The 72,089-nt window shown below is 53.5% G+C and overlaps 1 protein-coding gene across 1 annotated transcript; it reads right to left on the bottom strand.

Annotated features, from left to right (window-relative positions):
* Window positions 1-18,980: 18,980 nt before the first annotated feature.
* Window positions 18,981-68,482, bottom strand: flad1 (flavin adenine dinucleotide synthetase 1). The gene is made up of 9 exons (XM_070868668.1): window positions 68,463-68,482; window positions 65,087-65,315; window positions 63,214-63,973; window positions 57,956-58,103; window positions 55,849-55,947; window positions 42,737-42,926; window positions 38,064-38,137; window positions 36,857-36,988; window positions 18,981-19,112 (listed from the first exon to the last, which is right to left on the bottom strand). Exons 2-9 carry the CDS (start codon window positions 65,249-65,251, stop codon window positions 19,073-19,075), a joined length of 1,608 nt encoding a protein of 535 aa, XP_070724769.1. The 5' UTR covers window positions 65,252-65,315; window positions 68,463-68,482; the 3' UTR covers window positions 18,981-19,072.
* Window positions 68,483-72,089: the final 3,607 nt, after the last annotated feature.

The raw sequence follows: 72,089 nt of genomic DNA, 5'->3' as shown, positions 1-72,089 counted from the left end.
CGGACCAGAAGATGGTGGGGACAGTACCCGGGACACCGATGTACAGCGGGTCAATATGATCAATGGCCGCTGCTCCTACAACAGGACGCCTCCTATAATGATGAGGGTCCTACTCAATGGGATACCTGTCAACATGGAGCTGGATACGGGAGCGAGTCAATCTCTCATGGGCGCTCAACGATTTGAACAACTGTGACCGCATAAAAGAGACAGACCAAAACTCACAAGGGTCGACACCAAACTAAGGACCTATACCAAAGAAATCGTACCAGTCCTCGGCAGCGCCATGCTCTCTGTCACACACAAAGGGACAGTGAACCGACTTCCCCTGTGGATTGTCCCCGGAGACCCCCCAGCACTGCTGGGGAGAAGCTGGCTGGCAAAACTAAATTGGAAATGGGATGATGTCCATGCCATGTCATTAGAGGAATGGACCTCCTGCTCAACAGTTATAAAGCGATTTGAACATCTCTTTCAGCCAGGTGTGGGCACTTTCAAAGGGGCCAAAGTCAAAATCTACATCACACAGGATGCTAGACCGGTCCATCACAAGGCCAGAGCTGTACCCTATGTGATGAGGGAAAAGATTGAACACGAACTAGACAGGCTGCTGCGGGAAGGCATTATATCACCTGTGGAATTTAGCGACTGGGCAAGTCCCATCGTCCCAGTCATGAAGCCTGATGGATCCGTACGAATCTGTGGGGACTACAAATCTACCATAAACAGAGTCTCCCTACAGGACCAGTACCCGCTGCCCAGAGCGGAGGACTTATTTGCCACATTGGCTGGAGATAAACTTTTCTCAAAACTAGACCTCACATCTGCGTATATGACGCAAGAATTGACCGAGGAATCCAAGCTACTCACCACCATCAACACACATCGAGGCCTTTTCATGTACAATCGATGCCCATTCGGCATCAGGTCGGCAGCTGCCATATTCCAGCGCAACATGGAGAGTCTGCTCAAGTCCATCCCGGGGACGGTTGTATTTCAAGACGACATACTTATCACGGGCAGGGACACCGACTCCCATCTCCGTAATTTGGAGGAAGTACTAAAGCGGTTGGATCGGGTAGGCCTACGAGTCAAGAAAGGGTAGAGATCGAGCTAGACCGGCTGCAACGAGAAGGCATCATTTCACCAATCGAATTCAACGAGTGGGCCAGTCCGATTGTCCCAGTCCTCAAGGGAGACGGCACCGTCAGAATCTGTGGTGATTACAAAGTAACTATCAATCATTTCTCCCTGCAGGATCAATACCCACTACCAAAGGCAGATGACCTTTTTGCAATGCTGGCGGGAGGAAAGATGTTCACGAAACTGGACTTGACCTCGGCCTACCTGACGCAGGAGCTGGAGGAATCATCGAAGGCCCTCACCTGCATCAACACGCACAAAGGTCTCTTCATTTACAACAGATGCCCATTTGGGATCCGATCAGCCACGGCGATATTCCAGACAAACATGGAAAGCTTACTGAAGTCGGTCCCACGCACGGTGGTCTTCCAGGGCGACATCTTGGTTACAGGTCGGGACACAGTGGAGCATCTGCAGAACCTGGAGGAGGTTCTTAGTCGACTCAACTGCGTGGGGTTCAGGTTAAAACGCTCGAAGTGCGTTTTCCTGGCGCCTAAAGTGGAGTTCCCGGGGAGAAGAATCGCGGCGGACGGCATCAGGCCCACCGATTCGAAGACGGAGGCAATCGAGAACGCACCGAGGCCACAGAATGTGACGGAGCTGCAGTCGTTTCTCGGACTCCTGAACTACTTTGGTAACTTCTTACCGGGTCTCAGCACACTGTTAGAACCACTGCACGCCTTACTGCGTAAAGGAGACGAATGGGTTTGGGGCAAAAGCCAAGAAAAGGCCTTTGTAAAAGCGAGAAAATTGTTATGCTCAAACAAATTGCTTGTGTTGTATGATCCATGTAAGCGTTTGGTACTAGCATGTGATGCGTCGTCGTATGGGGTCGGGTGTGTATTGCAACAAGCTAATTGTTTCGGGAAACTGCAACCGGTTACTTGTGCACCCAGGAGTCTGTCTCAGGCTGAGAGAGCCTACAGCATGATTGAAAAAGAAGCATTAGCGTGTGTCTATGGGGTAAAGAAAATGCATCAATATCTGTTTGGGCTCAAATTTGAATTGGAAACTGACCATAAGCCACTAATATCCCTGTTTTCCGAGAGTAAGGGGATAAATACTAATGCATCGGCCCGCTCACGTTGTCCGCATACAACTACTCCATCCGCCACAGGCCAGGCACAGAAAACTGTGCCGATGCTCTCAGTAGGCTGCCATTGCCCACCACGGGGGTGGAAATGGCACAGCCCACAGATTTAGTCATGGTAATGGAAGCATTCGAGAGTGAGCAATCCACCCGTCACTGCCCGACAGATTAGAACCTGGACAAGCCAGGACCCCTTACTGTCCCGAGTAAAAAATTGTGTGCTTCACGGGAGCTGGTCCAGTGTCCCATTGGAAATACAGGAAGAGATAAAGCCGTTCCAGCGGTGCAAAGATGAAATGTCTATACAGGCAGACTGCCTTCTGTAGGGTAATCGGGTAGTGGTCCCTAAGAAGGGCAGGGACACTTTCATCAATGACCTCCACAGTCCCCACCCAGGCATTGTAATGATGAAAGCGATAGCCAGATCCCACGTGTGGTGGCCCGGTATTGTTGCGGACTTAGAGTCCTGCGTTCACAGATGTAATACATGCTCGCAGTTAAGCAATGTACCCAGGGAGGCGCCGCTAAGTTTATGGTCTTGGCCCTCCAAACCGTGGTCTAGGGTACATGTTGATGATGCAGGCCCGTTTTTGGGTAAAATGTTCCTTGTGGTTGTAGATGCATACTCCAAATGGATTGAATGTGAGATAAAGTCAGCAAGCATGTCCGCTGCCACCACTGAAAGCCTGCGGGCCATGTTTGCCACGCACGGCCTGCCTGATGTCCTTGTGAGCGACAACGGGCCATGTTTTGCCAGTGCTGAGCTCAAAGAGTTCAAGACCCGTAATGGGATCAAACATGTTACATCTGCCCCGCTCAAACCAGCGTCCAATGGTCAGGCAGAGAGAGCAGTGCAAACCATCAAGCAGAGCTTGAAGAGGGTAACTGAAGGCTCACTGCAGACTCGCCTATCCTGAGTCCTGCTTAGCTACCGCACGAGACCCCACTCACTCACTGGGATCCCACCCGCTGAACTGCTCATGAAAAGGGCACTTAAGACAAGGCTCTCGTTAGTTCACCCTGATCTACATGAACAGGTAGAGAGCAGGCGGCTTCAACAAAGTGCATACCATGATAGCGCAAATGTGTCACGCGAGATTGAAATCAACGATGGACAAGGTCCCAAGTGGCTTCCTGGCACTGTCGTGGCCAAACAGGGGAGTAGGGTGTTTTGAGTCAAACTTTCAAATGGACTCATTCACCGGAAACACTTGGACCAAATCAAACTCAGATTCACGGACTATCCTGAGCAACCCACCTTGGACCCGACCCTCTTTGACCCCCAACACACACACCTGTGGCAACCGGCACCACGGTTGGCCACGAAGCAGAACCCATCACCCGCAGCAGCCCAGCGGGGCCCAACACACCAGGCAGCCCAGCAAGGCCCAACACACCAGGCAGCCCAGCAAGGCCAGCTGCACAGCAGACCAGCAGGGCCCAACAGACGATTCACCAAAACCAGCACTTGCACCGAGACGATCAACCAGGGCAAGAAGGGCCCCAGGTCGACTCACCTTGTAAATAGTTACACTGTTGACTTTGCGGGGTAGCGTTATATATGTAAACTTGTACAGCCACCAGAGGGCTCATCCCCTGGAGTCCCAAGGGATCCCACAATCCCTTGGGAGCACAGGAACTTAAGGAGACCTCACAGGCTGGAGAGGCACTCTGGAGACCTGCAATAAAAGACTAAGGTCATACTTTATTTTGAGTTCACGGTATCCAGTCAGACTCTTTATTCATACAGAACAGTAATACCAGTGTATTAAAGGCTGGATAGTACTGTAATACTGCGTTTGGGCCCATGGTATCAAAACAGCCAGGTTCAACCAAGAGCTCATTAATAATTCATCTTTCCCCTGGTGCACGAGGAGGTTTCTATTTATATAGCGCCTTTCATGACCACCGGACGTCTCAAAGCGCTTTGCAGCCAATGAAGTACTTTTGGAGTGCGGTCACTGTTGTATTGTGGGAAACGTGGCAGCCAATTTGCGCACAGCAAGCTCCCACACACAGCAATGTGATAATGACCCAGATCATCTGTTTTAGTGATGTTGGTTGAGGGATAAATATTGGCCCCAGGACACCGGGGAGAACTCCCCCAGCTCTTCTTCCAATAGTGGCCCCACGATCTTTTACATCCACCTGAGGGGGCAGACGGGGCCTCGGTTTAACGTCTCATCCGAAAAACGGCACCTCCGACAGTGCGGCGCTCCCTCAGTCCTGCCCCTCCGACAGCGCAGTGTGGCGCTCCCTCAGTCCTGCCCCTCTGACAGTGCGGTGCTCCCTCAGTACCGCCCCTCCGACAGTGCGGCGCTCCCTCAGTACCGCCCCTCTGACAGTGCGACACTCCCTCAGTACTGCCCCTCTGACAGTGCGGCTCTCCCTCAGTACCGCCCATCCGACAGTGCGGCGCTCCCTCAGTACCGCCCCTCCGACAGTGCGGCGCTCCCTCAGTACAGCCCCTCCGACATGTGGTGCTCCCTCAGTACCGCCCCTCCGACAGTGCGGCGCTCCCTCAGTACTGCCCCTCCGACAGTGCGGTGCTCCCTCAGTACTGCCCCTCCGACAGTGCGGCACTCCCTCAGTACTGCCCCTCCGACAGTGCGGTGCTCCCTCAGTACTGTCCCTCCGACAGTACGGCACTCCCTCAGTACTGCCCCTCCGAAAGTACGGCACTCCCTCAGTACTGCCCCTCCGACAGTGCAGTACTCCCTCAGTACTGCCCCTCCGACATGCGGTGCTCCCTCAGTACTGCCCCTCCGACAGTGCGGCACTCCCTCAGTACTGCCCCTCCGACAGTGCGGCGCTCCCTCAGTACTGCCCCTCCGACAGTGCGGCGCTCCCTCAGTACTGCCCCTCCGACAGTGCGGCATTCCCTCAGTACTGCCCCTCCGACAGTGCGGTGCTCCCTCAGTACCGCCCCTCTGACAGTGCGGCACTCCCTCAGCACTGCACTGGGAGCGTCAGCCGAGATTTTTTTTGTGCTCAAGCCCCTGGAGTGGGACTTGAACCCACAACCTTCTGACTCAGAGGCGAGGGTGCTGCCCACTGAGCCACAGCTGACAAAGGGTGGTAGAACTTTGGAACTCTCTTCCGCAAACGATAATTCATGCTGGATCACTTGCTAATTCTAAATCGGAGATTGATAGATTTCCGATAACCAAAGGTATTAAGGCATATGGGGCTAAGGCAGGTATATGGAGTTCGTTATTTAAGCAAGGATATACCTGCATTGGAGGCAGATCAGAGAAGGTTCACTCGGTTAATTCCTGAGATGAGGGGGTTGTCTTATGAAGAAAGATTGAGCAGGTCAGGCCTCTTATTTTTGGCGTTTAGACGAATGAGAGGCGATCTTATTGAAACGTACAAGATTCTGAGGGGGCTGGACAGGGTGGATGCAGCGAGGATGTTTCCCCTCGTGGGGGAATCTAGAACTTGGGGGCACATAGTTTCAGAATAAGGAGCCGCCCATTTAAAACTGAGATGAGGAGGAATTTCTTCTCTCAGAGGGTTGTAAATCTGTGGAATTCTCTGCCCCAGAGAGCTGTGGGGGCCGGGACATTGAATATATTCAAGGTGGAGTTGGATTTTTGAACGATGCGGGAGTGAAGGGTTATGGGGAGCGGACAGGGAAGTGGAGCTGAGTCCATGATCGGATCAGCCATGATAGTATTGAATGGCGGAGCAGGCTCGAGGGGCCGAATGGCCGACTCCTGTTCCCTCCAGGAGGAGGCTCACATTGAGCTTAAATACCAGCATGGACCAAACGGCCTGATGCTGTGTCGTATTATTCAATCCTCCCTGCATCTACCCTGTCGAGCCCTGTAAGAATTGTGTGTGTTTCAATGGGATCACCTCTCATTCTTCTAAACTCCAGAGAATATCGGCCCAGTCTATTCAATCTCTCCTCATAGGACAATGCCCACATCCCAGGAATCAGTCTGGTGAACCTTCGCTGCACTCCCTCTATGGCAAGTATATCCTTCCTTCGGTAAGGAGACCCAAACTGTGCACAATACTCCAGGTGCGGTCTCACCAGGAGGGGGCCTCCTGGCGATCGGAACACTTCCAGCGGTGGCAAATGGGCCTCTCCTCCCCGGCAACAGGCAGCCTTCTCAACGGCGATGCAACTGGAGCTCTCCTTCCCCACTGGGGACTGGGCCTCTTCTCCCCCTCCAACACGTGCAGAGCATCATGGCTATGACCTCCCTGCCCTCCCACTCTGAACCCCGGCGGGCCACTGACCCCCCCCTCCCCCCCCAATGTCTGCCCCCAACCAGACCTCGGACCACCTAACATCAAGGGCGCTACCCAACGCCGGGCCTTTGGCCAACATCTTGCCGTGGGCAACTAGGCCCAGACAGCAGTGCCTGGTCTCCAACGAGACCTGGATGTCAAGGTACATCAGTCATTGAAAGTTGGCATGCAGGTACAGCAGGCGGTAAAGAAGGAAAATGGCATGTTGGCCTTCATAGCGAGAGGTCTTACTGCAGTTGTACAGAGCCTTGGTGAGGCCACACCTTGAATATTGTGTTCAGTTTTGGTCTCCTAATCTGAGGAAGGACATTCTTGCTATTGAGGGAGTGCAGCGAAGGTTCACCAGACTGATTCCCGGGATTGCAGGACTGACATATGAAGAAAGACTGGATCGACTGGGCTTATATTCACTGGAATTTAGAAGAATGAGAGGGGATCTAATAGAAACATATAAAATTCTGACGGGACTGGACAGGTTAGATGCAGGAAGAATGTTCCCGATGTTGGGGAAGTCCAGAACCAGGGGTCACACAGTCTAAGGATAAGGGGTAGGCCATTTAGGACCGAGATGAGGAGAAACTTCTTCACTCGGAGAGTTGTTAACCTGTGGAATTCTCTACCACAGAAAGTTATTGAGGCCAGTTCGTTGGATATATTCAAAAGGGAGTTAGATGTGGCCCTTACGGCTAAAGGGATCAAGGGGTATGGAGAGAAAGCAGGAATGGGGTACTGAGGGAATGATCAGCCATGATCATATTGAATGGTGGTGAAGGCTCGAAGGGCCGAATGGCCTACTCCTGCACCTATTTTCTATGTTTCTATGCCTTGGACCCCCTTGCCACTGGACCAAGACCTCGCTCAGCTAAGCCCGTGTGGTCGCCGGTGTTCAATGACTACCCCACGTTAAAAGAACTCACGCACAGGTATCTTCCACTCCTCCAACATGAAGTTCGAGACCTGGGACGTCAGGACCCTCATGGACAACCCCAACAGCGGCAGGCCGGAACGCCGCACCGCCATAGTTGCCCGGGAACTTAGACGAAAGAGCGTGCGGCAAACCAGTCCCACCCTCCCCTTCCCTCAACCACTGTCTGTCCCACCTGTGACAGGGACTGTGGCTCTCGTATTGGGCTGTTCGGCCACCTAAGGGCTCACTTTAAGAGTGGAAGCAAGTCTTCCTCGATTCCGAGGGACTGCCTATGATGATAATATAATTGAATTAAGACGCCTTTACCCTGATACTCAAATCCCCCTTGCAATAAAGGCCAACATACCATTTGCTTTCTTAACTGCTCGCATGTTAACTTTCAGTGACAAGACCTCAGCTAGCCCAGTCTAGTCGGCCCAGCAATGTCCTCCTCACAGACATCGGCAGCTCGTGCCCAAGTTGGGAGATTCGTCAAGCACCGCCGTAACACAATGGTAGGTGTCAGCCGTGGCTCAGTGGGTAGCTGTCTCTCTCCCGCATCTGTGTCAGTGTTGTGGGTTCGAGTCCTACTTCAAGGACTTGAGCACAAAATCCAGGCCGACACTCCCAGTGCGGTACTGAGAGAGTGCCGCACTGTCGGAGGGGCGGTACAGAGGGAGCGCCGCACTGTCGGAGGGGCAGTGCTGAGAGAGTGCCGCACTGTCGGAGGGGCGGTACAGAGGGAGCGCCGCACTGTCGGAGGGGCAGTGCTGAGAGAGTGCCGCACTGTCGGAGGGGCAGTACTGAGAGAGTGCCGCACTGTCGGAGGGGCAGTATTGAGAGAGTGCCGCACTGTCGGAGGGGCGGTACAGAGGGAGCACCGCACTGTCGGAGGGGCAGTGCTGAGGGAGCGCCGGACTGTCAGAGGGGCAGTACTGAGGGAGCGCCGCACTGTCGGAGGGGCGGTACTGAGGGAGCACCGCACTGTCGGTGGGCAGTACTGAGGGAGTGCCACACTTTCGGAGGGACAGTACTGAGGGAGCACCGCACTGTCGGTTGGCAGTACTGAGGGAGTGCCGCACTGTCGGAGGGGCAGTACTGAGGGAGCGCCGCACTTTCGGAGGGGCAGTGCTGAGGGAGCGCCGCACTGTCGGAGGGGCAGTACTGAGGGAGCGCCGCACTGTCGGAGGGGCAGTACTGAGGGAGCGCTGCACTGTCGGAGGGGCAGTACTGAGGGAACGCTGCACTATCGGAGGGGCAGTGTTGAGGGTGTACCGCCCTGTCGGAGGGGCAGTGCTGAGGGAGCGCTGCACTGTCGGAGGGACAGTACTGAGGGAGCGCCGCACTGTCGGAGGGGCAGTACTGAGGGAGAGCCGCACTGTCAGTGGTGCAGTCTTTCAGATGAGACATTAAACCGAGGCCCCGTCTGCCCTCTCAGGTGGATGTAAAAGATCCCGGGGCCACTATTGGAAGAAGAGCAGGGGGAGTTCTCCCCGGTGTCCTGGGGCCAATATTTATCCCTTAACCAACATAAAAACATTGCTGTGTGTGGGAGCTTGCTGAGCGCAAATTGGCTGCCACATTTCCTTCATTACAACAGTGACTACACTCCACAAAGTACTTCATTGCCTGTAAAGTCCCAAAAGTGCTTTGGGTTATAAAAGATGCTATAAAAATATACATCCTTTTTCCTTTAAATGAAATCATTTTGCTCTCCCTCGTGGTTGTGATGCTATAGCACCATCTAGTGGCTGGAGAGCCTGCAGTTTGATTTCTGGCTGGGAGAGCTGTGATGGATGAGAGGATTTCCTCATGTCCGTTATTTCAGTCTTGTGATTGTGAATTGGTATCACATTCCCAAACTAATCCCACTGCCCCGTTCGCTCCCCATAGCTCTTTATCAATCCCCAAATTAATCCCACAGCCCCGCTCTCTCCCCACAGCCCTGTATTAATCCCCAAACTAATCCCACTGCCCCGCTCTCTCCCCATTGTTATATATGTGAACTTGTATTTACTCTGTACAGCCACCAGAGGGCTCATCCCCTGGAGTCCCAAGGGATCCCATAATCCCTTGGGAGCACAGGTATTTAAGAAGGTCTCACAGGTTGGAGAGGCACTCTGGAGACCTGCAATAAAAGACTAAGGTCACACTTTACTTTGAGCTCACCGTGTTCAGTCTAATTCTTTCTCCAACCATAGCACCCATAGTCCTGTATCAATCCTAAACTAAATCCCACTGCCTCGCTCTCTTCCCACATCCCTGTATCAAGCCCAAACTAATCCCACTGCCCCGCTCTATCCCCACAGCCCTGTATCAATCCCAAACTAATCCCACTGACCCACTCTCTCCCCATAGTCTTGTATCAATCCCAAACTAAATCCCACTGCCCCGCTCTCTCCCCATAGCCCTGTATCAATCCTAAACTAATCCCACTTCCTTGCTCTATCCCCATAGCCCTGTATCAATCCCAAACTAATCCCACTGGCCCGCTCTCTCCCCATAGCCCTGTATCAATCCCAAACTAATCCCAATGCCCCGCTCTCTCCACATAGCCTTGTATCAATCCCAAACTAATTCCACTGCCCCGCTCTCTCCCCATAGCCCTGTATTAATCCCCAAACTAATCCCACTGCCCCACTGTCTCCGCATTGTTATATTTGTGAACTTGTATTTACTCTGTACAGCCACCAGAGGGCTCATCCCCTGGAGTCCCAAGGGATCCCATAATCCATTGGGAGCACAGGTATTTAAGGAGGTCTCACAGGTTGGAGAGGCACTCTGGAGACCTGCAATAAAAGACTAAGGTCACACTTTACTTTGAGCTCACCGTGTTCAGTCTGACTCTTTCTCCATCCATAGCACCCATAGTCCTGTATCAATCCCAAACTAAATCCCACTGCCTCGCTCTATCCGCATAGCCATGTATCAATCCCAAACTAAATCCCATTGCCCCGCTCTCTCCCCATAGCCCTGTATCAATCCCAAACTAATCCCACTGCCCCGCTCTCTCCACACAGCCCTGTATCAATCCCAAACTAATCCCACTGCCCCGCTCTCTCCCCATAGCCCTGTATCAATCCCAAACTAATCCCACTGCCCCGCTCTCTCCCCATAGCCCTGTATCAATCCCAAACTAATCCCACTGCCCCACTCCCTCCCCATAGCTCTGTATCAATCCCCAAACTAATCCCACTGCGCCGCTCTCTCCCCATAGCACTGTATCAATCCCAAACTGTGTCAATCCCAAACCAATCCCACTGCCCCGCTCTCTCCCCATAGCCCTGTCAACCCCCAAACTAATCCCACTGCCCACTCTCTCCCCATAGCCTTGTATTATACCCAAACTAATCCCACTGCCCTGCTCTCTCCCCATAGCCCTGTGTCAATCCCCAAACTAATCCCACTGCCCCGCTCTCTCCCCATAGCCCTGTCAACCCCCAAACTAATCCCACTGCCCCACTCTCTCCCCATAGCCTTGTATTATACCCAAACTAATCCCACTGCCCTGCTCTCTCCCCACAGCCCTGTGTCAATCCCAAACTAATCCCACTGACCCGCTCTCTCCACATAGCCCTGTGTCAATGCCAAACTAATCCCACTGCCCCGCTCTCTCCCCATAGCCCTGTATCAATCCCAAACTAATCCCACTGCCCCGCTCTCTCCCTATAGCACTGTATCAATCCCAAGCTAATCCCACTGCCCCGCTCTCTCCCCATAGCCCTGTATCAATCCCAAACTAATACCACTGCCCCGCTCTCTTCCCACATCCCTGTATCAATCCCAAACTAATCCCACTGCCCCGCTCTCTCCCCATAGCCCTGTATCAATCCCAAACTAATCCCACTGCCCCGCTCTCTCCCCATAGCCCTGTATCAATCCCAAACTAATCCCACTTCCCCGCTCTCTCCCCATAGCCCTGTGTCAATCCCCAAACTAATCCCACTTCCCCGCTCTCTCCCCATAGCCCTGTATCAATCCCAAACTAATCCCACTGCCCCGCTCTCTCCCCATAGCCCTGTATCAATCCCAAACTAAATCCCACTTCCCCGCTCTCTCCCCACAGTCATGTATCAAACCCAAACTAAATCCCACTGCCACACTCTCTCCCCATAGCCCTGTATCAATCCTAAACTAATCCCACTGCCGCACTCTCTCCCCACAGCTCTGTATCAAATCCAAACTAATCCCACTGCCCCACTCTCTCCTCATAGCACTGTATTAATCCCAAACTGTGTCAATCCCAAACTAATCCCACTGCCCCGCTCTCTCCCCACAGCCCTGTATTAATCCCCAAACTAATCCCACTGCTCCGCTCTCTCCCCATAGCCCTGTATCAATCCCAAACTAATCCCAGTGCCCCACTCTATCCCCATAGCACTGTATCGATCCCAAACTGTGTCAATCCCAAACCAATCCCACTGCCCCGCTCTCTCCCCACAGCCCTGTATTAATCCCCAAACTAATCCCACTGCCCCGCTCTCTCCCCATTGTTATATTTGTGAATTTGTATTTACTCTGTACAGCCACCAGAGGTCTCATCCCCTGGAGTCCCAAGAGATCCCATAATCCCTTGGGAGCACAGGTATTTAAGGAGGTCTCACAGGTTGGAGAGGCACTCTGGAGACCTGCAATAAAAGACTAAGGTCACACTTTACTTTGAGCTCACCGTGTTCAGTCTGACTCTTTCTCCATCCATAGCACCCATAGTCCTGTATCAATCCTAAACTAAATCCCACTGCCCCGCTCTCTCCCCATAGTCCTGTATCAATCCCAAACTAAATCCCACTGCCTCGCTCTCTCCCCATAGCCCTGTATCAATTCCAAACTAAATCCCACTGCCCTGCTCTCTCCCCATAGCCCTGTATCAATCCCAAACTAATCCCACTGCCCCACTCTCTTCCCACAGCCCTGTATCAATCCCAAACTAATCACACTGCCACACTCTCTCCCCATAGCCCTGTATCAATCGCCAAACTAAATCCCACTTCCCCGCTCTCTCCTCATAGCACTGTATTAATCCCAAACTGTGTCAATCCCAAACTAATCCCACTGCCCCGCTCTCTCCCCATAGCCCTGTCAACCCCCAAACTAATCCCACTGCCCCACTCTCTCCTCATAGCACTGTATTAATCCCAAACTGTGTCAATCCCAAACTAATCCCACTGCCCCGCTCTCTCCCCATAGCCCTGTCAACCCCCAAACTAATCCCACTGCCCTGCTCTCTCCCCACAGCCCTGTATTAATCCCCAAACTAATCCCACTGCCCCGCTCTCTCCCCACAGCCCTGTATCAATCCCAAACTAATCCCACTGCTCCGCTCTCTCCCCACAGCCCTGTATCAATCCCAAACTAATCCCACTGCCCCACTCTCTCCCCATAGCACTGTATCGATCCCAAACTGTGTCAATCCCAAACCAATCCCACTGCCCCGCTCTCTCCCCACAGCCCTGTATTAATCCCCAAACTAATCCCACTGCCCCGCTCTCTCCCCATTGTTATATTTGTGAATTTGTATTTACTCTGTACAGCCACCAGAGGGCTCATCCCCTGGAGTCCCAAAGGATCCCATAATCCCTTGGGAGCACAGGTATTTAAGGAGGTCTCACAGGTTGGAGAGGCACTCTGGAGACCTGCAATAAAAGACTAAGGTCACACTTTACTTTGAGCTCACCGTGTTCAGTCTGACTCTTTCTCCATCCATAGCACCCATAGTCCTGTATCAATCCCAAACTAAATCCCACTGCCTCGCTCTCTCCCCATAGCCCTGTATCAATCCCAGACTAAATCCCACTGCCCTGCTCTCTCCCCATAGCCCTGTATCAATCCCAAACTAATCCCACTGCCCCACTTTCTCCCCATAGCTCTGTATCAATCCCAAACTAATCCCACTGCCCCACTCTCTTCCCATAGCCCTGTATCAATCCCAAACTAATCCCACTGCCCCACTCCCTCCCCATAGCTCTGTATCAATCCCCAAACTAATCCCACTGCGCCGCTCTCTCCCCATAGCACTGTATCAATCCCAAACTGTGTCAATCCCAAACCAATCCCACTGCCCCGCTCTCTCCCCATAGCCCTGTCAACCCCCAAACTAATCCCACTGCCCACTCTCTCCCCATAGCCTTGTATTATACCCAAACTAATCCCACTGCCCTGCTCTCTCCCCATAGCCCTGTGTTAATCCCCAAACTAATCTCACTGCCCCGCTCTCTCCCCATAGCCCTGTCAACCCCCAAACTAATCCCACTGCCCCACTCTCTCCCCATAGCCTTGTATTATACCCAAACTAATCCCACTGCCCTGCTCTCTCCCCATAGCCCTGTGTCAATCCCAAACTAATCCCACTGACCCGCTCTCTCCACATAGCCCTGTGTCAATGCCAAACTAATCCCACTGCCCCGCTCTCTCCCCATAGCCCTGTATCAATCCCAAACTAATCCCACTGCCCCGCTCTCTCCCTATAGCACTGTATCAATCCCAAGCTAATCCCACTGCCCCGCTCTCTCCCCATAGCCCTGTATCAATCCCAAACTAATCCCACTGCCCCGCTCTCTCCCCATAGCCCTGTATCAATCCCAAACTAATCCCACTTCCCCGCTCTCTCCCCATAGCCCTGTGTCAATCCCCAAACTAATCCCACTTCCCCGCTCTCTCCCCATAGCCCTGTATCAATCCCAAACTAATCCCACTTCCCCGCTCTCTCCCCATAGCCCTGTGTCAATCCCCAAACTAATCCCACTTCCCCGCTCTCTCCCCATAGCCCTGTATCAATCCCAAACTAATCCCACTGCCCCGCTCTCTCCCCATAGCCCTGTATCAATCCCAAACTAAATCCCACTTCCCCGCTCTCTCCCCACAGTCATGTATCAAACCCAAACTAAATCCCACTGCCACACTCTCTCCCCATAGCCCTGTATCAATCCTAAACTAATCCCACTGCCGCACTCTCTCCCCACAGCTCTGTATCAAATCCAAACTAATCCCACTGCCCCACTCTCTCCTCATAGCACTGTATTAATCCCAAACTGTGTCAATCCCAAACTAATCCCACTGCCCCGCTCTCTCCCCATAGCCCTGTCAACCCCCAAACTAATCCCACTGCCCTGCTCTCTCCCCACAGCCCTGTATTAATCCCCAAACTAATCCCACTGCCCCGCTCTCTCCCCACAGCCCTGTATCAATCCCAAACTAATCCCACTACTCCGCTCTCTCCCCACAGCCCTGTATTAATCCCCAAACTAATCCCACTGCTCCGCTCTCTCCCCATAGCCCTGTATCAATCCCAAACTAATCCCAGTGCCCCACTCTATCCCCATAGCACTGTATCGATCCCAAACTGTGTCAATCCCAAACCAATCCCACTGCCCCGCTCTCTCCCCACAGCCCTGTATTAATCCCCAAACTAATCCCACTGCCCCGCTCTCTCCCCATTGTTATATTTGTGAATTTGTATTTACTCTGTACAGCCACCAGAGGTCTCATCCCCTGGAGTCCCAAGGGATCCCATAATCCCTTGGGAGCACAGGTATTTAAGGAGGTCTCACAGGTTGGAGAGGCACTCTGGAGACCTGCAATAAAAGACTAAGGTCACACTTTACTTTGAGCTCACCGTGTTCAGTCTGACTCTTTCTCCATCCATAGCACCCATAGTCCTGTATCAATCCTAAACTAAATCCCACTGCCCCGCTCTCTCCCCATAGTCCTGTATCAATCCCAAACTAAATCCCACTGCCTCGCTCTCTCCCCATAGCCCTGTATCAATTCCAAACTAAATCCCACTGCCCTGCTCTCTCCCCATAGCCCTGTATCAATCCCAAACTAATCCCACTGCCCCACTCTCTTCCCACAGCCCTGTATCAATCCCAAACTAATCCCACTGCCACACTCTCTCCCCATAGCCCTATATCAATCGGCAAACTAAATCCCACTTCCCCGCTCTCTCCTCATAGCACTGTATTAATCCCAAACTGTGTCAATCCCAAACTAATCCCACTGCCCCGCTCTCTCCCCATAGCCCTGTCAACCCCCAAACTAATCCCACTGCCCCACTCTCTCCTCATAGCACTGTATTAATCCCAAACTGTGTCAATCCCAAACTAATCCCACTGCCCCGCTCTCTCCCCATAGCCCTGTCAACCCCCAAACTAATCCCACTGCCCTGCTCTCTCCCCACAGCCCTGTATTAATCCCCAAACTAATCCCACTGCCCCGCTCTCTCCCCACAGCCCTGTATCAATCCCAAACTAATCCCACTGCTCCGCTCTCTCCCCACAGCCCTGTATTAATCCCCAAACTAATCCCACTGCTCCGCTCTCTCCCCATAGCCCTGTATCAATCCCAAACTAATCCCACTGCCCCACTCTCTCCCCATAGCACTGTATCGATCCCAAACTGTGTCAATCCCAAACAAATCCCACTGCCCCGCTCTCTCCCCACAGCCCTGTATTAATCCCCAAACAATCCCACTGCCCCGCTCTCTCCCCATTGTTATATTTGTGAATTTGTTTTTACTCTGTACAGCCACCAGAGGGCTCATCCCCTGGAGTCCCAAAGGATCCCATAATCCCTTGGGAGCACAGGTATTTAAGGAGGTCTCACAGGTTGGAGAGGCACTCTGGAGACCTGCAATAAAAGACTAAGGTCACACTTTACTTTGAGCTCACCGTGTTCAGTCTGACTCTTTCTCCATCCATAGCACCCATAGTCCTGTATCAATCCCAAACTAAATCCCACTGCCTCGCTCTCTCCCCATAGCCCTGTATCAATCCCAGACTAAATCCCACTGCCCTGCTCTCTCCCCATAGCCCTGTATCAATCCCAAACTAATCCCACTGCCCCACTTTCTCCCCATACCTCTGTATCAATCCTAAACTAATCCCACTGCCCCACTCTCTTCCCATAGCCCTATATCAATCCCAAACTAATCCCACTGTCCCGCTCCCTCCCCATAGCTCTGGATCAATCCCAAACTAATCCCACTGCCCCGTTCTCCCCATAATCCTGCATCAATCCCAAAACTAATCCCACTGCCCCGCTCTCTCCCCGTAGCCCTGTATCAATCCCAAACAAATCCCACTGCCCCGCTCTCCCCCATAGCCCTGTATCAATCCCCAAACTAATCCCACTGCCCTGCTCTCTCCCCATACCCCTGTATCAATCTCCAAACTAATCCCACTGCCCCGCTCTCTTGCAATATCCCTGTATATTCCTCTGTTTCAAATTGTTATCCAAGTTTCGTTCAAAAGATGAATTGGTCTCTCTCTCAACCACTCCCTGTGGCAAAGATCCCACGGCCACTAATGGAAGAAGAGCAGGGGGAGTTCTCCCCGGTGTCCTGGGCCAATATTTATCCCTCAACCAACATCACTTAAACAGATGATCTGGGTCATTGTCACATTGCTGTGTGTGGGAGCTTGCTGTGCACAGATTGGCTGCCGCGTTTCCTACATTCCGCAAGTGACTGCCCTCTAAAAGAAAAGTGCTTCATTGGCTTTGAAGCACTTTGGGGCGTCCTGAGGGCGTGAAAGGCGCTATATAAATGCAAGTTCTCTCCTGCTGCTGAGTGGCTGTGATCTCTGACCCGGTCATGTCAGGGTTTGTGGTGGGATGTGGTGACCAAAATGGCCACCTTTTCTTGACGTGCATGTTGACTAACCTCCCTCCTGTTCTGTTTTGTCAGTCACCTTGTTCAGTACTTTTCACCTAATCAACAATAAGAAATAGGAGCAGGAGTCGGCCATTTGGCCCCTCGAGCCTGCTCCACCATTTAATACGATCATGGCTGATCCGATCATGGACTCAGCTCCACTTCCCTGCCCGTCCCCTTATCCCCTTATCCGTTAAGAAACTGTCTATCTCTGTCTTAAATTTATTCAATGTCCCAGCCTCCACAGCTCTCTGAGGCAGCGAATTCCACAGATTTACAACCCTCTGAGAGAAGAAATTTCTCCTCATCTCAGTTTTAAATGGGCGGCCCCTTATTCTAAGACCATGCCCCCTAGTTCTAGTCTCCCCCATCAGTGGAAACATCCTCTCTGCATCCACCTTGTCAAGCCCACTCATAATCTGATATGTTTCGATAAGATCACCTCTCATTCTTCTGAATTCCAATGAGTAGAGGCCCAACCTAATCAACCTTTCCTCATTAGCCAACCCCCTCATCCCCGGAATCAACCGAGTGAACCTTTTCTGAACTGCCTCCAAAGCAAGTATATCCTTTCGTAAATATGGAAACCAAAACTGCACGCAGTACTCCAGGTGTGGCCTCACCAATACCCTGTATAACTGTAGCAAGACTTCGCTGCCCCTTTGCAATAAAGGCCAAGATACCATTGGCCTTCCTGATCACTTGCTGTACCTGCATACTATCCTTTTGTGTTTCATGCACAAGTACCCCAGGTCCCGCTGTACTGCGGCACTTTGCAATCTTTCTCCATTTAAATAATAACTTGCACCGCAATGGTGTCTCTGAGATGCCGCAGTTTGGTTTACCGTTTACCACGGTTTCGGGAGACAGTGGAAGGCACAGGAACGGGAGATTTTGCTCCTGAGGGCAACGCACAAGTCTTGACGTCACTTTATTGTTAGTTTAGGGACCAGACCGCTGTTAATGTGACCCTTCCAGAACCACAGTTAAGTAAGCAGCAAGAAATCTAGTGTTGTGTTCCTTGTTTTGTGTTCTTACAGTTCACTGCGCATAATAAAGGATTTGGGGTCCGAAACCTTGAGCTTCGGTCATATTTCTGTGTGTTGCGGTTGACACGAACTGGTGGAATCAGAGTTATCGCTTGCCTCAAACTCATCATCATCATCATAGGCAGTCCCTCGGAATCGAGGAAGACTTGCTTCCACTCTTAACACCAGTTCTCAGGTGGCTGAACAGTCCAATACGAGAGCCACAGTCCCCTGTCACAGGTGGGACAGACAGTGGTTGAGGGAAGGGGAAGGTGGGACTGGTTTGCCGCACGCTCCTTCCGCTGCCTGCGCTTGGTTTCTGCACGCTCTCGGCGACGAGACTCGAGGTGCTCAGCGCCCTCCCGGATGCACTTCCTCCACTTAGGGCAGACTGGTCTTTGGGCCCAGGGACTCCCAGGTGTCGGTGGGGATGTTGCACTTTATCAGGGGAGGCTTTGAGGGTGGTCCCTTGTAACATTTCCGCTGTCCACCTTTGGCTGGTTTGCGTGAAGGAGTTCCGAGTAGAGCGCTCGCTTTGGGAGTCTCGTGTCGGGGGCATGCGATCAATGTGGCCCCGCCCAGCGCAGCTGATCGAGTGTGGTCAGTGCTTCGATGCTGGGGATGTTGGCCTGGTCGAGGACGCTAACGTTGGTGCGTCTGTCCTCCCAGGGGATTTGCAGGATCTTGCGGCGAGATCGTTGGTGGTATTTCTCCCGCGACTTGAGGCCTGTATGGCTCAGAAACATGGACCATGTACCGTAAACTCCTCAAGTCGCTGGAGAAATACCACCAGCGATGTCTCCGCAAGATCCTGTCTCAAGCTGCACTCTCACAGAAGCCAGTACATTCACACAAACAACAAGATTTAATTTTCCCGCTATTTATTTTTTCAAACGGTAATGTAGAGGCATCCTTTGGCCCTCAGGTGCTCCTCGATTCGGCTGTGTCAAACGTTGTGTCGTCGCTCCTGCTCCACGTGTGTGGGCTGGTGGTTAAGTGGGGTCAGTGAGGAGGTCCATTGAGTTCCACCAGCTGGAGGGGAAAGAGAGAGAGAGAGAGAGAGAGAAAAAAAGAACGATGAAACTTCGAGACTGTGGCTTTCCTGCGGTCAGAGAGCAGAGAGACTGTGTTATACAAACAGAAAATACTCAGCGGGTCAGGCAGCATCTGTGTGGAGAGAGAAACAGAGTTAGCGTCTCAGGTCGGTGACTCTTCATCAGAACTGGGAACGTTCGAGGGGTAACGGATTCTTAATCAAGTGTTGGGCCGGGAAAGGGAAGCGGGGAGGAAAGAATAGAGAGGAAGGTCTGTGATAGGGTGGGAGGCAGGATAGATTAACAGTAGAACAATCAATCATAGGCGGTCTCTCGAACAAGGATGACTTGCTCCCATGAGTTCACAGATGTTCCGATGAAGGACCAGATGTTCCAGTCCTGAACTCCAGTTGAGGGGGTAGAAGATGCCTGTGGGTGGATTGTTTTAACGTGGGGTGACCAGTGTACACCAGCCACCACACGGGGCTTGACAGAGCGAGGTCTGGGTCCAGGGGCAAGGGTTAACCAGGACGACGGGAGACCAGCTCTGCTGCACGGACCCAGTGCGCCCACATATCGCACAGTGTGGGCTGGGCCCTCGGCTCTTCTGGGCCCCGTACCCTCATTCGCCGCTCCTCCTCCCCCGATCTCTCGCCGCTCCTCCGCCCCGATCTCTCGCCGCTCCTCCGCCCCGATCTCTCGCCGCTCCTCCGCCCCGATCTCTCACCGCTCCTCCGCCCCCGATCTCTCGCCGCTCCTCCGCCCCCGATCTCTCGCCGCTCCTCCGCCCCGATCTCTCACCGCTCCTCCGCCCCCGATCTCTCACCGCTCCTCCGCCCACGATGTTCCAGGGCCCAGCGCTCCAGCTCTGTTTATAGCCCCGACCTGCGGTGGTGTTTTTTTTTTTTGTAACCTCCTCCAGCCCCGACACCCCTCCCTATCTCTGTAACCTCCTCCAGACACTACACCCCTCCCTATCTCTGTACCTCCTCCAGCCCCTGCACCCTCCCTATCTCTGTAACCTCCTCCAAACACTACACCCCTCCCTATCTCTGTAACCTCCTCCAGCCCCTACACCCCTCCCTATCTCTGTAACCTCTTCCAGACACTACACCCCTCCCTATCTCTGTAACCTCCTCCAGCCCCTACACCCCTCCCTACCTCTGTAACCTCCTCCAGACACTACACCCCTCCCTATCTCTGTAACCTCCTCCAGCCCCTACACCCCTCCCTACCTCTGTAACCTCCTCCAGCCCCGACACCCCTCCCTATCTCTGTAACCTCCTCCAGACACTACACCCCTCTCTATCTCTGTACCTCCTCCAGCCCCTACACCCCTCCCTATCTCTGTAACCTCCTCCAGACACTACACCCCTCCCTATCTCTGTACCTCCTCCAGCCCCTGCACCCTCCCTATCTCTGTAACCTCCTCCAGACACTACACCCCTCCCTATCTCTGTATCTCCTCCAGCCCCTACACCCCTCCCTATCTCTGTAACCTCCTCCAGCCCCTACACCCCTCCCTATCTCTGTACCTCCTCCAGCCCCTACACCCCTCCCTATCTCTGTAACCTCCTCCAGCCCCTACACCCCTCCCTATCTCTGTAACCTCCTCCAGCCCTTACGCCCCTCCCTATCTCTGTAACCATCTCCAGCCCCTACACCCCTCCCTATCTCTGTAACCTCCTCCAGACACTACACCCCTCCCTATCTCTGTACCTCCTCCAGCCCCTGCACCCTCCCTATCTCTGTAACCTCCTCCAGACACTACACCCCTCCCTATCTCTGTACCTCCTCCAGCCCCTACACCCCTCCCTATCTCTGTAACCTCCTCCAGCCCCTACACCCCTCCCTATCTCTGTACCTCCTCCAGCCCCTACACCCCTCCCTATCTCTGTAACCTCCTCCAGCCCCTACACCCCTCCCTATCTCTGTAACCTCCTCCAGCCCTTACGCCCCTCCCTATCTCTGTAACCATCTCCAGCCCCTACACCCCTCCCTATCTCTGCAACCTCCTCCAGCCCCACAACCCCCCGAGATACCTTTGCTCCTCTAATTCTGCCCTCCTGAGCATCCCTGATTATAATCGCTCCACCATCGGTGGCCGTGCCTTCAGCTGCCTGGGCCCCAAGCTCTGGAACTCCCTCCCTAAACCTCTCCGCCTCTCTCTCCTCCTTCAAGACGCTCCTTAAAGCCTATCTCTGACCAAGCTTTTGGTCACCTGTCCCTAATTTCTACTTAAGTGGCTCGGTGTCAATTTTTAAACATCTGATAGTACTCCTGTGAAGCACCTTGGGTCGTTCCATTACGTTAAAGGCGCTATAAAATGCGAGTTGTTGTACAGATGTTTCATACGTTCTTATCTGATTTATATTTCTCGTGTTCGCATGTTTTAAAAAAAATTTGTTCCTGGGATGTGGACGTCGCTGGCAAGGCCGGCATTTATTGCCCATCCCTAATTGCCCCTTGAGAAGGTGGTGGTGAGCCGCCTTCTTGAACCGCTGCAGTCCGTGTGGTGAAGGTGCTCCCACAGTGCTGTTAGGGAGGGAGTTCCAGGATTTTGACCCAGCGACGATGAAGGAACGGCCGATATATTTCCAAGTCGGGGTGGTGTGTGTGTGACTCGGAGGGGAACGCGGAGATGGTGATGTTCCCATGCGCCTGCTGCCCTTGTCCTTCTTGGCGGGTAGAGGTCGCGGGTTTGGGAGGTGCTGCCGAAGAAGCCTTGGCGAGTTGCCGCGGTGCATCTTGTAGACGGTGCACACTGCAGCCAGGGTGAGTTGCTGCAGTGTCGCATGTCCGTATGTTGCATGTATTCCTGTGAATCCCGATAAGCCCACTGGGCAGTATTTGAGGGCACCCAATCATTGCGGCCCGTCCCACTGTTTGGCCGCTCGGTGAGATGGTGCGTTCAGTGTTGCCCACTCCTGCAGCACGGTCAGACCGAGAGTTTCAGGCTTGGTTCTACCCATGGTCCTCAGCAGGAGTGGAATGGCTCTGGCTCACTTCGATTTCTATTCTTGTCTCTCTCTGTCTCCCACTGGTGGTGATTCTGCCATTCACACCTTCTCTCGACTCATCTTTTGTTTCCTAACTTGTGCCGTTATCATCACCACCATCACAGGCAGTCCCTCGGGATCGATGCGGCCCGTCAGCCCTTTTGTCTCTCGAATCTCTCCTGCTGTCCACCCTCTCAACGACCTTCCTTTTTGTTATTTCCTCCCCTCCCCCCTTTCAGTGCCCCCCCCCCCACTCTTGCACTTCCTTAACAATCTGTCGCACCTCGAATATTCGCCAGTTCTGACGTAGGGTCCTCGACCCGAAACGTCGGCTCTGCTTCTCTCTCCACTGGTGCTGCCCAAGTCACTGAAAGTTGCCAGGGCTGGAAACAATCTCATAAATCTCCTCTGTACCCTCTCTCGTGGCTGTTGTGTCGGAGTTCATGTTCGTTGGATCCATCCAATCTTGAAGCAACCAGCCGCCACCCAATTACCCCCAACACCCCCCCAACCACCACCCTCACCCCCACCCACACCCCCAACTCCCACCCAACTACCCCCAACCTCACCTCACCCACCCCTACCTATACCCCCAACACCCCCCTCACCCCCACCCACACCCCCAACCCCCACCCAACTACCCCCAACACCCCCCCACCTACACCCCCAACACCACCCTCACCCCCACCCCCAACACCACCCTCACCCCCACCCACACCCCCAACCCCCAACCCAACTACCCCCAACACCCCCCCACCTACACCCTCACCCCCACCCACAACCCCCACCCAACTACCCCCAACACCCCCCCACCTACACCCTCACCCCCACCCTCACCCCCACCCACACCCCCTATGCCCACCCAACTACCCCCAACACCCCCCCACCTACACCCCCAACACCACCCTCACCCCCACCCCACACCCCCAACCCACCACCAACTACCCCCAACACCCCCCCCACCTACACCCCCAACACCACCCTCACCCCCACCCACACCCCCAACCCCCACCCAACTACCCCCAAAAACCTACACCCCCAACACACCCTCACCCCCACCCACACCCCCAACCCCCAACCCAACTACCCCAACACCCCCCCACCTACACCCCAACACCACCCTCACCCCCACCCACACCCCCAACCCCCAACCCAACTACCCCCAACACCCCCCACCTACACCCTCACCCCCACCCACAACCCCCACCCAACTACCCCCAACACCCCCCCACCTACACCCCCAACACCACCCTCACCCCCACCCACACCCCCAACCCCCACCCAACTACCCCCAACACCCCCCACCTACACCCCCCACACCCTACACCCCCAACACTACCCTCACACACCCCCAACCCCCACCCAACTACCCAACACCCCCCCACCTACACCCCCAACACCACCCTCACCCCCACCCACACCCCCAACCCCCACCCAACTACCCCCAACACCCCCCCACCTACACCCCCAACACCACCCTCACCCCCACCCACACCCCCAACCCCCACCCAACTACCCCCAACACCCCCCCACCTACACCCCCAACACCACCCTCACCCCCACCCACCCCCCAACCCCCACCCAACTACCCCCAACACCCCCCCACCTACACCCACAACATCACCCTCACCCCCACCCACACCCCCTATGCCCACCCAACTACCCCAACCTCACCTCACCCACCCCTACCTATACCCCCAACACCCCCTCACCCACCCCCACCCACAACCCCCACCCAACTACCCCCAACATCCCCCCAACACCCCCCCACCTACACCCCCAACACCACCCTCACCCCACCCACACCCACCCCCACCCAACTACCCCCAACACCCCCCACCTACACCCCCAACACCACCCTCACCCCCACCCACACCCCCAACCCCCACCCAACTACCCCCAACACCCCCCCACCTACGCCCCCAACACCACCCTCACCCCCACCCACCCCCCAACCCCCAACCCAACTACCCCCAACACCCCCCCACCTACACCCTCAACCCCACCCACAACCCCCACCCAACTACCCCCAACACCCCCCCCAACACCCCCCCACCTACACCCCCAACACCACCCTCACTCCCACCCACACCCCCAACCCCCAACCCAACTACCCCCAACACCCCCCCACCTACACCCCCAACACCACCCTCACCCCCACCCACACCCCCAACCCCCAACCCAACTACCCCCAACACCACCCTCACCCCCACCAACACCCCCAATGCCCACCCAACTACCCCCAACCTCACCTCACCCACCCCTACCTATACCCCCAACACCCCTCCACCCACACCTACACCCCAACACCACCCTCACCCCCACCCACACCCCCAGCCCCCACCCAACTACCCCCAACACCCCCCCACTTACACCCCCAACACCCCCCCACCTACACCCCCAACACCACCCTCACCCCCACCCACACCCCCAACCCCCACCCAACTACCCCCAACACCCCCCCACCTACACCCCCAACACCACCCTCACCCCCACCCACACCCCCAACCCCCACCCAACTACCCCCAACACCCCCCCACCTACACCCCCAACACCCCCCCACCTCCACCCTCACCCCCACCCACACCCCCAACCCCCACCCAACTACCCCCAACACCCCCCCACCTACACCCCCAACACCCCCCCACCTACACCCCCAACACCACCCTCACCCCCACCCACACCCCCAACCCCCACCCAACTACCCCCAACACCCCCCCACCTACACCCCCAACACCCCCCCACCTACACCCTCACCCCCACCCACATCCCCAACCCCCACCCAACTACCCCCAACACCCCCCCACCTACACCCCCAACACCCCCCTCACCCCCACCCACACACCCACCCCCAATGCCCACCCAACTACCTCCCAACCTCACCTCACCCACCCCTATCTATACCCCCAACACCCCTCCACCCACACCACCACACCAACCCCACCCCCCCCACCGACCCACACCCACAACAACACCCCCACCTCATTTACATAAGGTCCGGTAATCTCAAGTGAGACTTGGGCCACTTAACACACACCACGCAGGTGGAAACTAGGATGACAACCCACCCACGACCTTTCCCCCCTTGACCCCGCCGCATCATTGGCCATTCCGACGGATTACTTGTGGTTGATAGGGTGGTTTGCATGGGGTGCGGAGCAGTCTGGGTAACCCCGCCTCCCACCCCTCCCCCCTCTCCACCAGTACAGAGACTGGGGGGGGGGGGGGGTGCGAAATTGCGCCTCTCCTTAAGGCCCGGTCACCACCGCAAACCGGTGGCCACGCTGCGGAGTGGCGTAACCGGCGACGTTTAGTGGAGCGGCCGTTGATTGTCCTCCCGAGGTTCTCCCAGCGGTGCCCCGATTCACCGACCTGACAGCTCCGCTGCTGCTGCCAATCCGTGGTAAGCACCGTGCGCACCGTCAATCTACCCCCGCCACCCCCCGACGTCCTCATTCCCGTCGGAAAACCTGTTATTTCCCGGCGGTCCAGTGAGGCGGAGACCTTCTACAATGGTGGTATGGCGTCCCTTAAAGGGGAGGGCGCACTGCCGCAATGTTTTTATTTTCCGGCCGACTACCATGTCGGCCGACAATTATGCCACCCCCCCCCCACCCCGGGTTCGGCCGAGCCGCCAACAGGCAGCCTGGCACAGCACCCCCCCCCCCCCCACCCCCTCTTGGGTGCCAAGCCGCTGGCCCGTCCCAAACCCTCCCTGGTGGCCCCGTGGGCCGAAGTTTTAAAATCACACAGGCTCTGCCCCTTTAAGAAATAGGAGCAGGAGTCGGCCATTCGGCCCCTCGAGCCTGCTCCGCCATTTAATACGATCATGGCTGATCCGATCATGGACTCAGCTCCACTTCCCTGCCCGCCCCCTTATCCCATTATCATTTAAGAAACTGTCTATCTCTGTCTTAAATTTATTCAATGTCCCGGCTTCCACAGCTCTCTGAGGCAGCGAATTCCACAGATTTACAACCCTCAGAGAAAAGAAATTCCTCCTCATCTCAGTTTTAAATGGGCGGCCCCTTGTTTTAAGATTATGCCCCCTAGTTCTAGTCTCCCCCATCAGTGGACATGGGAAAGCAATCATTGAGAGGGAGCAATTGGCCCTCACCCATAACCCACACGTGCTGACATCTTGTCGGGGTGGGCTCTGCAACTCCGGCCTGTCGCTGGTGATGGTCCGCCCGAGACATTCTCTGCATCGACCGCAACACGGGCTGGCAAGGGGCAGCTACTGGCGAATGCCTCACAGGTTTGTCCCCTGACACACCCTCACGGCGACAGTCTAACCGTAGTTCAACCCCTCCAGTAGCCTGCCATGTCCAGAGCTCGAGATCACGGTCAGGGGCGCAATCCTGCCTTCCATCTGAATGGTGACAGATTAGGAAAGGGGGAGGTGCAACGAGACCTGGGTGTCATGGTACATCAGTCATTGAAAGTAGGCATGCAGGTACAGCAGGCGGTGAAGAAGGCAAATGGTATGTTGGCCTTCATAGCGAGGGGATTTGAGTATAGGAGCAGGGAGGTCTTACTGCAGTTGTACAGGGCCTTGGTGAGGCCTCACCTGGAATATTGTGTTCAGTTTTAGTCTCCTAATCTGAGGAAGGACGTTCTTGCTATTGAGGGAGTGCAGCGAAGGTTCACCAGACTGATTCCCGGGATGGCGGGACTGACATATGAGGAGAGACTGGATCGACTGGGCCTTTATACACTGGAGTTTAGAAGGATGAGAGGGGATCTAATAGAAACTTATAAGATCCTGACGGGACTGGACAGGTTAGATACGGGAAGAATGTTCCCGATGTTGGGGTAGTCCAGAACCAGGGGACAGAGTCTTAGGATAAGGGGTAGGCCATTGAGGATTGAGATGAGGAGAAACTTCTTCACTCAGAGAGTTGTTAACCTGTGGAATTCCCTACTGCAGAGAGTTGTTGATGCCAGTTCATTGGATATATTCAAGAGGGAGTTAGATATGGTCCTTACGGCTAATGGGGTGTGGAGAGAAAGCAGGAATGGGGTACTGAGGTGAATGATCAGCCATGATCTTATTGAATGGTGGTGCAGGCTCGAAGGGCCGACTCCTGCACCTATTTTCTATGTTTCTATGTTTCCAGGCTCTTGACGACAATTCACTGCAAAAACTTTATGGGACAAGGAAGAAAAAGAGAAAGAAAACCCGAGAAAGACGGGCATTTCTATAGCGCCTTTCACGTTCACAGGACGTTTCAAGCTCTTTACAGCCAATGAAGTAGTCTTTTCGGAGTGCAGTCACAGCAGCCAATTTGCGCACAGCAAGCTCCCACACACAGCAATGTGATAATGACCCAGATCATCTGTTTCAGTGATGTTGGTTGAGGGATAAATATTGGCCCCAGGACACCGGGGAGAACTCCCCCTGCTCTTCTTCCAATAGTGACCCCGGGATCTTTTACATCCACCTGAGAGGGCAGACGGGGCCTCGGTTTAATGTCTCATCCAAAAGACGGCACCTCTGACAGTGCGGCGCTCCCTCAGTACTGCCCCTCCGACAGTGCGGCGCTCCCTCAGTACTGCCCCTCCGACAGTGTGGCGCTCCCTCAGCACTGCCCCTCCGTCAGTGCTGTGCTCCCTCAGTACTGCCCCTCCGACAGTGCGGCGCTCCCTCAGCACTGCCCCTCCGACAGTATGGCACTCCCTCAGCACTGCCCCTCCGACAGTGCGGCGCTCCCTCAGTACTGTCCCTATGACAGTGCGGCGCTCCCTCAGTACTGCCCCTCCAACAGTGTGGCGCTCCCTCAGCACTGCCCCTCCGACAGTGCGGCGCTCCCTCATTGTCAAATTGGAGGATCGCCGCACTGCCAATTCAACATTGGCAGAATTGGAGGAGCGCAGACATCTCGGGGGGTTGTGGGGCTGGAGGAGGTTACAGAGATAGGGAGGGGTTGTGGGGCTGGAGGAGGTTACAGAGATAGGGTGGGGTTGTGGGGCTGGAGGAGGTTACAGAGATAGGGAGGGGAGCGAGGCCGTGGAGGGATTTGAAAACAAGAACGATCATTTTAAACAGCTGATAGCGGAGTGGCACACAAATATGTTATCCCCTTACCGTTTAAGAAACTGTCTATCTCTGCCTTAAATTTATTCAATGTCCCAGCCTCCACAGCTCTCTGGGGCAGAGAATTCCACAGATTTACAACCCTCTGAAAGAAATTCCTCCTCATCTCAGTTTTAAATGGGCGGCCCCTTATTCTAAGATCATGCCCCCGAGTTCTAGTCTCCCCCATCAGTGGAAACATCCTCTCTGCATCCACCTTGTCGAGCCCCCTCATAATCTGATACATTTCGATAAGATCACCTCTCAATCTTCTGAATTCCAATGAGTAGAGGCCCAACCTCCTCAACTTTTCCTCATAAGTCAACCCCCTCATCTTCGGAAATGGCAGCCAATTTGTGGGCTTTGGTCGGAGAGAAGGAGCCAGATAGCGCCGTGGTTCAAGCCCGCCATCCTGTTATCTGGACCCAGCTAGTGTGGCGGTAAGGTGACAGACAGCTGGCTTCTGTGTTCTCACGGCCAGGGGAGGTGGCTGGGGGAACCCAGCTCCTGGTCACTGTCCAACGCCCCCCACCGCTGGAATTACCGAACCTCACGGCCCAGGAGGCGGCCATTGGGCCCATGGAGCCCGTGCTGTGCCGGCTCTGTGACAGAGCGATCCAATCAGTCCCACTCCCCCCTGCTCTTTCCCCACAGCCCGGCACATTTCCCCCCCTTCCAGTATTTACCCAATTCCCCCGTTTGAAAGTCCCGATTGAATCTGCTCCCACCGCCCTTTCAGGCAGCGTGTTCCCGATCACAACAACTCGCTGCGTCAAAAACACATTCTCCCCATCTCCCCCTCTGGTTCCATCGCCGATTATCGTCAATTTGTGTCCCCCTGGTTACCCACCCTCCTGCCCCCGGGAACAGTCTCTCCTGATTTACTCCTCAAAACCCCTCGTGATAGTGAACCCCTCGATCAAATCTCCCCCTTAACCTTCTCTGCTCCAAGGAGAACAACCCCAGCTTCTCCAGTCCCTCCATCCCCGGGACCATTCTGGCCAATCACCTCCGCCCCCTCCCCAAAGGCGGCTGTGCAGCGAGCGAGCGCCGTGTTTGCACGCATGCGCGCGCGTGTATCAAGCTTGGTTCTGTCGCCCCGATGGTTAATGAGACTACCGCGGCACGAGTCACAGCCCACGCACGTGAGGGATTAGAAATTCACGCAAGAGAAACTCTTGACTCCCTCACCTGCTGCATCCACTGCATGCTTCAGTCATGGCGGAAGTGGGGGGGGGGGGGGGAGGAGAGACGCAGAAGAAGCAGCGTTTAAAGAGCCGCTGCCGCGACTCAGGCTCGAGGGGACGGTGGGGTCGGGGAGCCCCCGCGTCAGTCGATGATCTCTTTAATGCACCAGCAGCACAACAGGATGTAGAGGCACTCCCTCATGGTGTGCAGCAGAGCGTGACCACTGTTCTGCCCCAGAAAGCTCTTCCCAGCTAGTCCAAATGCCATGGTGCTCGTGAGACTCCTGTTCCAACAAGTGACTGGCTCCAGCGACAGGTTTGCAATGTCCTTTGTGACTCTGGGGGACTGTGCCCGCCCCCTTGCCCCGCCATTGGCCAGCGCCAACAATGATAGACACTGCCTGTGTTTCTCTGCGTGCATTCCACCGCAGATACTTTCATCCCCTAAAAGTGCAACATCGCCAGTTACTGCCGACTCTCTCTGCTCCCTATTGTGCCTTTTGTTTTGAAAGCTGCCTTTCAGTTTCCTCCTCCTGTGTCAGCCGTGGCTCAGTGGGCAGCTCTCTCGCTCCCTCTCACCTCGGAGTCAGAAGGTCGTTGGTGCAAGTCCCACTCCAGAGAGCCGAGCACAGTACTGCCCCTCCGACAGTGCGGTGCTCCCTCAGTACTGCCCCTCCGACAGTGCGGTGCTCCCTCAGTACTGCCCCTCCGACAGTGCGGCGCTCCCTCAGTACCGCCCCTCCGACAGTGCGGTGCTCCCTCAGTACTGACCCTCCGACAGTGTGGCGCTCCCTCAGTACTGCCCCTCCGACAGTGCGGCGCTCCCTCAGTACCGCCCCTCCGACAGTGCGGTGCTCCCTCAGTACTGCCCCTCCGACAGTGCGGCGCTCCCTCAGTACCACAACTCCAACAGTGCGGCGCTCCCTCAGTACCGCCCCTCCGACAGTGCGGTGCTCCCTCAGTACTGCCCCTCCGACAGTGCGGCGCTCCCTCAGTACCGCCCCTCCGACAGTGCGGTGCTCCCTCAGTACTGCCCCTCCGACAGTGCAGTGCTCCCTCAGTACTGCCCCTCCGACAGTTCGGTGTGGCGCTCCCTCAGTACTGCCCCTCCGACAGAGCAGTACAGCGCTCCCTCAGTACCGCCCCTGCAACAGCGCAGTGCGGCGCTCTCTCAGTACTGCCCCTCCGACAGCGCAGTACGGTGCTCCCTCACTACCGCCCCTGCAACAGCGCAGTACGGCGCTCTCTCAGTACTGCCCCTCCGACAGCGCAGTACGGTGCTCCCTCACTACCGCCCCTGCAACAGCGCAGTACGGCGCTCTCTCAGTACCGCCCCTCCGACAGCGCAGTACGGCGCTCCCTCAGTACCGCCCCTCCGACAGCGCAGTACGGCGCTCCCTCAGTACCGCCCCTGCGACAGTGCAGTACGGCGCTCCCTCAGTACCGCCCCTCCGACAGCGCAGTACGGCGCTCCCTCAGTACCGCCCCTCCGACAGCGCAGTACGGCGCTCCCTCAGTACCGCCCCTGCGACAGCGCAGTGCGGCGCTCCCTCAGTACTGCACTGGGAGTGTCAGTCTAGATTTGTTGCTCCCGCGACAAAGTGTGGAATGTCCATTCTCTTCCCTCCAGCCCCTCCCTGTCCTCGTTTGCAGTCCCGCTGCAATCTGCTATTCTTTTTATTTGTCGCGCGCAGGGCGGCCGGGGTTGGGGGGGGGGGGGGCGGTGCGGAACGGGGCAGAGAACCTTCGCGAAAAGCTCGGCGAGGCGCTGGAAGAGGGGCTGCGGGCTGAACAATGGCAAACCTTTGACAGCGTGCCTTTCAGTGGCTCTGGGGAGACAATGGGAGAGATCAGGCGCCAGTCGGCCCCACCACCACACACACACAGCAGTAAGCCGCGTTGCATCCAGTCATGCGGAAATATCGGGAGCTTTGTAAACCGTACACTGTCGGATACGCTGCGTGGCACAAAAATTAACCCGGCTTGTATTTAGATACACTGGCGGGGGGGGGAGCTGGGGAGGGTGCGAGTGTTTTCAAATCGAAATGATTACGGGTTAGTTGGCTTTATAAATCGAGGCACAGAATATAAAAGCAAAGAGATCAGGCTGGGACTTTATAAATCACTGCTTAGCCCTCGGCTGGAGTACTATAAAGAAACACAATTGTTAAGAAAGGAATAAGAAATAATCAACAACAAAAGACTTGCATTTCTATAGCACCTTTCTCGACCACCCGCACATCCCAAAGCTCTTTACAGCCAATGAAGTACTTTTTTTTCCCGGAGTGCGCTCACTGTTGTATTGTGGGAAACGCGGCAGCTCAATTTGCGCACAGCAAGCTCCCACACACAGCGATGTGATAATGACCCGGATCATCTGTTTTTCGTGATGTTGGTTGAGGGATAAATATTGGCCCCAGGACACCGGGGAGAACTCCCCCTGCTCTTCTTCCAATAGTGGACCCGGGATCTTTTACATCCACCCGAGAGGGCAGACGGGGCCTGGGTTTAACGTCTCATCTGAAAGACGGCACCTCCGACAGCGCGGCGCTCCCTCAGTACTGCCCCTCCGACAGTGCGGCGCTCCCTCAGTACTGCCCCTCCGACAGTGGAACGCTCTCTCAGTACCGCCCCTCCGACAGTGGAACGCTCTCTCAGTACCGCCCCTCCGACAGTGCAACGCTCCCTCAGTACTGCCCCTCCGACAGTGCGGCACTCCCTCAGTACTGCCCCTCCGACAGTGCTGCGCTCCCTCAGTACTGCCCCTCCGACAGTGCGACGCTCCCTCAGTACTGCCCCTCCGACAGTGCGGCACTCCCTCAGTACTGCCCCTCCGACAGTGCTGCGCTCCCTCAGTACTGCCCCTCCGACAGTGCGACGCTCCCTCAGTACCGCCCCTCCGACAGTGCGGCGCTCCCTCAGTACTGCCCCTCCGACAGTGGAACGCTCCCTCAGTACTGCCCCTCCGACAGTGCGGCGCTCCCTCAATACCGCCCCTCCGACAGTGCGGCGCTCTCTCAGCACCGCCCCTCCGACAGTGCGGCGCTCTTTCAGTACTGCCCCTCCAACAGTGCGGCGCTCCCTCAATACCGCCCCTCCGACAGTGTGGCGCTCCCTCAGCACCGCCCCTCCGACAGTGCGCGCTCTCTCAGTACCGCCCCTCTGACAGTGCGGCACTCCCTCAGTACTGCCCCTCCGACAGTGTGGCGCTCCCTCAGTACTGCCCATCCGACAGTGCGGCGCTCCCTCAGTACTGCCCCTCCGACAGTGCGGCGCTCCCTCAGTACTGCCCCTCCGACAGTGCGGCACTCCCTCAGTACTGCCCCTCCGACAGTGTGGCGCTCCCTCAGTACTGCCCCTCTGACAGTGCGGCGCTCCCTCAGTACTGCCCCTCCGACAGTGCGACGCTCCCTCAGTACTGCCCCTCCGACAGTGCGGCGCTCCCTCAATACCGCCCCTCCGACAGTGCGGCGCTCTCTCAGCACCGCCCCTCCGACAGTGCGGCGCTCTTTCAGTACTGCCCCTCCGACAGTGCGGCGCTCCCTCAATACCGCCCCTCCGACAGTGCGGCGCTCCCTCAATACCGCCCCTCCGACAGTGTGGCTCTCCCTCAGTACTGCCCCTCCGACAGTGCGCGCTCTCTCAGTACCGCCCCTCTGACAGTGCGGCGCTCCCTCAGTACTGCCCATCCGACAGTGCGGCACTCCCTCAGTACCGCCCCTCCGACAGTACGGCGCTCCCTCAGCACTGCACTGGGAGTGTCGGCCTGGATTTTTGTGCTCAAGTCCCTGGAGTGGGACTCGAACCCACAACCTTTTGACTCAGAGGCGAGAGAGAGAGAGGGCTACCCACTGTACCTTGGACCAGACACAACAAACAAAACAAAAAAACTTCGGACAATCCAATCTCCCTCGGCACTGGACAACAAACCAAACGCCAGGAAAATGAACGTTCTTTATACACGCAGAATAGAGACATGTAAACAAATTACAGCACATTTATATTGCATACATTATCTAATTAAATTCTGTATTAACGTACTCATTGTATTGAATCAGAATACAGTACACTGCACAGCAACAAACATACATAAACTTTCAAGTCACAACTTCCAGGCACACATAACAACAAAACAAACCATCACTTACTGCAGTCAAAAGAATCGTATTTTAACTATTTTTGTGCTCAAACTGAAGGATCTGAATAGAATAATGTCACCAGCACAGGTTAGATACAGAGTAAAGCTCCCTCTACACTGTCCATCAAACACTCCCAGGGCAGGTGCAGCACGGAGTTAGATACAGAGTAAAGCTCCCTCTACACTGTCCCATCAAACAGTCCCAGGGCAGGTACAGCACGGCGTTAGATACAGAGTAAAGCTCCCTCTACACTGTCCCGTCACACACTCCCAGGGCAGGAACAGCACAGGTTAGATACCGAGTAAAGCTCCCTCTACACTGTTCCATCAAACACTCCCAGGGCAGGTACAGCACGGGGTTAGATACAGAGTAAAGCTCCCTCTGCACTATCCCATCAAACACTCCCAGGGCATGTACAGCACGGGGTTAGATACAGAGTAAAGCTCCCTCTGCACTATCCCATCAAACACTCCCAGGGCATGTACAGCACGGGGTTAGATACAGAGTAAAGCTCCCTCTACACTGTCCCATCAAACACTCCCAGGGCAGGTACAGCACGGGGTTAGATACAGAGTAGAGCTTCCTCTACACTGTCCCATCAAACACTCCCAGGGCAGGTACAGCACGGGGTTAGATACAGAGTAGAGCTTCCTCTACACTGTCCCATCAAACACTCCCAGGGCAGGTACAGCACGGGAATAGATACAGAGTAGAGCTTCCTCTACACTGTCCCATCAAACACTCCCAGGGCAGGTACAGCACGGGGTTAGATACAGAGTAAAGCTCCCTCTACACTGTCCCATCAAACACTCCCAGGGCATGTACAGCACGGGGTTAGATACAGAGTAGAGCTTCCTCTACACTGTCCCATCAAACACTCCCAGGGCAGGTACAGCACGGGGTTAGATACAGAGTAAAGCTCCCTCTGCATTGTTCCTTGTTGCACTGAACTCATCTCATCAGCTGGACACAGGAGAGTTTTATACGATCAGGAAGGGTTATATTTGAACTGTAGTTCCAGCAGGGATAGGCCAGTGATGATTCAATTCACCATCCAGAGCCCCCCCTCATGATACCACTGCCTTCTGCAGAGCGACTGACTCGTGTATTGATTGAAAAATAGGTTCTCGAACCGTGACAGATCAACTCCGCTTCAGACAAGCGATACACAGACACGAACACATGGACAGTGCACTGATAGGTAGACGGTTAAAAGGCTGCTAAAACGTATCTCTGCCTTCTTGCATTTTCTTTCTCTTATTTTCATCTCACCTTGCTCCCCTCAGGTGAGACGGGCTCGAATATAGTCTGACTCGTGCGTGATCACACTCTCTTGAACATCCTCGGGGTTCACCATTGACCAGAAACTTCACTGGACCAGCCACTTAAATACTGTGGCCACAAGAGCGGGTCAGAGGCTGGGTATTCTGCGACGAGTGTCTCACCTCCTGACTCCCCAAAGCCTTTCCCACCATCTACAAGGCACAAGTCAGGAGTGTGATGGAACACTCCCCACTTGCCTGGATGAGTTGCAGCTCCAACAACACTCGAGAAGCTCGACACCATCCAGGACAAAGCAGCCCCGCTCGATCGACACGCTACCCACCACCTTCAACACTCACTCCCTCCACCACCGGCGCCCCCTGGCTGCAGTGTGCACCGTCTACAAGATGCACCGCGGCAACTCGCCAAGGCTTCTTCGGCAGCACCTCCCGAACCCGCGACCTCTACCCGCCTCGAAGGTCAAGGGCAGCAGGCGCATGGGAACACCACCCCCTCCACGTTCCCCTCCCAGTCACACACCATCCCTCGACTTGGAAATATATCGGCCGTTCCTTCATCGTTGCTGGGTCACAATCCTGGAACTCCCTCCCGAACAGCACTGTGGGAGCACCTTCACCACACGGACTGCAGCGGTTCAAGGCGGCGGCTCACCACCACCTTCTCGAGGGGCAATTAGGGACGGGCAATAAATGGCGACCTTGCCAGCGACGCCCACTTCCCGCGAATGCGTAGGGAAAAAAAAAATGTGTGGCGGGGGCAGCAGCCAATCCCGTCCACGGCCCGATCTCCACACGCAGGCAGGAGTGATTCGATAACCGAGCGACGCTGGGGCCTCTCGTGGCGACGGTTTAACTGGTCGACCCTGGATGACTGATAGCAGCGAGCAGAGCACAGACACCGAGTGCGGGCGGTCAGCTAGCCCAGCGCACGGAGGGAGAACTTCTGGCTTTGCCGTGCGGACACTCACCTTCCCCCCCAACCCCCCGGCCCCTCGCGGAACCCCTCCACGCGGGGCACCGCGGCCTCCCTCGGCTAAGCGCTTTCCCTCCGCCGGCGTCAGGGCCCTGGATTGTGGGGGCGGGGGCAGCGACAGCCTGTCCGAGGGCGGGATGGGACTCGGGGCGCGACGCCCTCCACAGTCGGATATCCAAGGTCACCGGGCAGCCCGGGTTGCCTGCCGCTTTTCGAAGGCGGGGGGGGCGACTGAAGGCCGGACCTCTTTGGTTGTCAAAGTGGGGGGGGGGTGTGGGGCACTGGGGGCGGAAAGAGAAACAAGTTTGGGTTTCACCGTAACCTGTCAGACCCAGTGCTTGACTCTTGAATAGTACTCGTCATCCCTTGTCGTCCAACACACCCGATCGCGTGTCGCACAGGCTGGGATTGTGTTCCCTCGAGTGTACGAGATTAAGGGGACGATCGGATCGAGGGTGTTTAAGATGATTACATCTTAAGATTCGATCGGGTGGATCGAGAGAGGAACTGTTTCCTCTGGTGGGGGAGGGGGGGGGGGGAGCCCAGAACAAGGGGGGCCTCACCTTAAAATTCGAGCCCGGCCGTTCAGGGGTGATGTCAGGGAGCACTTCTTCACACAAAGGGCCGCGGGAATCTGGAACTCTCTCCCCCAAAAAGCTGTGGAGGCCGGGGGTCAATTGGAGCTTTCAAGACCGAGATGGACGGATTGCTGTCAGGCACTGATATGGAGGGAAGGCGGGTAAATGGGGTTGAGGTACAGATCAGCCGCGAGCGGGCTGAATGGCGGAGCAGTCTCGAGGGGCTGAATGGCCTCCTCCGGTTCTCACATTGCCACATTTGCGATCGGTGAGGTGCTATTGGTATGGTCGCTGTGCAAAAACGATTGTCGGTTCGGAGAGTTTTTTTTAAAAAAAACTTCCCTTGGCCCCCTGCCCGCCCACCCCGCCGACGAGGCTCACTGACGTCAGGCCCCCGCTTTGCAGTCGTACTCGGTGGGAGAGGGGGCTCCCTCAGCACTGCCCCACCGACAGCGCAGAGGGGGCCAGTCGGCAGTGCGAGACGGGGACAAGAGCTGCTTCAATTACTTTCTAGAGGTCCGCTCGTCCTCCTCCTTCTCCAGCCGGTAGGCAGGTCGGTAGCGCTCGCGGCCCAGGTGGTTGAGGTAGCACAGGTTGGGATTCTTGGACGTGTTCTCCATGCTCCCCAGGGAGGTGTATCTGGTTGGGAGAGAGGGTGGGGGGGTGGGGGTAGAACACAAATCACAGGTTAGGAAACGGTACAAGATCCAATTACCCACCTTCCATTCTCCCCCCACCCTCCACACACTCACACACACACACACACACATGCGCACTCTCTCACACACACACTCACACACAGACACACACACACACACACACACATGCGCACTCTCTCACACACACACTCACACACACACACACACACGCACACTCTCTCACACACACACTCACACACAGACACTCACACACACACAGACACACATACACACACACGCGCACTCTCACACACACACTCACACACAGACACACACACACACACATGCGCACTCTCTCACACACACACACACACACAGACACTCACACACATACAGACACACACACACACACACACATGCGCACTCTTACACACACACTCACTCTCACATATTCTCACTCACACACACACTCGCTCACTCGCGCGCGCACACACACATACACACACAAACTCTCACACACACACTCACTCTCACATATTCTCACTCACACACACACTCGCTCTCACACACACACATACACACAAACACACTCACAGACACTCTCACACTCACACTTTCTCACACACAAACTCTCACACTCGCGCGCACACATATACACACACAAACTCTCACACACACACTCACACATACACTCACACACACACTCTCACACACACTCAAACTCTCACACTATCGCACACACACACACACACACACAAACTCTCACACACACACAATCAAACTCACACACACTCTCACAGACACACTCTCACTCACACACACACAATCAAACTCACACACACACACACTCACTCACTCACACATATCAACACACACATAGACATACACACCCACACTCTCACATAGAGACGCATAGTCTGTAAAGCACTTTAGAGACGTCCGTGGATGGGGAAGTCTTTCTGTAGAAATGCAAGTCTTTCTTTTGGTACAGACAGCCCATGTCCTGGGACGTGGAAACATGCAAAGGGGAGGAGGAGGTGAGATGATATTTGTTCGGGAGTACGACTGCAACCCACCCCTTGTCGTAGAGAATGCAGTACGGGATGTACAGGGTGCGCAGGAACTCCCAGATGTCATGGTAACTCCAGTCCTGCAAAAGACACGGCAAAGCACTCATTAAAAGCAAGTCGAGGGAGGCAAATTCTCCTGCCACCATCTCCCAGGAGTAACTCCCCCCCATACCCCCACTCTCACTGGCCCAGATGGCACAGGCAAAACAAATCAGCCAATCATCTTTGAGTGTTGGCGGACTATTCCACACGCGGCCCCACTGGCGACATCCCGTGGAATAGTTCCCCGGTTCCCGATTGTAGGCTGTTTTTTGCCCTGGGACCTTCCAAGGTGTGACGGTTATAGTTGCTGGACTGTTAAATCTGGGTGCTCAAGAAGGATTTGGGTGTCCCCCGTACACGAAACACAGAAAGCTGACCTGCAGGTAGAGCAAGCAGTCAGGAAGGCAAATGGCATGCTGACCTTTATTGCAAGGGGGGGATAGAGTACAAGAATAAGGAAGTCCTGCTACAACTGTACAGGGCCCGGGTGAGACCACGCCTGGAGTACTGCGTACAGTTTTGGTCTCCTTGCCTTAGAGAGGGTGCAGCAAAGCTTCACCAGACTGATTCCGGGGAGGAGAAGGCTGTCTTATGATGAGACTGTGTCATCTTCACCATCGTAGGCGGTCGCTCGAACGAGGATGACTTGCTTCCACGAGTTCACACGCAGGTGTTCCGATGAAGGACCCCATGTTCCAGGTCCTGAACTCCAATTGAGGGGGTGGAAGATGCCTGTGGGTGGATTTTTTTAACGTGGGGTGACCGTTGCACACCAGCCACCACACGGGGCTTGACAGAGCGAGGTCTCGGTCCAGTGGCAAGGGTTAACCAGGACGACTGGAGACCTGCTCTGCTGCACGGACCCAGTGCGCGCACACATATCGCACAGTGTGGGCTGGGCCCGTGCTGCCCCTGGGCCCTCGGCTCTCCTGGGCCCTGTACCCCCATTCGCCGCACCTCCGCCCATGATGTTCCAGGGCCCAGCGCTCCAGCTTTATTAGGAGATTGAGCAGACTGGGCCGATACACTCTGGCGTTTAGAAGAATGAGAGGTGATCTCATTCTGAGGGGGCTCGACAGGGTAGATGCAGGGAGGATGTTTCCCCCCGGGCTGGGGAGTCTAGAACCAGGGGTCACACAGTCTCAGGATAAGGGGTCGGCCATTTAGGACTGAGATGAGGAGGAATTTCTTCACTCAGAGGGGGGTGAATCTTTGGGATTCTCTGCCCCAGAGGGCTGTGGAGGCTCAGTCGTTGAGTAGATTCAAGGCTGAGATCGGTAGATTTTTGGATATTAAGGGAATCGAGGGATCGGGCGGGAGAGTGGAGTTGAGGTCGAAGATCAGCCGTGATCTTATTAAATGGCGGAGCAGGCTCGAGGGGCCGAATGGCCGACTCCTGCTCCTTATGGACCCAGGGGTCACGAGTTCAAATTCCGTCGGGGCAACTTGTGGAAGTGAATGCAATTACTCCGGGGAATTGTGAGTCAGCCCTGGATTAACAACAAAACTTGTATTTATATAGCGCCTTTAACACAGTGAAATTTCCCAAGGTGCTTCACAGGAGTATTATGAGATTTAAAAAATTTGACACCGAGCCGCATAAGAAGAAATTAGGACAGCTGACCAAAAGCTGGGTCAAAGTGGTATGTTCTATAGAGCGTCCTGAAGGAGGAGAGAGATGTAGAGAGGTTTAGGGAGGGAGTTCCAGAGCTTGGGGCCCAGGCAGCTGAAGGCACGGCCACCGATGGTGGAGCGATTATAATCAGGGATGCTCAGGAGGGCAGAATTAGAGGAGTGCAGACATCTCGGGGGTTGTGGGGCTGGAGGTGGTTACAGAGATAGGGAGGGGTGTAGGGGCTGGAGGAGGTTACAGAGATAGGGAGGGGCGAGGGCCATGGAGAGATTTGAACACGAGGATGAGAATTTTGAAATCGAGGCGTTGCTTAACCGGAAGCCAATGTAGGTCAGCGAGCACAGGGGTTGATGGGTGAGCGGGACTCGGTGCGAGTTAGGACACGGGGCAGCGAGCACAGGGGGTGATGGGTGAACGGGACTCGGTGCGAGTTAGGACACGGGGCAGCGAGCACAGGGGGTGATGGGTGAGCGGGACTCGGTGCGAGTTAGGACACGGGGCAGTGAGCACAGGGGGTGATGGGTGAGCGGGACTCGGTGCGAGTTAGGACACGGGGCAGCGAGCACAGGGGGTGATGGGTGAACGGGACTCGGTGCGAGTTAGGACACGGGGCAGCGAGCACAGGGGGTGATGGGTGAGCGGGACTCGGTGTGAGTTAGGACACGGGGGCAGCGAGCACAGGGGGTGATGGGTGAGCGGGACTCGGTGTGAGTTAGGACACGGGGGCAGCGAGCACAGGGGGTGATGGGTGAGCGGGACTCGGTGTGAGTTAGGACACGGGGGCAGCGAGCACAGGGGGTGATGGGTGAGCGGGACTCGGTGCGAGTTAGGACACGGGGGCAGCGAGCACAGGGGGTGATGGGTGAGTGGGACTGGGTGCGAGTTAGGACACGGGGGCAACGAGCACAGTGGGTGATGGGTGAGTGGGACTGGGTGCGAGTTAGGACACGGGAGCAGCGAGCACAGGGGGTGATGGGTGAGCGGGACTCGGTGCGAGTTAGGACACGGGGGCAGTGAGCACAGGGGGTGATGGGTGAGCGGGACTGGGTGCGAGTTAGGACACGGGGGCAGTGAGCACAGGGGGTGATGGGTGAGCGGGACTGGGTGCGAGTTAGGACACGGGGGCAACGAGCACAGGGGGTGATGGGTGAGTGGGACTGGGTGCGAGTTAGGACACGGGGGCAGTGAGCACAGGGGGTGATGGGTGAGCGGGACTCAGTGCGAGTTAGGACACGGGGGCAGTGAGCACAGGGGGTGATGGGTGAGTGGGACTATGTCTAACAGTCTATCAGACTAACAGCACTATCGGAGCAGGCCGGGGAGTGGAAGGAGCAGCACGTGCTGGTGCAGGAGCGCGACGGCAGTGAAGAGCGACGTCATCAAGGTCCAGGTCGGTGATTGGAGCGCGGGCAGGTACAGCAGGAGCGGCGAGGTCGGGGCAAAGGATTGAGAGATTGTAGAGGGACGTGATCGGGGCCCAGGGGCAGCACGGGCCCAGGGGCAGCACGGGCCCAGCCCACACTGTGCGATATGTGAGCGCACTAGGTCCATGCAGCAGAGCAGGTCTCCAGTCGTCCTGGTTAACCCTTGCCCCTGGACCAAGACCTCGCTCTGTCAAGCCCCGTGTGGTGGCTGGTGTGCAACGGCCACCCCACGTTAAAAAAATCCACCCACAGGCATCTTCCACCCTTCAGGATGGAGTTCGGGATCCAGAATATGATTGAAACACCTGTGAACTTTTTGCCGTGGAAGTCACCCTCAATTCGAGGGACCGCTTATGATGACTATCAGACTAACAGTCTATGTCCATCAGTCTACCCGTCCCTGTGAGTTAGGACACGGGACAGCCTCTAGTTTACGCAGGGGTGAATGTAAAACAGATTAAAAACAAAACAACAAAACTGATTCACCCCCCCGCTCTTGGGGCCGGGATCCCGCTGCCCTTTCCCCGGTTTGGGCCGACACTTCACGCCAAACCCACTCTACCTGGCTCACTCCCAATCTCTTCTCAAGTGGCCTCACAAGCCCCTCAGTCATATAAACTGATAACTAGGGAACCGGATGACTACTTAATGGGGAAAATTTGGCGATGGGGAAAGAGCAGGGGGGAGTGGGACTGATTGGATCGCTCTGTCACAGAGCCGGCACAGCACGGGCTCCGTGGGCCCAATGGGATCCTCCTGTGCGGTGTGAGACTCTATAAACAAGGCCAGCACGGGATGGCCAATCAATGTGGCCTCAGCACTGCCCTGAAAACAATAGCAACAGAGCAGGGTCAGACAGTGTCTGTCGTGGCTCAGTGGGCCCCTCTAGCTCTCTCGCCTCTGAGCCAGAATATCGTGGGTTCAAGTCCCACTCCAGAGACTCGAGCACATAATCCAGGCCGACATTCCCCAGTGCAGTACTGAGGGAAGGCCGTACTGCACTGTCGGAGGGGCAGTACGGAGGGAGCGCCGCACAGTTGGAGGGGCAGTACTGAGGGAAGGCCGTACAGTCGGAGGGGCGGTACTGAGGGAGCGCCGCACTGTCGGAGGGGCAGTACTGAGGGAGCGCCGCACTGTCGGAGGTGCCGTCTTTCGGATGAGACATTAAACCGAGGCCCATCTGCCCTCTCGGATGGATGTAAAAGATCCCGGGGCCACTATTGGAAGAAGAGCAGGGGGAGTTCTCCCCGGTGTCCTGGGGCCAATATTTATCCCTCAACCAACATCAGTAAAACAGATGATCCGGGTCATTATCACATCGCTGTGTGTGGGAGCTTGCTGTGCGCAAATTGGCTGCCGCGTTTCCCACATTACAACAGTGATTGCCCTTCACAAAAGTACTTCATTGGGCTGTGAGGTGCTTTGGGACGTCCTGAGGGGGTGAAAGGCGCTATATAAATGCAAGTATTTCTTTCCACTGAACAAGGGACCTTTAATACCCTCGCTGAGCCACACTGCCGCTGTTACCCGGTTACGTTCGCTGCCGCGAGCAAGCAGGGTCCGCGCCTCCTGATACTCACCAGCAGAGGGTTTACCCTCATGTACTCTGGCCAGCCCGGGTCGGTCAAAGACATGGGGTTGAGTGTCCGCGAGTAAGGGTCGGTCCGTCTGGTGCCCATCAGTACAGCCTTGATGTCGGGATGCTGCCTCTTCAGATCCGTCAGGGCCTCTTTGATATTGCCGCACACAGTGTATATCTGGAGATGGTACCTGCCGATAAATGTCAATAGGTGTTAGGGGTAATATAGAATAACAGATACCCGGGAGTGAGTTACAGGCTGGAATCTAATCGAGGGGTTCGGGGGTTTATATATAGAATAACGGATACCCGGGAGTGAGTTACAGGCTGGAATCTAATCGAGGGGTTCAGGGGTTTATATATAGAATAACGGATACCCGGGAGTGAGTTACAGGCTGGAATGTAATCGAGGGGTTCAGGGGTTTTATGTATAGAATAACAGATACCCGGGAGTGAGTTACAGGCTGGAATCTAATCGAGGGGTTCAGGGGGTTTATATATAGAATAACGGATACCCGGGAGTGAGTTACAGGCTGAAATCTAAACGAGGGGTTCGGGGGGGGTTTATATATAGAATAACGGATACCCGGGAGTGAGTTACAGGCTGGAATCTAATCGAGGGGTTCGGGGAGGTTTATATATAGAATAACAGATACCCGGGAGTGAGTTACAGGCTGGAATCTAAACGAGGGGTTCAGGGGGTTTATATATAGAATAACGGATACCCGGGAGTGAGTTACAGGCTGGAATCTAATCGAGGGGTTCGGGGGGGTTTATATATAGAATAACAGATACCCGATAGTGAGTTACAGACTGGAATCTAATCGAGCTGTTCAGGGGGTTTATATATAGAATAACGGATACCCGGGGAGTGAGTTACAGACTAGAATCTAATCGAGCTGTTCAGGGGGTTTATATATAGAATAACAGATACCCGGGAGTGAGTTACAGGCTGGAATCTAATCGAGGGGTTCAGGGGGTTTATATATAGAATAACAGATACCCGGGAGTGAGTTACAGGCTGGAATCTAATCGAGGGGTTCGGGGGGTTTATATATAGAATAACGGATACCCGGGAGTGAGTTACAGGTTCGAATCTAATCGAGGGGTTCGGGGGGGGTTTATATATAGAATAACAGATACCGGGGAGTGAGTTACAGGCTGGAATCTAATCGAGGGGTTCGGGGGTTTATATATAGAATAACAGATACCCGGGAGTGAGTTACAGGCTCGAATCTAATCGAGGGGTTCGGGGGGTTTATATATAGAATAACAGATACCCGGGAGTGAGTTACAGGCTGGAATCTAATCGAGGGGTTCGGGGGGGGGGGGTGTTTATATATAGAATAACAGATACCCGGGAGTGAGTTACAGGCTGGAATCTAATCGAGGGGTTCGGGGGGTTTATATATAGAATAACAGATACCCGGGAGTGAGTTACAGGCTGGAATCTAATCGAGGGGTTCGGGGGGTTTATATATAGAACAACAGATACCCGGGAGTGACTTACAGGCTGGAATCTAATCGAGGGGTTCGGGGGGGGGGTGTTTATATATAGAATAACAGATACCTGGGAGTGAGTTACAGGCTGGAATCTAATCGAGGGGTTCGGGGGGTTTATATATAGAATAACAGATACCCGGGAGTGAGTTACAGGCTGGAATCTAATCGAGGGGTTCGGGGGGGGGGGGTGTTTATATATAGAATAACAGATACCCGGGAGTGAGTTACAGGCTGGAATCTAATTGAGGGGTTCACGGAGTTTATATATAGAATAACAGATACCTGGGAGTGAGTTACAGGCTGGAATCTAATTGAGGGGTTCACGGAGTTTATATATAGAATAACAGATACCTGGGAGTGAGTTACAGGCTGGAATCTAATCGAGGGGTTCGGGGGGTTTATATATAGAATAACGGATACCCGGGAGTGAGTTACAGGCTGGAATCTAATCGAGGGGTTCGGGGGTTTATATATAGAATAACGGATACCCGGGAGTGAGTTACAGGCTCGAATCTAATCGAGGGGTTCGGATGGGGGGTTTATATATAGAATAACGGATACCCGGGTGTGAGTTACAGGCTGGAATCTAATCGAGGGGTTCGGGGGTTTATATATAGAATAACGGATACCCGGGAGTGAGTTACAGGCTCGAATCTAATCGAGGGGTTCGGATGGGGGGTTTATATATAGAATAACAGATACCCGGGTGTGAGTTATAGGCTGGAATCTAATCGAGATGTTCGGGGGTTTATATCTAGAATAACGGATACCCGGGAGTGAGTTACAGGCTCGAATCTAATCGAGGGGTTCGGATGGGGGGTTTATATATAGAATAACAGATACCCGGGTGTGAGTTACAGGCTGGAATCTAATCGAGGGGGTTGGGGGTGTTTATATATAGAATAACAGATACCCGGGAGTGAGTTACAGGCTGGAATCTAATCGAGGGGTTCGGGGGGGGTTTATATATAGAATAACAGATACCCGGGTGTGAGTTACAGGCTGGAATCTAATCGAGGGGTTCGGGGGTTTATATATAGAATAACAGATACCCGGGAGTGAGTTACAGGCTGGAATCTAATCGAGGGGGTTGGGGGGGTTTATATATAGAATAACGGATACCCGGGAGTGAGTTACAGGCTCGAATCTAATCGAGAGGTTCAGGGGGTTTATATATAGAATAACAGATACCCGGGAGTGAGTTACAGGCTGGAATCTAATCGAGGGGTTCGGGGGTTTATATATAGAATAACAGATACCCGGGAGTGAGTTACAGGCTCGAATCTAATCGAGGGGTTCGGGGGGTTTATATATAGAATAACAGATACCCGGGAGTGAGTTACAGGCTGGAATCTAATCGAGGGGTTCGGGGGGGGGGGTGTTTATATATAGAATAACAGATACCCGGGAGTGAGTTACAGGCTGGAATCTAATCGAGGGGTTCGGGGGGTTTATATATAGAATAACAGATACCCGGGAGTGAGTTACAGGCTGGAATCTAATCGAGGGGTTCATATATAGAATAACAGATACCCGGGAGTGAGTTACAGGCTGGAATCTAATCGAGGGGTTCGGGGGGTTTATATATAGAATAACAGATACCCGGGAGTGAGTTACAGGCTGGAATCTAATCGAGGGGTTCATATATAGAATAACAGATACCCGGGAGTGAGTTACAGACTGGAATCTAATCGAGCTGTTCAGGGGGTTTATATATAGAATAACAGATACCCGGGAGTGAGTTACAGGCTGGAATCTAATTGAGGAGTTCAGGGGGTTTATATATAGAATAACAGATACCCGGGAGTGAGTTACAGGCTGGAATCTAATTGAGGGGTTCACGGAGTTTATATATAGAATAACAGATACCTGGGAGTGAGTTACAGGCTGGAATCTAATCGAGGGGTTCAGGGGGTTTATATATAGAATAACAGATACCCGGGAGTGAGTTACAGGCTGGAATCTAATCGAGGGGTTCGTGGGGTTTATATATAGAATAACAGATACCCGGGAGTGAGTTACAGGCTGGAATCTAATCGAGGGGTTCGGGGGTTTATATATAGAATAACAGATACCCGGATGTGAGTTACAGGCTGGAATCTAATCGAGGGGTTCGGGGGGGGGGGGGGGGTGTTTATATATAGAATAACAGATACCCGGGAGTGAGTTACAGGCTGGAATCTAATCGAGGGGTTCGGGCGGTTTATATATAGAATAACAGATACCCAGGAGTGAGTTACAGGCTCGAATCTAATCGAGGGGTTCGGGGGGGGGTTTATATATAGAATAACAGATACCCGGGTGTGAGTTACAGGCTGGAATCTAATCGAGGGGTTCGGGGGTTTATATATAGAATAACAGATACCCGGGAGTGAGTTACAGCTGGAATCTAATCGAGGGGGTTGGGGGGGGTTTATATATAGAATAACGGATACCCGGGAGTGAGTTACAGGCTCGAATCTAATCGAGGTGTTCGGGGGGTTTATATATAGAATAACAGATACCCGGGAGTGAGTTACAGGCTGGAATCTAATCGAGGGGTTCGGGGGGTTTATATATAGAATAACAGATACCCGGGAGTGAGTTACAGGCTGGAATCTAATCGAGGGGTTCGGGGGGTTTATATATAGAATAACAGATACCCGGGAGTGAGTTACAGGCTGGAATCTAATCGAGGGGTTCGGGGGGGTTTATATATAGAATAACAGATACCCGGGAATGAGTGACAGGCTGGAATCTAATCGAGGGGTTCGGGGGTTTATATATAGAATAACAGATACCCGGGAGTGAGTTACAGGCTGGAATCTAATCGAGGGGTTCAGGGGGTTTATATATAGAACAACAGATACCCGGGAGTGAGTTACAGGCTGGAATCTAATCGAGGGGTTCGGGGGGTTTATATACAGAATAACAGATACCGGGGAGTGAGTTACAGGCTGGAACCTAATCGAGGGGTTCGGGGGGGGGGTTTATATATAGAATAACAGATACCCGGGAGTGAGTTACAGGCTGGAACCTAATCGAGGGGTTCGGGGGGGTTTATATATAGAATAACAGATACCCGGGAGTGAGTTACAGGCTGGAATCTAATCGAGGGGACTCGTAGCATGACTGTTTTTCCGCACCTCGCAGGCATGAGTCATGTTTTTGTCCAAGGTCCAGTTGGTAAATACAACCAATCTGGCACCTTTCCATTTTGAAGTTGCTCTCGGTTATGTTGTACACCACTGAGTTACCATGCTCCGTACCCTGCGCTAACTATTTCTGCCTGTATGGTTCTGCTCACGTTTCTTTCCGCTCTATTTATCGTTCTGGCGCGGTCTCGCAACGTGTGACAATTCCCTCTCCAACAATGCCTGTCGGGTTCGTGTTAGGGCGTTGACCCGATCATCGATCGTGTGCAGGTCTATGGTGTTTACCGCCGCGTATCCCGCGTCGACCATTTCTAGTATCCCTGTTTTTCCCCGATCCTGCCTGACCCTTGTTCCACATTAAACTTCACGGTTTTTGATTCAGGGCCTTCCAGTGCTCGCAGGGTCAGGTTTCTGTACAGGCTTCTGGTGTTCGACCCGCAGAAACTGAGGATGGTTAAGTCTGTCAAATTTAGGAATACAGTAATTATTCACTGACGTCCCCCAAAGTGTATCTTATCCTTGGTCTGCCTTTATCAGTCCCCCTTTTTCCCCAGCATTCATAGTTGGACACGTTGGTGGTCAAGGCTCTGGTAGTGCTCACTGTTGCTAAAGTAATGGATGGGGCCGTGGTGGTAGGTCTATCTTGGGAGATACCTCTCCACGACCATTCATAGATGTTCCCCTGGGTGCATATCTCCTAGTTATAAAACACACCACGGTCTTATTCACACTAATTACTGGTCCCGTATTACTGAGCCATCCCCAATGTTGTTTCGTTTCCTCGTTACGTTGTTTTATGCCCGTTATTCCGACGCTGCAATTTAAGTTCCACTATTGCTCTGTCCATCACAGTCAGCGTTTTGATTCTTAAATCACAACTGTTGTCGCCCGAGCCCCTGAAATACAGGCCCAGCCGTCCCACAGCCTGTTGTCCTTGATACGAGGCTATGTTACCCCACGTTGTTCCCACGGGCACCAAGATCCCGTCAAAAAAACGCTATTTCCCGTTCGTCACCGGTGAGTACGTGAGTGAGGAGAAATTTCTTCACTCAGAGAGTGGTGAACCTGTGGAATTCTCGACCGCAGAGAGTTGTTGAGGCCAGTTCGTTGGATATATTCAAAAGGGAGTTAGATGTGGTCCTTACGGCTAAAGGGATCAGAGATATGGAGAGAAAGCAGGAATGGGGTACTGAAGTTGCATGATCAGCCATGATCTGATCGAATGGTGGTGCAGGCTCGAAGGGCCGAATGGCCTGCTCCTGCAGCTATTTTCTATTCTCATCATCACCTGACTGCCTACTTGGGGCATTTGGACCTTCTGTTCTTTAGTGTCGTTCTCCAAGTCCTTGATTACTTGTTGAGCGCTAGCCTGTGCTTTGAAGTCATGTAATTGCTGACAGAGCTCCATCACAAACCTCCGTGTCCTCCGTCCTCGCTTCCTGTAACCAAGACTTCTGGCAGTCTCATTCGTTCAAAGGGTGCCGGTCCTGTCGCCCGACGAGGGGTTGCCCTGGGTTTCATCAGTACTCGGGGCAACCTGTCTACCCGTCCCTTTCCAGTCTCTTCGACCTTCCCTGTGAAGTGTGTACCGTGATTATTTCTCATGACGAAAGCTTCTACCCACTTTGTAAACTGGTCTATTATAACTAGGCAGTATGTTTTCCCCTTGTTGCTGGGTAACGCTCTAGTAAAATCAACTGCAAGTTTTCCCAGGGTCCTTTTGGTGGGGGCTGATGTCCCATTCTGACCCTGACTTTCTCCCACCCCCCAGGTTGTATTTTATATATAGCACACACCTTTTACAGTGGTTCTCTATATCTCTATCCATTCCCTTCCACCACTACCATCTGGACATCGAGCTTATAAGAACATAAGAAATAGGAGCAGGAGTAGGCCATATGGCCCCTCGAGCCTGCTCCGCCATTCAATACGATCATGGCTGATCCGATCATGGACTCAGCTCCACTTCCCTGCCCGCCACCTTATCCCCTTATCGCTTAAGAAACTGTCTATCTCCGCCTTAAATATATTCAATGTCCCAGCTTCCACAGCTCTCTGAGGCAGTGAATTCCACAGATTTACAACCCTCAGAAGAAATTTCTCCTCATCTCAGTTTTAAATGGGCGGCCCCTTATTCTAAGATCACGCCCCCTAGTTCTAGTCTCCCCCATCAGTGGAAACATCCTCTCTGCATCCACCTTGTCAAGCCCCCCTCATAATCTTTTACGTTTCGATAAGATCACCTCTCATTCTTCTGAATTCCAATGAGTATTGGCCCAACCTCCTCAACCTTTCCTCATAAGTCAACCCCCTCACCTCCGGAAGCAACCTAGTGAACCTTCTCATGTTGGTTCTACCTGTATGGACATACCTGTGGGATAAATGTATACCTGTCTACTCCAGGCTTTCATATAATCATGCACTACTCTAAAAGCATACCGACTGTCTGTATAGATGTTTACTCTTTTTCCCTTAGCCAGCCTCAGAACCTCGGTGAGAGCCACCAATTCAGCCACTCGAGCCGATCGGCCCCCTTCCAGCCGTCCTTCCCTTCTAAACTGTCCGCTGCTATCTACCACTGCCTATCCCGTCCGTGGTGTCCCGTTGATATAGCGCTGAGACCCATCTACGTAGCGATCCATGTCTGCCTCCTCAAACATAAGAACATAAGAATTAGGAACAGGAGTAGGCCATCTAGCCCCTCGAGCCTGCTCCGCCATTCAACAAGATCATGGCTGATCTGGCCGTGGACTCAGCTCCACTTACCCGCCCGCTCCCCGTGACCCTTAATTCCCTTATTGGTTAAAAATCTATCTATCTGTGACTTGAATACATTCAATGAGCTAGCCTCAACTGCTTCCTTGGGCAGAGAATTCCACAGATTCACAACCCTCTGGGAGAAGAAATTCCTTCTCAACTCGGTTTTAAATTGGCTCCCCCGTATTTTGAGGCTGTGCCCCCTAGTTCTAGTCTCGCCTACCAGTGGAAACAACCTCTCTGCCTCTATCTTGTCTATCCCTTTCATTATTTTAAATGTTTCTATAAGATCACCCCTCATCCTTCTGAACTCCAAGGAGTAAAGACCCAGTCTACTCAATCTATCATCATAAGGTAACCCCCTCATCTCCGGAATCAGCCCAGTGAATCGTCTCTGTACCTCCTCCAAAGCTAGTATATCCTTCCTTAAGTAAGGTGACCAAAACTGCATGCAGTACTCCAGGTGCGGCCTCACCAATACCCTATACAGTTGCAGCAGGACCTCCCTGCTTTTGTACTCCATCCCTCTCGCAATGAAGGCCAACATTCCATTGGCCTTCCTGATTACCTGCTGCACCTGCAAACCAACTTTTTGGGATTCATGCACAAGGACCCCCCGGTCCCTCTGCACTGCAGCATGTTGTAATTTCTCCCCATTCAAATAATATTCCCTTTTACTGTTTTTTTTCCCCCCCAAGGTGGATGACCTCACACTTTCCGACATTGTATTCCATCTGCCAAACCTTAGCCCATTCGCTTAACCTATCCAAATCTCTTTGCAGCCTCTCTGTGTCCTCTACACAAGCCGCTTTCCCAAGCCTGACTACGTCCCTTGTCTTCTCCTGTCGGGCTACACTGATGCTCATCTCCCTGCGTAATGACCTGCAGGGTTGTGACAGTCGTCTTTTATTGTTACCGTCCCGTTGGGCGGGGTAAGAGCGTTGCTTCCCACCTAGCCCTTCGTACGTCGGATACCGATTTCTAGCCTTCCTGTGTTAAGCAATTTTACTAAGGTATGCTGGGTATGTCGGATAACGTGTCCCGACATTATGAGGCCACTGGCCTATGCCTGTCCCCATGTAAACTTCACTGTGGTACGTATAGATGTGGAGGGGCCTATTCTGGTCGGGTAATCTCAGGGCTGGAGCAACGGTGAGAGTTTGTTTTAACTTTACAAACGCCATTTCCTGATCAGGGCCCCAGTTTACTGGCTCTTGGGAGGGAGTCCCCCCATTGACCAGGTCCTGAAAAGGTTGGGCCATCTCGGCATATTCGGGAAGAAAATTTCTGCAGTGGTTGAGTCGTCCTCGTACCTGCGTGACCCCTTTCACAGTCCCTGGCTTTGGAATCGATTTAATAGCCTCCTTTCTGTTCTTAGGCATTTGTCTTGTCCCTTGAGTTATGATGTATTCTAGGTATGTTACTTAACCCTTTCCATATTAAAGATTACACATTTTTTTTTAATTCTTTATAATCGTTACAATTTTATTTTCCTTCTGGCACGTGGTAAAATATTCACTTCCGATGAAGAAACCCAAATTAATAATGTCCACTATTTTTTTTTAATTCTATGCAGCGATGCTAAAGTTGTTTGGTGAACCAGATAAAACAGCAGTCAGTGGGAAAGGGTTAACTTCTTTGCAAGTTTGTAAGAAGGCCTGACGTCATTACGTGACTTCACGTGATTCTTTTTTTTTAAAAACCTTTCCCGATATCAGAATACGGCATCCATTTTTAAAAAGGTTTTCAAACCGAAATTTAAACCTCCTTTACTGAAGTAGAATTTCCCGTAATTTAAAATAGCATTTTCCAACCAACCAAACAGCAGCTTTTATTTTGCCTCGCAAAAATCATCAACATAGAAAATAGGTGCAGGAGTAGGCTATTCGGCTCTTCGAGCCTGCACCACCATTCAATATGGTCATGGCTGATCATGCAACTTCAGTACCCCATTCCTGCTTTCTCTCCATACCTCTTGATCCCTTTAGCCGTAAGGGCCACATCTAACTCCCTTTTGAATATATCCAACGAACTGGCCTCAACAACTCTCTGTGGTAGAGAATTCCACAGGTTCACAATTCTCTGAGTGAAGAAGTTTCTCCTCATCTCAGTCCTAAATGGCTTACCCCTTATCCTTAAGACTGTGACCCCTGGTTCTGGACTTCCCCAACATCGGGAACATTCTTCCTGCATCTAACCTGTCCAATCCCGTCAGAATTTTATATGTTTCTATGAGATCCCCTCTCATTCTTCTAAACCCCAGTGAATGAAAGCCTAGTCGATCCAGTCTTTCTTCATATGTCAGTCCTGCCATCCCGGGAATCAGTCTGGTGAAACTTCGCTGCACTCCCTCAATAGCAAGAACGTCCTTCCTCAGATTAGGAGACCAAAACTGTACACAATATTCAAGTGCCTATCCAACCATCTCTTAAAAGTGGTGAGCAGTCGGCACCCACCGCCCCTTTAGGTTGTATTCCTTTTCGTTTGCGCTACGCACGATCAATATCGGCTTCTCTCTGTTATTACCGTATCACCCATCACGCTTCAGGACATACACCTATCCCACCTCAGTTTCGTCCTTCCGTGGTTCACTATAACTTAGTTTTGCAAATCACCCCCTCTTAGCTCTTTGTACAGATGACCTCCTTCCCCGTCAATGCTACAGCTCTGCAGTTGGTACAAAAAAAACATCGTCACTGCAATTGCGAGCTGCCACATGCTGGGGGGTCGGAGTGTCTGTACCCTGCTCGCAGCGCCAAATGTTGGGGTGAAAAAAAAGACTTCTCTTCCTCGGGGTGGACTCCCTGATATAAGAAATCGACACCGGCCCGTAAACCCCGTCCGTACAGCGACCGCGGAATCACTCAGGCCAAACCTCGGTTTAACCGGTATTTATTCAAGCATGCACGGGAAGGGTTCCGATGAACACTTCCCCGATCAGAGGTTTTTGCAATTACAATTATGCAGTTTTTCGAGCTGTGCGACCCTCCTACAGAACCACCGACTGGTCGACTGCTATCAGCAAAGTTACATTGATTTGCTGAGCCTTATCAGACTGGCTGTGAGCGGTTCTCCCCCCACCCCCTCCCATCACATTTCCCCTTCCCGGAATGTGTTATTCAGTGGTGTAGACTTTGCCTCCATTCCTCATGACGTGTTGATTAACTTTGTTTTCCAGGGTGGTACCTCCTTATCCCTCTCCCAAGAACTCTAGTCCAAACTACCCATCAGTCCCATCCTGTTCCCCTGCTGCTATAGTCGATGTTCCCAGACATTTTACTGTCCTTGCTCTGTAACATGGATAAATGTGAAGTTATCCACTTTGGTAGGAAAAACATAAGGACAAAGTATTATTTAAATGGTGATGGCTTGGGAGGTGTCGCTGTACAGAGGACCTGGGTGCCCTTGTACACCAGTCATTGCAAGCAAACACGCAGGTGCAGCAAGCAGTTCGGAAGGCCAATGGTATGTTGGCCTTCATTGCAAGAGGACTTGAGTACAGGAGCAAGGATATCTTACATAAGAACATAAGAATTAGGAACAGGATTAGGCCATCTAGCCCCTCGAGCCTGCTCCGCCATTCAACAAGATCATGGCTGATCTGGCCGTGGACTCAACTCCACTTACCCGCCCGCTCCCCGTAACCCTTAATTCCCTTATTGGTTAAAAATCTATATATCCGTGATTTGAATACATTCAGTGAGCTAGCCTCAACTGCTTCCCCGGGCAGAGAATTCCACGACATGTTGAAGCACTAACCACACTCGATCAGCTCCGCTGGGCAGGCCACTGAGTTCGCATGCCAGACACGAGACTCCCTAAGCAATTGCTCTACGCGGAGCTCCTTCATGGCAAACGAGCCAAAGGTGGGCAGCGGAAACGTTACAAGGACACCCTCAAAGCCTCCCTGGTGAAGTGCGACATCATCACTGGCACCTGGGAGACCCTGGCCGAAGACCGCCCTAGATGGAGAAAGTGTTGAGCTCTTCGAATCTCAACACTGCGAGCGTGAAGAGGCCGGGCGCAGGCAGCGGAAGGAGCGTGCGGCAAACCAGTCCCAACAACCCCCCCTTCCCCCGACAAATATCTGTCCCGCCTGTGACAGGGTCTGTGGCTCTCGTATTGGACTGTCCAGCCACCAAAGAACTCACTTTAGCAGTGGAAGCAAGTCTTCCTCGATTCCGAGGGACTACCTATGATGATGATGAGACAGGGCCTTGGTGAGACCACACCTGGAGTATTGTGCACAGTTTGGGTCTCCTTACCCAAGGAAGGATATACTTGCCATTGAGGGAGTGCAGCGAAGGTTCACCAGACTGATTCCCGGGATGGCAGGACTGTCGTACGAGGAGAGATTGGGTTGACTAGGCCTGTATTCACTGGATTTTAGAAGAATGAGAGGGGATCTCATTGAAAGGTATAAAATTCTGACGGGGTTGGACGGACTGGATGCGGGGAGCATGTTTCCCCGGGGCTGGGAAGTCTAGAACAAGGGGTCACAGTCTCAGGATACGGGGTAGGAAATTTAGGACCGAGATAAGGAGAAATGTTTTCACTCAGAGGGAGGTGAACCTGTGGAATTCTCTACCACAGAAGGCTGTGGAGGCCAAGTCACTGAATATATTTAAGAGGGAGATAGATAGATTTCTAGACACAAAAGGCATCGAGAGGTATGGGGAGAAAGCGGGAATATGGTGTTGAGATAGAGGATCAGCCATGATCATATTGAATGGTGCAGGCTCGAGGGGCCGAATGGCCTACTCCTGCTCCTATTTTCTATGTTTCTATGTACTGAAGATGTAAGTTTCCATGAGTCTGTACTAAGGTCAATGCATTGTTGGCTACTTACGATGGTTCATTAAGCTTTGCTGTTGTCCCGTCTTAAAACCCATTCAAGCACAGGTATTAGCGTGCCTTACATACATAAGCGGGTTTTACATACAATCGGCCAATTACAATCCATACCGCAAGACAGAGGAACTCCCGATTCCCCAGAGCCTCCGAATATTGATAAACCCTACAATCTAGATCGTTTTTTATCCCCTTACAGGGGGGTTTATATATAGAAAAACAGATATCCGGGAGTGAGTTACAGGCTGGAATCTAATCGAGGGGTTCAGGGGGTTTATATATAGAATAACAGATACCCGGGAGTGAGTTACAGGCTGGAATCTAATCGAGGGGTTCGGGAGGGTTTATATATAGAACGACAGATACCCCGGGAGTCAGTTACAGGCTGGAATCTAATCGAGAGGTTCGGGGGTTTATATATAGAATAACAGATACCCGGGAGTGAGTTACAGGCTGGAATCTAATCGAGGGGTTCGGGTGGGTTTATATATAGAATAACGCATACCCGGGAATGAGTTACAGGCTGGAATCTAATCGAGGGGTTCGGGGGGTTTATATATAGAATAACAGATACCCGGGAGTCAGTTACAGGCTGGAATCTAATCGAGGGGTTCGGGGGGTTTATATATAGAATAACAGATACCCGGGAGTGAGTTACAGGCTGGAATCTAATCGAGGGGTTCGGGGGGTTTATATATAGAATAACAGATACCCGGGAGTCAGTTACAGGCTGGAATCTAATCGAGGGGTTCGGGGGGTTTATATATAGAATAACGGATACCCGGGAGTGAGTTACAGGCTGGAATCTAATCGAGGGGTTTGGGGGGTTTAAATTCCAATGAACCATGCTGCCTGGACCAACACTTACTGTTTACAGGTGTCCTGAATAAACTGCTCCAGTTCTGGAAAAGGCGATACTATCCGGACATACAGGGCCTGCAGCTGTTGTGTGCAATCCGGGTACTTCCTGCACGGAACATGAGAATGTTAAATTAAACACTGCTGGAAGTTCTCTCTTATTCTGTGGGTCAGGGAACAATTTCAGTCGGGGACACCCTCCCTCTGGTACCACACCTCAGAAAGCCAGTTACAGACATAGGAACATAAGAAATAGGAGCAGGAGTCGGCCATTCGGCCCCTCGAGCCTGCTCCGCCATTTAATACGATCATGGCTGATCCGATCATGGACTCAGCTCCACTTCCCTGCCCGCCCCCTTATCCCCATATCTTTTAAGAAACTGTCTATCTCTGTCTTAAATATATTCAATGTCCCAGCTTCCACAGCTCTCTGAGGCAGCGAATTCCACAGAATTACAACCCTCAGAGAACAAATTTCTCCTCATCTCAGTTTTAAATGGGCGGCCCCTTATTCTAAGATCATGCCCTCTAGTTCTAATCTCCCCCATCAGTGGAAACATCCTCTCTGCATCCACCTTGTCAAGCCCCCTCATAATCGTATACGTTTCGATAAGATCACCTCTCATTCTTCTGAATTCCAATGAGTAGAGGCCCAACCTCCTCAACCTTTCCTCATAAGTCAACCCCCTCATCTCCGGAATCAACCGAGTGAACCTTCTCTGAACTGCCTCCAAAGCAAGTATATCCTTTCGTAAATATGGAGACCAAAACTGCATGCAGTACTCCAGGTGTGGCCTCACCAATACCCTGTGTAACTGTAGCAAGACTTCCCTGCTTTTATACTCCATCCCCTTTGCAATAAAGGCCAAGATACCTGCATACTATCCTTTTGTGTTTCATGCACAAGTACCCCCAGGTCCTACTGTACTGCGGCACTTTGCAATCTTTCTCCGTTTAAATAATAACTTGCTCTTTGATTTTTTTCTGCCAATGTGCATGACCTCACACTTTCCGACATTATACTCCATCTGCCAAATTTTTGCCCACTCACTGAGCCTGTCTATGTCCTTTTGCAGATTTTGTGTGCCCTCCTCACACATTGCTTTTCCTCCCATCTTTGTATCGTCAGCAAACTTGGCTACGTTACACTCAGTCCCTTCTTCCAAGTCGTTAAAATAGATTGTAAATAGTTGGGGTCCCAGCACTGATCCCTGTGGCACCTCACTGGTTACTGGTTGCCAACCAGAGAATGAACCATTTATCCCGACACGTCAAGCGTGAGCCCGGACAGCAAGTGCGGACGGGCTATTCAACTACCAGGGGCATCGCCGACGACGCCACACCTACCCTCACACGCTGTCCAGGCCATTTTACTGTCAATCCGGGGTCAAGCTATCGATCCGCAGGGCCAATCGAGACCCGCTTACTCGGTAAGGGCGGGTACAGCAATGCCAATGAGCCTACGGTGGGCAGTTCCACACTTTCAAGTCAGCCTTCATCTTCCATTCAGCGCTCCCTTGTCTTTGTGTGGAGAGAGCTTTACTCTGTATCTAATCCCGTGCTGTACCTGCCCTGGGAGTGTTTGATGGGACAGTGTAGAGGGAGTTTTACTCTGTATCTAACCCCATGCTGTACCTGCCCTGGGAGTGTTTGATGGGACAGTGTAGAGGGAGCTTTACTCTGTATCTAACCCCATGCTGTACCTGTCCTGGGAGTGTTTGATGGGGACAGTGTCGAGGGAGCTTTACTCTGTATCTAACCCCGTGCTGTACCTGCCCTGGGAGTGTTTGATGGGACAGTGTAGAGGGAGCTTTGCTCTGTATCTAACCCCGTGCTGTACCTGCCCTGGGAGTGTTTGATGGGACAGTGTAGAGGGAGCTTTACTCTGTATCTAACCCCGTGCTGTACCTGCCCTGGGAGTGTTTGATGGGACAGTGTAGAGGGAGCTTTATTCTGTATCTAACCCCATGCTGTACTTGTCCTGGGAGTGTTTGATGGGACAGTGTAGAGGGAGCTTTACTCTGTATCTAACCCCGTGCTGTACCTGCCCTGGGAGTGTTTGATGGGACAGTGTAGAGGGAGCTTTACTCTGTATCTATCGCCCACATGTGACACACCTGCTCACCGCTCCGTGGAACAGATGGACCAGCGCTGTGCAATCCTTTCCCCCGTTGAATCCCACACAGATCTCAGACAGGCTGTACTGGGCCAGAGCTTGCTCCAGTGTCCTCAGCGCTGCTGCCACCTTCTGGCCAAGCCGCGAATCTGCAGGAAACACAAAACAGGATCATCTTTTTTCGCAGTGACTATTGACACCACTGTGTCAGCCAATGAGTTCAATGTGGGGCGGGACTGGGCTGGGCGTATAGGAAACAGTCTATTTTATAGCAAACAGAATCTATTTATACAGCATCCGACAGCAGTCTACAGAATCTATTTATACAGCAGACAGTCCACAAAATCTTTTTCTGCAGCAAAGTCTACAGAATCTATTTATACAGCGCCCGACAGCAGTCGACAGAATCTATTTATACAGCGCCCGACAGCAGTCGACAGAATCTATTTATACAGTGCACCACAGCAAACAGTCTACAGAATCTATTTATATAGCGCACTAGAGCAAACAGTCCACAGAATCTATTTATACAGCGCACTACAGGAAACAGTCCACAGAATCTATTTATACAGCGCCCGACAGCAGTCTACAGAATCTATTTATACAGCAGTCGACAGAATCTATTTATACAGCAAACTACAGCAAATAGTCCACAGAATCTATTACACAATGCACTACAGCAGTCTACAGAATCTATTTATACAGCAAACTACAGCAAATAGTCCACAGAATCTATTACACAATGCACTACAGCAGTCTACAGAATCTATTTATACAGCAAACAGTCTACAGAATCTATTTAAACAGAGTCACGACAAACTGCAGCAAACCAAAGTCATGACTGAAACTGTAGCAATGTGTCTCCCAGTAACAGCAGGGCGATTTTCACCCGCACAATGCAGTGAGCGGGAGGATAGTTACAGAATCCGAATGAGGTGCGTAAAATCAATCCCATTCACTGACTGCAGTGCCGCCTGCGCCCATCTCCATTCTGGACGGGAATAGCTGTCACGCTGCATGTAACCGCATCCTGCACTGCAACCCCGCTGGGGTGGTGCTCGGGAGGGGCGCTATCTGTAAATCAGTGGCCATGGATGGAGGGGATAAATAGCTTGCTTCTGATCATTATCCAGAACCTCCTGCTGTGTAGTGCATGTGCCGGTGTCAGAGGAGGACAGCATTGGGCTCGGCTGTGGTGCCCCTGCAGTCGAATAGCCGGAGGGTAAATGGGCACTTAAGTGAGGAGGCTGGGCCTCTCTGGTGTCCGTAGGTGATGAATTCCAGTCAGCGCCAACTCCTATTTAAGTGCCACTCGTGGGTAGTCCTCTCTCCTGAGTCGGAAGGCCGTAGGCTCAAGTCCCACAAAGGATGTTCAGCACAGTACAGCAGGAGATGAGACGTCAAGCAGCTGCTCCGTGGGATGTAAAAGATCTCATGGCACCATTTGAAGAAGAGTTTTCCCAGTAACTTGGCCAACAACCAAATTATCAGCACATGCACAAAGAATTTGCCTTTCTATAGAGCCTTTCATGGCCTCACAACATTCCCCAGCGCTTTACGGCCAATTAAGTCTTTTCTTGGAGTGTAGTCACTGTTGTAACGTGGGAAACAAGGGAGCCAAAGTGCGCACAGCAAGCTCCCACACAGAGCAGTGTGATAATGTGTCAGCTGTGGTTCAGTGGGCAGCACACACACCTGAGTCAGAAGGTTGTGGGTTCAAGTCCCACTCCAGGGACTTGAGCACAAAAATCTAGGCTGACACTCCCAGTGCTGGTACTGAGGGAGCGCCGCACTGTCGGAGGGGCAGCACTGAGGGAGTGCCGCACTGTCGGAGGGGCAGCACTGAGGGAGTGCCGCACTGTCGGAGGGGCAGTACTGAGGGAGCGCCGTACTGTCGGAGGGGCAGTACTGAGGGAGCGCCGCACTGTCGGAGGGGCAGTACTGAGGGAGCGCCGTACTGTCGGAGGGGCGGTACTGAGGGAGCGCCGCACTGTCAGAGGGGCAGTACTGAGGGAGCGCCGCACTGTCGGAGGGGCAGTACTGAGGGAGCGCCGCAATGTCGGAGGGGCAGTACTGAGGGAGCGCCGCACTGTCGGAGGTGCCGTCTTTCGGATGAGACATTAAACCCAGGCCCCGTCTGCCCTCTCGGGTGGATGTAAAAGATCCCGGGGCCACTATTGGAAGAAGAGCAGGGGGAGTTCTCCCCGGTGTCCTGGGGCCAATATTTATCCCTCAACCAACATCACGAAAACAGATGATCTGGGTCATTATCACATTGCTGTGTGTGGGAGCTTGCTGTGCGCAAATTGGCTGCTGCGTTTCCCACAATACAACAGTGACCACACTCCAAAAGTACTTCATTGGCTGTAAAGTGCTTTGGGTACGTCCGGTGGTCGTGAAAGGCGCTATATAAATGCAAGTCTTTCTTTCTTTTATGTATTGTACTCGGTCTGGCGATTAACTTTGCCTGTAAATTGTTTCGTATGCCGGAGAAACAGGTAAAGGCATTGAACCTTAAGCAATGCCTATTTTCATTAGCATGCAAGCAAGGAAACAGCGTGGGTCTCTTTACCAACATAAGAACCCAAGAAATAGGAGGAGTGGGCCAAATGGCCTTCGAGCCTGCTCCGCCATTCAATAAGATCACGGCTGATCTTCGACCTCAACTCCACTTTCCCGCCCGATCCCTCGATTCCCCTAAACTCCTAAAATCTACCGATCTCAGCCTTGAATGTACTCAACGACTGAGCCTCCACAGCCCTCTGGGGCAGAGAATTCCAAAGATTCACCACCCTCCGAGTGAAGAAATTCCTCCTCATCTCAGTCCTAAATGTGAGGTCATCCACTTTGGTGGCAAAAACAGGAAGGCAGAATATTATCTGAATGGCGGCAGATTCGGAAAAAGGAGAGGTGCAACGAGACCTGGGTGTCATGGTACATCAGTCATTGAAGGTTGGCATGCAGGTACAGCAGGCGGTGAAGAAAGTAAATGGTATGTTGGCCTTCATAGCGAGAGGATTTGAGTATAGGTGCAGGGAGGTCTTACTGCAGTTGTACAGGGCCTTGGTGAGGCCTCACCTGGAATATTGTGTTCAGTTTTGGTCTCCTAATCTGAGGAAGGACATTCTTGCTATTGAGGGAATACAGCGAAGGTTCACCAGACTGATTCCCGGGATGGCTGGACTGTCATATGAAGAAAGACTGGATCGACTGGGCTTATGTTCACTGGAATTTAGAAGGATGAGAGGGGATCTCATAGAAACATATAAAATTCTGACGGGATTGGACTGGTTAGATGCAGGAAGAATGTTCCCGATGTTGGGGAAGTCCAGAACCAGGGGTCACAGTCTAAGGATAAGGGGTAAGCCATTTAGGACTGAGATGAGGAGAAACTTCTTCACTCAGAGAATTGGGAACCTGTGGAATTCTCTACCACAGAAAGTAGTTGGGGCCAGTTCACTGGATATATTCAAGAGGGAGTTAGATGTGGCCCTTATGGCTAAAGGGATCAAGGGGTATGGAGAGAAAGCAAGAAAGGGGTACTGAGGTGAATGATCAGCCATGATCTTATTGAATGGTGGTGCAGGCTCGAAGGGCCGAATGGCCTACTCCTGCACCTATTTTCTATGTTTCTAAATGGCCAACCCCTTATCCTGAGACTGTGTGACCCCTGGTTCTAGACTCCCCAGCCCGGGGGAAACATCTACCCTGTCAAGCCCTGTAAGAATTTTCTATATTTCAATCAGATCACCTCTCATTCTTCTAAACTCTCGAGAATATCGGCCCAGTCTGCTCAATCTCTCCTCATAAGACAATCCCCCCCCATCCCAGGAATCAGTCTGGTGAACCTTCGCTGCACTCCCTCAATAGCAAGTATATCCTTCCTTAGGTAAGGAGACCAAAACAACACACAATACTCCAGGTGCGGTCTCACCAGGGCCCTGTACGATTAAGAACATAAGAAATAGGAGCAGGAGGAGGCCATTTGGCCCCTCGAGCCTGCTCCGCCATTTAATAAGATCGTGGCTGATCTGATCATGGACTCAGCTCCACTTCCCCGCCCGCTCCCCATAACCCCTTATTCCCTTAGCGATTAAGAAGCTGTCTTAAATGTATTCAATGTCCCGGCTTCCACAGCTCTCTGAGGCAGCGAATTCCACAGATTTACAACCCGCTGAGAGAAGAAATTCCTCCTCATCTCAATTTTAAATGGGCGGCCCCTTATTCTAAGATCATGCCCCAAATGTAGCACGACTTCCTTCCACTTGTACTCCAAGCCCCTTGCAATAAAGGCCAGCGTACCATTTGCCTTCCTTATTGCTTTCTGTACCCACATGTTGGCTTTCAGTGTTTTGTGCACAGAGACACCCAAATCCTTCTGAACATCCACATTTAACAGTCCAGCAACTATAATCGTTACAAAGTGCCGCAGTACAGCGGGACCTGGGGGTCCTTGTGCATGAAACACAAAAGGATAGTATGCAGGTACAGCAAGTGATCAGGAAGGCCAATGGAATCTTGGCCTTTATTGCAAAGGGGATGGAGTATAAAAGCAGGGAAGTCTTGCTACAGTTATACAGGGTATTGGTGAGGCCACACCTGGAGTACTGCGTGCAGTTTTGGTTTCCATATTTACAAAAGGATATACTTGCTTTGGAGGCAGTTCAGAGAAGGTTCACTCGGTTGATTCCGGGGATGAGGGGGTTGACTTATGAGGAAAGGTTGAGGAGGTTGGGCCTCTACTCATTGGAATTCAGAAGAATGAGAGGTGATCTTATCGAAACGTATCAGATTATGAGGGGGCTCGACAAGGTGGATGCAGAGAGGATGTTTCCACTGATGGGGGAGACTAGAACTAGGGGGCATGGTGTTAGAATAAGGGGCCGCCCATTTAAAACTGAGATGAGGAGAAATTTCTTCTCTCAAAGGGTTGTAAATCTGTGGAATTCGCTGCCTCAGAGAGCTGTGGAAGCCGGGACATTGAATATATTTAAGACAGAGATAGACAGTTTCTTAACCGATAAGGGGGCGGGCAGGGAAGTGGAGCTGAGTCCATGATCGGATCAGCCATGATCGTACTAAATGGCGGAGCAGGCTCGAGGGGCCGAATGGCCGACTCATGCTCCTATTTCTTATGTTCTTAAGTTCTTCTGAACATTCACATTTAACAGTCCAGCACCTATAACCATTGCAAAGGCGATTATATCCTTCCTTAGCTCGGGAGACCGAAAAATGGCTTGCTCCGGCTGTTGACGGTACCTGACTGGGCCAGATTGTAGACGGCGCGGGCCGAGACGGCCACGGGGTCCTTCTCGAGCGGGACGACGGTGCCGGCGGGCAGGCGCTGGGCCAGAAAGCGCTGGGCCTCCTCCAGCGGGGCCTCGCGGTCGGAGTCCAGGGTCAGCTTGACCCGGTAGTAGTTGCTGGTCAAGTCGGGGTAGGAGCCCAGGCTGAGCTGGTGGCCAAAGCAGCGCACCGCCTCGTCCAGGGCCGGCGCGATCTCCGTCTCCTCGGCGTCGACGAAGACCTCCCTGGTCGAATAGCGCAGCCCCTCGTTGCGGAAGAGGTGCTCGAGGCCGTCCAGGGCCTTCTCCAGCAGGGCGGGGATGCCGGGGAAGAGGTAGACGTTGGCCACGCTGATCAGCGGGTACTCCAGCCGCCGGCCGGTGGCCCGGTCGCGCCCGTAGTTGAGGCGGGAGGAGCGGGGCACCCGGGCCAGCTTCATCTCCGGGCAGCCGGGCTCCGTCTTGCCGAAGAGCCGGCCCACCAGCCCCGCCAGCTCGGGGTGGACGAAGGTGGTCTCGCCGAAAGCCCGGGCCACGCCTTCGAAGGTCACATCGTCGTGGGTGGGGCCGATCCCACCCGAGGTCAGCACGTAGCAGTAACGGCCGGTGAAGGCCCCCACCTCCTCCGCGATGGGGCCCACCTCATCCGCCACCACCGACACCTTCTCCACCTTCACCCCCAGTGCCCGCAGCTTCTGGCACATGTAGTGCGAGTTGGTGTCCTGGGTGTGGCCCTTTAAGAAAGGATTTACACAAAATAAAACTCAATCAACAACAACAACAAAAAAAAAGTACACGAAACTTGCATTTGCGTGGCGCCTTTCACGACCGCCGGACATTCCCCCAAAGCGCTTTGCAGCCAATCAAGTACTTTTTTTTGGGGTGCGGTCACTGTTGTAAGGCGGCACCTCAATTCACGCACAGCAAGCTCCCACACACAGCAATGTGATAATGACCCGGATTGAGGGGTAAATATTGGGCCCCCAGACACAGGGGGTGCTCTTCTTCGCAACAGTGCCCATGAGAACTTTTAAGTCCACCTCAGAGAGCAGACAGGGGCGTCAGTTTAATGTCTCATCCCGAAGACGGCACCTCCGACAGTGCGGCGCTCCCTCAGTACTGCCCCTCCGACAACGCAGTACGGCGCTCACTCAGTACCGCCCCTCCGACAGTACGGCGCTCCCTCAGTACTGTCCCTCCGACAGTGCGGCGCTCCCTCAGTACCGCCCTTCCGACAGTACGGCGCTCCCTCAGTACCGCCCCTCCGACAGTACGGCGCTCCCTCAGTACCGCCCCTCCGACAGTGCGGCGCTCCCTCAGTACTGCCCCTCCGACAGTACGGCGCTCCCTCAGTACTGCCCCTCCGACAGCGCAGTACGGCGCTCCCTCAGTACTGCCCCTCCGACAGCGCAGTACGGCGCTCCCTCAGCACTGCCCCTCCGACAGTACGGCGCTCCCTCAGTACTGTCCCTCCGACAGTACGGCGCTCCCTCAGTACTGTCCCTCCGACAGTGCGGCGCTCCCTCAGTACCGCCCCTCCGACAGTGCGGCGCTCACTCAGTACCGCGCCTCCGACAGTACGGCGCTCCCTCAGTACTGCCCCTCCGACAGTTCGGTGCTCCCTCAGTACTGCCCCTCCGACAGTGCGGCGCTCCCTCAGTACTGCCCCTCCGACACTCCCTCAGTACTGCCCCTCCGACAGTACGGCGCTCCCTCAGTACTGCCCCTCCGACAGCGCAGTACGGCGCTCCCTCAGTACTGCCCCTCCTACAGCGCTGTGCGGCGCTCCCTCGGTACGTTTGCGACAGTTTTCACTGCCCCAGCGTCAGTCCGCGAGGTGCCTGTACCTTTAAGATCTCGTCGCCGATGACGATGATGCCCGCCGTCACGGTGACATTCGCCTGTTCCTCACAGGCGCTGGCGGCCGTGCTCACACCGTCCATGGCCAGCAGGTGGCAGCGCAGTCTCCTCACTCGCAACACCGCCCGCAGAACCCTCGGACCTCGGTACATTGAGTTCCGCGTCAGGGTCTCGGGCCGGTGGGGACTTCTTGCGAATTAATTTAGCAGTCGCCAGCTGGTTTAACAAAAAAAACAAGTCGCTTTCGTTATATTTATTATTCTGCAGGAAGACTGGACAATCACAGAAGAATTAGGAGCAGGAGTCGGCCATTCGGCCCCTCGAGCCTGCTCCGCCATTCAATACGATCACGGCTGATCTTTGACCTCAAATCCACTTTCCCGCCCGATCCCTCAATATCCAAAAATCTACCGATCTCAGCCTTGAATATACTCAGCGACTGAGGCTCCACAGGCCTCTGGGGCAAAGAATCCCAAAGATTCACCACCCTCTGAGTGAAGAAATTCCTCCTCATCTCAGTCCCAAATGGCTGAGCCCTTATCCTGAGACTGTGTGACCCCTGGTTCTAGACTCCCCAGCCCGGGGGAAACACCCTCCCTGCATCTACCCTGTCGAGCCCTGTAAGAATTTTATACGTTTCAATGAGATCACCTAAACTCCAGAGAATATCAGCCCAGTCTGCTCAATCTCTCCTCATAGGCCAATCCCCCCACCCCATCCCGGGAATCAGTCTGGTGAACCTTCGCTGCACTCCCTCAATGGCAAGTATGTCCTTCCTGAGGTAAGGAGACCCAAACTGGGCACAATACTCCAGGATGTGGTCTCACCGGCTTTCATGTTGCAAATCGGGACTCTTGCATTTATATAGCGCTCCGTCACATCCTCAAAGACATCCGAAAGCGCTTCACGCCCAATCTCTGGCCTTTGAGCTGCAGTCCACTCTTGTTTTCTAGGTACATGTGTGTACACACCTTATTACATTGTATTTACAGCACAGAAAGAGGCCATTGGGCCCCACCGCTCCGTGCCGGGGTTTATGCTCCACACCAGCCCCCTCCCACAGTCCCCATATCCTTCTATTCCTTCCTCCCTCAAGTGTTTATCCAGCCTCCCCTTAAATGCATCGATACTATTCGCCTCAACCCCTCCCTGTGGCAGCGAGTCCCACATTCTCACCGCTCTCTGGGTAAAGAAGTTTCTCCTGAATTCCCCGTTAAGAAAGATTCTCTCTCCCTCTCACACCTCAATTAACAAAGATTTACATTCATATAGCGCCTTTCACGACCACAGGATGCCACAAAGCGCAAATGGAGTGTAGTCACTGTTGTAATGTGGGAAACGCGGCAGCCAATTTGCGCACAGCAAGCTCCCACACACAGCAATGTAATGGCCAGCTCCCTCAGTACTTCCCCTCCGACAGCGCAGTGCGGCGCTCCCTCAGTACTGCCCCTCCGACAGTGCGGCGCTCCCTCAGTACCGCCCCTCCGACAGTGCGGCGCTCCCTCAGTACTGCCCCTCCGACAGTGCGGCGCTCCCTCAGTACTGTCCCTCCGACAGTGCGGCGCTCCCTCAGTACTGCCCCTCCGACAGCGCAGTACGGCGCTCCCTCAGTACCGCCCCTCCGACAGCGCAGTACGGCGCTCCCTCAGTACCGCCTCTCCGACAGTGCGGCGCTCCCTCAGTACCGCCCCTCCGACAGCGCAGTACGGCGCTCCCTCAGTACCGCCCCTCCGACAGCGCAGTACGGCGCTCCCTCAGTACCGCCTCTCCGACAGTGCGGCGCTCCCTCAGTACCGCCCCTCCGACAGCGCAGTACGGCGCTCCCTCAGTACTGCCCCTCCGACAGTACGGCGCTCCCTCAGTACCGCCTCTCCGACAGTGCGGCGCTCCCTCAGTACCGCCCCTCCGACAGCGCAGTACGGCACTCCCTCAGTACCGCCCCTCCGACAGTGCGGCGCACCCTCAGTATTGCCCCTCCGACAGTGCGGCGCTCCCTCAGTACCGCCCCTCCGACAGTGCGGCGCACCCTCAGTACCGCCCCTCCGACAGTGCGGCGCACCCTCAGTATTGCCCCTCCGACAGTGCGGCGCTCCCTCAGTACTGCCCCTCCGACAGTGCGGTGCTCCCTCAGTACCGCCCCTCCGACAGTGCGGCGCTCCCTCAGTACTGCCCCTCCGACAGTGCGGCGCTCCCTCAGTACCGCCCCTCCGACAGCGCAGTACGGCACTCCCTCAGTACTGCCCCTCCGACAGTACGGCGCTCCCTCAGTACCGCCTCTCCGACAGTGCGGCGCTCCCTCAGTACCGCCCCTCCGACAGCGCAGTACGGCACTCCCTCAGTACCGCCCCTCCGACAGTGCGGCGCTCCCTCAGTACTGCCCCTCCGACAGTGCGGCGCACCCTCAGTATTGCCCCTCCGACAGTGCGGCGCACCCTCAGTATTGCCCCTCCGACAGTGCGGCGCTCCCTCAGTATTGCCCCTCCGACAGTGCGGCGCTCCCTCAGTACCGCCCCTCCGACAGTGCGGCGCTCCCTCAGTACTGCCCCTCCGACAGTGCGGCGCTCCCTCAGTACTGCCCCTCCGACAGTGCGGCACTCCCTCAGTACCGCCCCTCCGACAGTGCGGCGCTCCCTCAGTACTGCCCCTCCGACAGTGCGGCGTTCCCTCAGTACTGCCCCTCCGACAGTGCGGCGCTCCCTCAGTACTGCCCCTCCGACAGCGCAGTACGGCACTCCCTCAGTACTGCCCCTCCGACAGCGCAGCACGGCACTCCCTCAGTACTGCCCCTCCGACAGCGCAGTACGGCACTCCCTCAGTACCGCCCCTCCGACAGTCCGGTGCTCCCTCAGTACACGAAAGGGGTACAGCGGACATGATCTTCACCGCCCGACAACTACAGGAGAAACGCAGGGAGAAGCACCAGCTCTTGTACACGGCCTTCTTTGACCTCACGGTGGCCTGCGACACGGTCAACCGCGGGGGACGATGGAACGTCTTTGGCCACCGCCAGCCCGAAAAATTGGTCAATACCCTCCGCCTGCTCCGCCAGGAGCCAGATACAGCATCCCAGCAAGTCAACAGAAGCCAGAAAACTGAACCAGCGGGAGGGGAGTGAAGCTGAAAGAAAACTAGACATGGATCCATCAAATAGGAAATAATTGGGGAACTTAAATTGGGGAAAATTGGGAATAATTTAATTTCGGCTTCCTGGACAGAGAAATTGTTTAAAATGCATCAGATTTGGTTGATTATTAACATAAGAACATAATATTAACAATAAATATTAACAGTAAATGTTTATGATCAATATTAATCATGCAGTTGCTGTTTAAGTCCAAGTTGACTGGCTGCAGCTCCACTTACCTGCAACACTGACCTCTCACTCCAACCTGCTGTCCAGCTCCCGCCTCCCCCCTCTGCCCATTGGCCGGCCGCCCCGTCAATCCGCTGCGCGCCGCCTGCCGATTGGCCGCCCGCTCCCGGCGCCAACCCCCAGCACGTTCGGTGACGTCTTTCATTGATCCTTTTTTTACTCGGCGTCACCCCGAAGGCCGTCCGGGCGGAGCGCCGGCTGCTCGCCTTTCTGTTCCCTTTGCTGCAACTTCCATTTCCTGATCTGATCTCATTTGAGTTTTTGGAATGTAAAAGTTGCTTTTTGTTGTTGTTGTTGTGCTTTCTGACAGATGATGAGTGCACCAAAATATTTTAAAAAGCGGGGGGGCACTTATTTTCCCCTGCCTTTTTTAAGAAAATAAATTTCATTTATATTGCGCCTTTCACGACCACCAGACATCCCAAAGCGCTTTACAGCCAATGAAGTACTTTTGGAGTACAGTCACTGTTGTAATGTGGGAAACGCGGCAGCTCAATTTGCGCACAGCAAGCTCCCACACACAGCAATGTGATAATGACCCAGATCATCTGTTTTAGTGATGTTGGTTGAGGGATAAATATTGGCCCCAGGACACCGGGGAGAACTCCCCCTGCTCTTCTTCCAATAGTGGCCCCGGGATCTTTTACATCCACCCGAGAGGGCAGACGGGGCCTCGGTTTAACGTCTCATCCGAAAGGCGGCACCTCCAACAGTGTGGCGCTCCCTCAGTACCGCCCCTCCGACAGTGCGCCGCTCCCTCAGTACCGCACTGGGAGTGTCAGTCTAGATTGTTGTGCTCAAGTCTCTGGAGTGCAGCTTAAACCCACAACCTTCTGACTCAGAGGTGAATGTGCTGCCCCCTGAGCCGCAGCTGACTCACTTTTGTGTCGGAAGAGCAAGAGCTCATTTCTGTCACCTTCCAGCGAAGCAATTATTCAAGCACTCCTGGGACCGTCTGCAGACAGATTGGTTTCTGTGGATCCTCATGTATAGACACACACAGTATATATCAAACTGTAAGACTTATCTTAATTAAGACAGGTTTCAGCCCCTTTTCTCTACAAAAGAAATAGGAGCAGGAGTTGGCCATTCAGCCCCTCGAGCCTGCTCCGCCATTTAATACGATCATGGACTCAGCTCCACTTCCCCGCCCGCTTCCCATAACCCTTGACTCCCTTATCGTTCAAAAATCTGTCTATCTCTACATTAAATATATTCAATGACCAAGCCTCCACAGCTCTCTGGGGCAGAGAATTCCACAGATGCACAACCCTCTGAGAGAAGATGCAGTCCTGTGGGAGCGCCGCACTGTCGGAGGGGCGGTACTGAGGGAGCGTCACACTGTCGGAAGGGCAGTACTGAGGGAGCGCCACACTGTCGGAGGGGCAGTACTGAGGGAGCGCCGCACTGTCGGAGGGGCAGTACTGAGGTAGTGCCACACTGTCGGAAGGGCAGTACTGAGGGAGCGCCGCACTGTCGGAGGGGCGGTACTGAGGGAGCGGCGCACTATCAGAGGGGCGGTACTGAGGGAGCGCCGCACTGTCGGAGGGGCAGTACTGAGAGAGCGCCGCACTGTCGGAGGGGCAGTACTGAGAGAGCGCCGCACTGTCGGAGGTGCCGTCTTTTGGATGAGACGTTAATCCGAGGCCCCGTCTGCCCTCTCGGGTGGATGTAAAAGATCCCGGGGCCACTATTGGAAGAAGAGCAGGGGGAGTTCTCCCTTGTGTCCTGGGGCCGATATTTTCCCTTAACCAACATCACTAAAACAGATGATCTGGTCATTATCTCATCGCTATTTGTGGGAGCTTGCTGTGCGCAAATTGTCCGCCGTGTTTCCCACATTGCAATAGTGACTATACTCCAAAAAGAACTTCATTGGCTGTAAATCGCTTTGACGCTGCAGGAATGTAAGCTCTTTAAATGGCAATTTTAATTTGTTCAGAGGATGTGTCCGTCACTGCCCATCCCCTAACTGCCCCTTGAGGAGGTGGTGGTGAGCCTCCTTCTTGAACCGCTGCAGTCCGTGTGCTGAAGGTGCTCCCACAGTGCTGTTAGGGAGGGAGTTCCAGGATTGTGACCCAGCGACGATGAAGGAACGGCCGATATATTTCCAAGGCAGGCTGGTGTGTGACTCGGAGGGACAAGGAAAGGTTTTCGGCGTTTAATCATATAGCTCCGGTTTTGGTGTCGGCCCAGTGCAGTGCGTGATGCAGGGACAAGACATAGGGATCAGGCAGATCCCAAGGCTTGCATTTCTGTAGCGCCTTTGAGGACCACCGACATCCCTAAGTGCTTTGCAGCTAAATGGAAGTATTTTTTAAGTGTAGTCACTGTTGTAATGTGGGAAACGCGGTACCCAATTTGCACACAGAAAGCTCCCACAAGCAGGACCTCAAAGGTAATAATCTCAGGATTGCAACCAGTGGCACGTGCTAGTCAGAGTAGGAATCGCAGGATAGCTCAGATGAATACGTGGCTTGAGGAGTGGTGCAAGAGGGAGGGATTCAAATTCCTGGGACATTGGAACCGGTTCTAGGGGAGGTGGGACCAGTACAAAACCGGACGGTCTGCACCTGGGCGGGACCGGAACCAATGTCCTAGGGGGAGTGTTTGCTCGTGCTGTTGGGGAGGGTTTAAACTAATATGGCAGGGGGATGGGAACCTATACAGGGAGACAGAGGGAAGTAAAAAGGGGGCAGGAGCAAAAGGTAGGAAGGAGAAAAACAAGCGTGGAAGGCAGATAAATCAAGGCAAAAATCAAAAAGGGTCACATTACAACATAATTCTAAAAAGACAAAGCATGTTAAAACAAAAAGCCTGAAGGCTCTGTGTCTCAATGCGAGGAGTATTCGTAATAAGGTGGATGAATTAACTGCGCAGATAGCTGTTAACGGATATGATGTAATTGGGATTATGAAGACGCAGCTCCAGGGTGACCAAGGCTTGGAACTCAACATCCAGGGGTATTCAATATTCAGGAAGGATAGACAGGAAGGAAAATGAGGTGGGGTAGTGTTAATGGTTAAAGAGGTTAACGCAATAGTAAGGAAAGACATTAGCTTGGATGATGTGGAATCTGTACGGGTAGAGTTGCGAAACACCAAAGGGCAGAAAACATTAGTGGGAGTTGTGTACAGACCACCAAACAGTAGTAGGGAGGTTGGGGAGGGCATCAAACAGGAAATTAGAGACGCATGCAATAAAGGTACAGCAGTTATCACGCGTGACTTTAATCTACATATAGATTGGGCTAACCAAACTGGTAGCATTGCGGTGGAAGAGGATTTTCTGGAATGTATAAGGGATGGTTTTCTAGACCAATATGTCGAGGAACCAACCAGAGAGCTGGCCATCCTAGACTGGGTCTTGTGTAATGAGAAGGGACTAATTAGCAATCTTGTTGTGCGAGGCCCCTTGGGGAAAAGTGACCATAATATGATAGAATTCTTTATTAAGATGGAGAGTGACACAGTTAATTCAGAGACTAGGGTTCTGAACTTAAGGAAAGGTAACTTCGATGGTATGAGACGTGAATTGGCTAGGATAGACTGGCAAATGAAAGGCAATGGCAGACATTTAAAGATCACATGGATGAACTACAACAATTGTACATCCCT

This window comes from Pristiophorus japonicus, chromosome 30 (genome assembly GCF_044704955.1).
Source record: "Pristiophorus japonicus isolate sPriJap1 chromosome 30, sPriJap1.hap1, whole genome shotgun sequence".
NCBI lineage: Eukaryota > Metazoa > Chordata > Chondrichthyes > Pristiophoridae > Pristiophorus > Pristiophorus japonicus.
Note: the sequence above shows the minus strand (reverse complement) of the source record. Positions and strands in the feature narration are given on the sequence as shown.

What these genes read in the sequence shown, in the direction of transcription:
- flad1 (XM_070868668.1), bottom strand. Translation starts at nt 65,251, where the DNA reads ATGTACCGAGGTCCGAGGGTTCTGCGGGCGGTGTTGCGAGTGAGGAGA. An exon ending in TTCCACGGAGCGGTGAGCAG is followed by an intron (nt 55,948 to 57,955) that starts GTGTGTCACATG and finishes TGTTCCGTGCAG; the next exon opens with GAAGTACCCGGATTGCACAC. An exon ending in GACGAGCGGACCTCTAGAAA is followed by an intron (nt 19,113 to 36,856) that starts GTAATTGAAGCA and finishes TTTCCCCTCCAG; the next exon opens with CTGGTGGAACTCAATGGACC.